The sequence below is a fragment of the Benincasa hispida genome, chromosome 7 (genome assembly GCF_027475165.1).
Source record: "Benincasa hispida cultivar pf3 chromosome 7, pf3_genome.v1.1, whole genome shotgun sequence".
NCBI lineage: Eukaryota > Viridiplantae > Streptophyta > Magnoliopsida > Cucurbitales > Cucurbitaceae > Benincasa > Benincasa hispida.
In genome coordinates, this window is record NC_143484.1 from 35,147,319 (window position 1) to 35,219,407 (window position 72,089).

The following is a 72,089-nucleotide window of genomic DNA, read 5'->3' on the forward strand; positions in this document are numbered from 1 at the left end:
CAAGAAAAAGATCAAGTCATGATGTAGTTCAAATGTTTTTTTTTTTTGCTAGACTGAACTTGAAGTTTCTTTCAAGCTGCCTACGTACCCTTTACAATGATAGAGATCAAGTCATAACATAGTGTTGAGTTTTATGTCCTAAAACTCGTGGTTTGTAAACAATAGAACTTATTCTGAAAATTCAATAAAGTTATTATTGAATATATTGTTTTTTAGAAATCCAATAAACCAAAGTCCCTTGACTATTTAACATGAGTACTTAAACTTTATGTGGAGACATACAAGTGGATTAGGTTCAAGTAAATAGTCAAAATGATCTATAGTATATGAATAAAGTTGGGTATCTTATTCTAGTAACACTATTGGATGCGGCCTACTCTGTAGTTGTTACAAAGAGTTATAAAGTGCTACAAACAAAGGGATCCTAATTCGTTCATGTTGGGACATGAAAAGTGGGGGTGTCTTGTGCAAATGAGTTTTGTGAAAGTTCGGACCACGAAACCAGTCACTCTTACTTTATAACGATGTTTACTGTTTAAGACTGACTATTTCAAAGCGATGACCTAGGTAACTTGACCTTAATCCTGAGCTAACTATGAACTCCTGTTTATTCGAGATTATCCTTTGATCTACAAATGGTGAGTGTAGACCAATTGCCTCTGCTCAATAAGCTTACCATTTTGGGGATAAGACCGGATGAATAGCTGGGAACATAGAGTGCAAAAAGAAATTCACTCATACCTGATTAGAGTTAGTAGAGAGGTTGTTCCCTTCAAGTGCTGATTTTAGGTCTTGAACAATAGGGGCTCACCCTCTCATTGGCCCAGGAGGGATTTGATTTGTTGATTAGATCACAAATCAAATTTTCATTAGGGGATCAGTGAGACTTAAGGAACAAGAGGTAATTTCGGGGGTAAAACAGAGATTCGACCCAACCGTTATTACGAGCAACCTGAAAGGGTTAACTTACTAATCATGATTATATCGAGTGGAAATAATATATCTACAGTGAGGGAAGTTCAGCTATGGGCTTTAGTGTAATCACCCATTAGTTAACGAATGAGGGTTAGATCGATCTAATGAGTTTAGCCGATTAATCTCGGATCGTTGGAGCCCATGATCTATAGGTCCGCGAGGTCCCCCTACTAGCTCGTAAATGGATAAGCTCTAGAATACCATGATAAGTTAATTTGAAGTGTTCAAATTAGAATTAAATGAAATTGGATAAATAATATTTAAATATGATTTAAATATTTGAAGATGGTATTATGTAAAATTAATTTAATATTTGATATTAAATTAATTAGAATTATTAAAAATTTTTAAATATTTATTTATTAATTTATTAAGAAAATTCATTTATGAAATTAATTTTGTAAAATTAATAATATTTTTCAGTTTTATTAAACAAAATTGATTTATGAAATCAATTTATTAAAATTGAAAAAGAAGAAAAATCACAAAGTTGGAAATTTTGGTTTTTCCATTGTCTTCATGTAATAGCTCACAAACAACCCACTTTAAGTCTTCATTAGCTCCAAGCATGAGCTGCATCTCATGCAACATATCTCTTTGCATGAATGTCTACAATATATTGAAGAGATTGGAGTATTTTGAAGGGATGGCAACTGATCGTTTTTTCTGAAAAATTTGTGAGAGAAGTTGTTCTTCTGCTGGGTTGCTGCTGTGAGTTTCTCCAAATTCTCTTAATTCTAGCTTATTTTAAGTCTCACTACTCAATCTAGAGCACCAAGAGAATAGTAGGGAAGATCTTAGGGTGATCTACAATAAGATTCAGAGGAGTTTTGTAGCTGAATTCGAGCTTAGAGAAAGTTTTTCAAAGGTATGTCATGAAACCCATTTATTTTTGTTGAAGCATGTTTTCTTTTCTGCCAAAATTAATGAATTAGAGTGCTTATGGATCCTGGTATCTTCCGTTGCACATTGGTATCTTCCAACACGTAGTTCAACGCTAAGTTTTTTTTTTGGTACCTTTTAAGCTCATGTGATTAGGAGTAACATGCAGTTTAGGCTCTTGCGATAAGGAGCTTCTATATTTAAATTTCAGAAGCTCTTATTTCATCATGGCTTTGATCATCCTCTTTATTTGTAGGATTCATTAATACGATGAGCTTTGGCTTCACCATCAAGGAACCTTTTGTATTTATATCGACATACAATTTCCTCTTCATGCATGAAGGAACATGACTGTAAATCTTCTCATCGTTGTTTTCTTCATGAAATGATGTCGCCCTCAAGATTCTCAACCTCCCTTTATGTTGATCGCTTGTTGTCTTGAGACGATCAAGAGCAGATGTTGAAGGTCAATCTTTCCTTGATGTAGAGATACTTAGCCTTTTGAAGGCTGACGTTCAAGTGGAAGTAGACGTTGGACATTGGTTTTCTTCTTCTACCGTGGCCATACTCAATCTTTGGAAGACTGAAGATCGAGTAGTTGAAGGTTTGATACGATCGAAGATAGAAACTCTCTGCTTCATTTCTTTTGAGTTGTTGACTTCTTTAGCAGTTATATGATTCTTGTCGACTTCCACTATGCTGATAGTATGACATGCAATAACTTTTGATATTTCCTCTTGATGATTATCGAGAAAGTTTCTTGGGAGAAATTTTACCAAAGTTATTGGCTGTCAAATTTGAGGAAAGTCCTTATCTTCTTCCTTAGCAGGTTTAGGTTTCCATGCTATCTTTTTGCCTTTCTTTGTATGAGTCTTGTTCCTTCTTCTATAGCTTCGATAGAAACGCGACTCTTTTTGGGTGAAATTTGGTTGTTTTCTCTTTCGATGAGTCACGAGGATCCACCCTTTGTCGTTATCTTTAACAAACTCATTTTTCTTCTAGGAGTCTGTCGTCTGAATCTCTTGTTGGAACCAAACAACTATAGGTTCGAAGGTTTCCAACTGGATCATGCTTTCTCTTTGATCATGGGACACAGATAGTGTTAGAACACTTGAATTCGCCGCTACTATAGCATGATTTGTTTGAGCTACTTCATCCATATCTAGCTTAATCTTCTTTTCACGAGCCAACTTTAGAATCAGCTCCTTTAGCAAGAAGCACCTCTCAACTGGGTGACTAACGACTTGATGATACTTGCAATAGTTAGGATCATTTGCTTTTCTTGCTTGTTCCGGCCGCTTGCATTCTGGCAGCTGAATAACATTTCCGAACTTCATTATAATATTTTCGTCCTGGTTTGATTTTAGCGTTACAGATAACTAAAGTCTACTAAGCTCTTCTCGGAAAAGAAGGAAGCGAACATCATCATCGTTCCTTATGTATTGTGGAAGGACTTCGTATTCAAGCTTATATTTAATTCTCATTATAAGATCAAACTCTGAAGAACTAACGTTTGTAACCTTGTAAACGTGAGATTTAAGTTCTTCGTACTTCAATGTAACAGGTACAATGATTCCTGTCAGCTCACCCCCAATATATGAACTTTCATTCTCATCCCAATCACCTCCATATCGAATAAGTAGACACTTTTCTGTCATCCTACAAAGCAAGAGAACATTTTTCATTAAGTTGTACAAATAATTGAAGTGTACTCTTGCTCTCTCTCTTAATCTCGCTCTCTATCTTAATGTCGCTTCCTCTCTTACTTTTGCTCTCTCTCACTCTCGTTCTATCTCTCGCTCTCTTTCCCAATACAAAATTTCGTAATGCTCAATTCCTACATTTCCAGAAATAATACAGCAAAAATAATAAAACAGACTCAAAATCATGAAACACCGTTCTAGAAAACCTATTTTGTTCTGAAAAAGCCTCGTATTGGAAATCCCTGTTAAAAAAAACTCGGTTCAACAAAACATCGTTGAAAACCAGGGAAGTAATCACCATTGAAATTAAGTTTAGAGTTTAAAGAAATCACCATTGTATTATGTTTAGGTATTATTGATCTGAGGCTTTAATCGTGAAAATTGAATATTTGAAATCACAATAACTAAAATTAAATAAATTTTAAAGTAGGGAATCAAAATAGTATTTTACCTTAATAACAATTATAATGAAAAGAAATAGTGGCTCCAATTCCAAATCCAATACGTATTATTATTATTATTATTATTTGGAGGAAAATCCAACTAAGAATTGTTGACTAAATTTGGTACAAAAATTATAATAGCCAGCCATGGTCTGAACTCTAAAGACGGCCCCGGGCGGCGGCTGCGGAGATTGCGGAATTATTCAACGCCCATTGGAACCTTTGAGTCCTTAGATAGAGAGCGACATTTTCCATATTCATTTAATTCTTAAAATAATAGCATTGTGTCAAAAAAATAATAATAAATTTTACCTTAATTTTTTTTAAAAAAAAACTATTCCAATCTTAACTCTAAAATTAAAAAAAAAAAAACATATAGCGATTTTTATCATCTTATAAGTTTTTATTCAAATAGCCAAAAAATAATTATATATGATACAAAGTTGATTCATCTTAGAGGGAAAAAAATAATGAAGCTAAAATTTTGTTGAAATTTGTGAGTTTTTGATAAAATTATTCCATGATTAATTGATATATTAATAAAAAATATATTTATTCAGCAGTTGATATTATTGAAATTTGTAAGTTTATAAGGATTTTTATTTAAATTAGTAAGTTAATGAGTCAAAGTTGATTAAATTAGTGAGTTTATTGTTATAATTAGACATGTGGGCAGGCCATTTTTAACAAATAAATTTTATTAATATCCCTGTTCGATTATGCTAATTGTCATATTGAATTTAATGTGTCAAGGAACATTCAAATGTCACGTATCTCTATTTAAATATATAGAGAGGTGGGTGAATAGTGACAACATAACTTGAATTTAATTCTAAAAAAATTAAATTATATCAAGCAATCAATTCAAGTTAGTATCATATATCACAATTATACAAATCAACAAAATAATCCTAAAATGTAATCTAAAAATTATAAAATGGCAATTATAGGATTGTATGACAACATTAGAGAGGGTAAATAGAGTTGCATGAAAAACTAAAACTTTTCCAAGAAATTTAAACGAAATCAATTCAATCTAAAATAATTTAAACTAATGAGATAATTAGCAACAAAAACAAGTACATTGGAGAAATTAAAAGAGAAAGAAAATAACACTTATGATTTTTATAGTAGTTTGAAACCCCTATTACACTCCCCAAGACTCTTTTTGGCTATCTTACTGCACGGATTCTCTTATGGGTGAGAACCAAACTGATTTACCACTCTTTTTGTAAGTTCAAGAGTAAAATCACTACTAATCCTTTTTTCAGATTTAGGATCCAACCTAATTTGATATTTTTCGATTGGTTCAAGTTCAAACCATTACAAATCCTTTATCGGGTTCAGAATTAAACCACCATACTTAACCCACGATGCATCCACACTATAATAAAAATCTCAATATATATGATTAAATTGAACGCATTTCAAGTAATTGTAGTAAAACTTGACCCGTTGATCCTTTGGCTTTTCCGGCGATACGAACGAACACAAGAAGAACATTATGATATACAAATTTAGGCATCCATAGATCCATGAAGGGGTCACATGCCCCCTTTAACTCGAAAAAATATTATATGAATATTTTTGTTTTTAAAATATAAATTTTGCCATTTGTTATTAAAATGACTTCTCCATTTGATGGCTTTGTTATCCACCTTGTTTGACAGGTTGTGCATGTCCCCCCAGACTTCTCGTATTTGAATCTTGCAAGCAACAAATAAGAGTCTATTTAGTAGAGAATCTGAAAACAAAAATTGAAAATAAGGACTAAATGAACATATTTAGTTGACAAATAAAAATTGTACAATTGTTGTTTTGTACAATTGTATGGACACTTTAAAGTGCATTAAACTACAGGGTTCAAAGTGCATTAGAATCGTCTCTCTGAACTTTATGCATAGACACTTTAAAATAGTAAAGTCATCATTAAATAAATATTTGTTATCATCCGATATATGATATGATCGAAGTTGATAAAGCTAACAAAAATATGCTAATAAACCGATAAGTTAACGACAGTACCAACATTCTATTAACAATTTCTTAAAAGATTTAATTGGGGTGTTTTAAAAATTGGAATAAAGACCAACCAATTGACAATTTTCTTAAAATTGGAAATTTCTATTTGTTTGCATGTTAGTCCCTAGATTTAATGGAAACTTTTCAAATTAACAATAACAGAAGATGATATCAAGTGTCATTTCAAAGCGTCCTCTTTTATAACAATAATTAAGTTTGAACTAAAAGTCTAAAACCAAAACGTTAAAATTTAATAAAATTATTAGGGAGATCAGATGGATGCTCGATACACTTTTACAATAAATAATAAAATTTTTATGACTTTATTTTCAAAATCATATTAATGACTTCATACCAATAAAAATATTATCTCTCATTTATAATATTTATGTATCTAGCAAATGTAGAAGTCTGATTTATTTTTATTTCATTATCTTTTATACATTTAAAAATGTTTTCTTCCATTACATTGAATAATAATGATTAGAAAAGGAAAAAGTGTTGTCCCCTATGTACTAAATGGCAAACATTGATCTGCAGGATCAAACTTTATTAAATAAGCAACATTTTTTTAGTAGAAAAGGGGAAACTTCCATCATTACACATATATTTAATATTTGTAAATACTAATTTAAGTGTTGTTGAATGAGAAATTTTGGACCAATTACAAATTGTCACGTTATTCATGATGAAATTACAAATCATGACAAATTTTGATGATGTCACGTGATTTCATCATGACCGTTGAATCAAATAAGATTAATTTGACCCAATTTGATACTATTATTTCAGTCAAAGTCCAACTAAGCCCAAAATTGAATTTGACCCAAATGTCAAAACAAGCCCAAATCCAACTAATTGAGCCCAAAGGCCAAGTCCATGAATCAACCAAGCCCAAGTTCAACTAATCAGGCCTAAGGGCTAGGCCCATGGACCAACCAAGCCCAAACCCACGAGGCTCACCAAAGAACTCTATAAATAGAGGAACTCTCCTCATTTGTGGAGGTCAGCATTTCTACATTCTAGAGAGCTTAGAGAGAATTCACCAACAACCAGAAGACTCTTAAACTCTTGAAGTTGCACACTTCCTTGAAGACACAAGTCTCCTGAAGATACAAAGACTCTTCCAAGACTTTGACTTCAAGAACGTCATACGCTTTGCTTCTTCAAGTTAAGCGCACACGTTCAACTGAGAGAGAATCAGGGGATCAAGTGTTAGAGATTGAACCACAACACATAAAATCAACATCTACACCAACATAAACCCAAGTTCAAATCTACAAAATAAATTTCTCCAGAAACCTCGTGCGAACAAATTGGCATGCCCAGTGAGACCTCTCTACCTCTCATCTCTCTCAACATTCAAGCAAATCAATGGCATTTAAGAAAGTTGCATCCAAAGCGTCCTCTGCAAGCAACTCCTACGTGGGATTTGTCACCCACAGTTGTTCAAAGGAGGTGATGCAAGAGCAAAAGTTCTGTCATCGCAACATCCTGAGACAAATGACAAAATCTCCTAAAGGTGGGATTGTCATCAAGGAGAATCCTTTATTTGACAACGCTACTTACACCTTCAACAAGTCAAAAAGGGAATCACACCCAGATGTGCTTTCTATCATGATGGGGGACGTTACAGCCGAGGTGGGTATAACTGAATGGAAAGGAAGATAAATTTTTTGATGAAGGTTGTTGAGGACCGAGATCATGAGATCGCTGCCTTGAGAGAACAGATGCAGTCTTGAGAAGCTGTTGAATCAATCCAAACTCCTGTTGTCAAAGCACATGACAAAGGAAAGACCGTGTTGCAGGAAAATCAGCTGCAACAATCAACTTCTGTTGCTTCTCTATCGGTCCAACAACTGCAGGATATGATCATGACTTCCATAAGGCCTGTCTCAGACCTCTTTTATGGATTCCAAGCTATACACCCAGAGAATTGACAGCTTGAGAATGCCTGCTGGATATCAATCCCCAAAGTTCCAACAATTCGACGGAAAGGGCAACACATTGCCCACTTTGTGGAGACATGCGAGAATGTGGGAACCAGAGGAGATCTGCTAGTCAAGCAATTTTTCAGAACCCTCAAAGGAAATGCTTTCGACTAGTACACTAACCTAGAGCCTGAGACGATCGACAGTTGAGAGCATCTTGAAAGGGAATTTGAACTGCTTTTACAACACCAGACGCATTGTCAGCATGATGGAATTGACAAACGGTAGGCAACAGAAAGGGGAGCCAGTCATCGACTACATCAACTGATGGAGAGCTTTGAGTCTCGACTGCAAAGACCGACCCACCGAACTGTCTACTGTAGAAATGTGCACCCAAGGTATGCACTGGGGACTTCCCTATATTCTGCAAGGTATAAAGCCCCGTACATTTGAAGAATTGGCAACTCGCGCCCCTGATATGGAGTTGAGCATCGCCAATAGGGAAACGAAGGATTTTCTGATCCCTGAGATAAAGAAAGATAAGAAAGAGATAAAAGGGTGCTGAAAAGAATGTGAAAGACATCGTGAAGGAATCAATGATCGTTAATGCGTCCTTATTTAAGTTTTTTCAAAAGAAAATGAGAAGAAAATTGAAAATAAAGATGATAGAGGCGAAAGACGTTGCTTGACTTTGAAGGAGAGGCAGGAAAAAGTCTATCCATTTCCTGACTCCAATGTTGCAGATATTCTTGAGCAACTGCTAGAAAAGCAACTTATCCAATTACCAAATGTAAACGACCTGAACAAGCAGGGAAGGTAGAAAATCCTAACTACTACAAGTATCACAGGGTTGTTAGCCACCCGATCGAAAAATGCTTCGTGCTAAAGGAGCTGATCCTAAGATTGGCTCGAGAGAGGAAGATTGAACTAGACTTGGATGAGGTTGCTCAAAAAAATCATGCCACGATGGTAATAACTCCGAGCGATCTTCCATCGATTATATGTTATGGTGAAATAGAGAGTTTGGTCCAGTTTGGGACCCTCAAACCTGTGGTTATACAGTTTCAGCAAGAGATCCAAGTCACAGATTTTCATAACAAAGAAGAATACATCGATAGTGACGATGACGAAGCCTGAATTCTTGTAACGCGTCAAAAGAAGAGAAAGCCCAAAAAGAGTCGTACTCCTACCAGAGTTACAAAAGAGAGAGCAAGACTAAAAAAAGGAAGGGAAAAAAGAAGGCTCCAAACCCCAAGTTTGTTGAGGAGGAAGATGAGGACTTCCCTCAACCTAGGGACAAGTGACATTAGCAGATTTCCTTCTAAAGGAATTCTATAGACATGGTTCGAGGAAAACGCTAGAGGATGTTGCATGTCATGCTGTCAGCACAATAGAAGAAGAGGATACTCCTCTAAGTTCATCGAAAACGATGGAAGAATCAAAAGACTTACCATCGTTCAGCATAAATGACCTATTAGCAGTTGACATGTGTCCCAAATTGAAGTTAAAGGCAAATTTCGATGATGCCACGTGGTTTCATCATGATCGTTAAATCAAATAAGATTAGTTTGACCCAATTTGATATTATTATTTGGGTTAAAGTCCAACTAAGCCTAAAAATGGGCTAAATTTGACCCAAATGTCAAATCAAGCTCAAATCCAACTAACTAGGCCGAAAGACCAAGTCCAAGGACCAACCAAGCCCAAGTCCAACTAATCAGGCTCATGGACCAACCAAGCTCAAGCCCACGAGGCCCACCAAAGAACTCTATAAATAGCTCTCCTCATTCATGGAGGTCAATAGTTCTATATTCCAAAGCCTAGAAAGAATTCACCAACAATCAGAAGACTCCTAGACTCCTGAAGTTGCACACTTATTTTGCTTCTTCAAGTTAAGCACATGCATTCAACTGAAAGAAAATCAGGGGATCAAGTATTAGAGGTCGAACCACAATGCATCAAATCAACATCTACACCAACAGAAACTCAAGTTCAACTCCATAAAACAAGTTTATCCAGAAACATTGTGCGAATAAGTGTGTGAAAAATGATAAAAATGAGAAAAATCTTATGTCAAAGGAGAAGCAACATGTTGATCATCAACTACTTTTTTTTGGGATAATTTATATGAAATCTAGTGAACAAGCCAATTTGTTAATTTTGATAAAGATTTTTATTAGCAAAAATGAGTAGGGAAAATTAAAAAATTATTTTACGGAAAAATCTAATTTAAAACTTAACCACTACTAACCTTATTAAATCAAACACTACAGTGAAAACCATACCAAAAGTTTATTATAAATACCAGCTAATAAATCCTTCAAAATTGAAAATAGATTCAAGCATCACTCCGTAAAGCTAAAAGTTCAATTCTAGTTGCTAAATAAAAAAATAAATAAATAAATTAACTTAACGATGTAGAGTTGGTGATGCCTCCGTCACAAATCCGATTAAACTCTTGAACTAGATGACAAGTTGAATGATTGAGTTGACTTGAAAGTTAGAAGAAATGTGGTGTTATGTTCAACATGTTTTGATGCTAAGTTAATATCTAGATCGAATTTAACTAAGGTAAAATAGTAGTGCATATGATTGACACTCACTATTTATAGAGTTTTCTATTGTCCTTTTTTCTTTTTAAACGCGTAGAGCTGATTTATATCTAATATAGTAATGGCTACTCCACTTAGTGGTGCAAAGCATTGACTTGGTTCCTATTGGGCTCAACAGTCTCTTCATCTTTATCTTTGATCTTCAAGTTGTCTCTCTTCGATTAATGGACTAGATTGACCTCTTCATAGACATTTTATCAACATAAAGTATACGCCGTCTAGAGGTACATAAGTAGATCGATAATCTAGTATTAAAAAGGTAGAATTTTAATAATTTTAATATTTTAATTTAAAATAAAACATGTTCCCTATATCATTCTCTCACTTTACATAGCTTAAATATACATATAAAGTAAGTAGGGAAAAAAGGTCTAACCTAACAAAATTTAACCAACACAACTAAAAGAGAAAAAGAAACAAGTTTTTGTTGGACATTATGGACATCTATACATAGAGACAAAATGGTAAAAGAAAATAATCCAAATAAAAAAAGCTATCAACATTAGAATCGATTCAAATCTAAATTCATCGGATAAGATTCAATCAAAACATCTCTAGATTAAAATATATACTTCGAGCTTCGATGAGATAAGTTTGAATCTTCTATCAAAGGGGAAAATGAAAAAGACATGAAAGATCAATTCTAGTTTCTCAAGCAATTTTGCAAGTTGATATAACTTAAGAGGAAAGAGGAAAAAGAGACTTTGTCCAATTTGTATCAATGAAGTCCGGAGAGCAGACCAACCGAAGAGGCCGGGGGATTGAATTGAATTGAATTGAATTATCCAACTCAACGCGTTTTGGCGCAATAAAATTTCCCAAACCAAAAAAACCCATCACACTAGCAACCATGTTCCAATTTGATTCATTTTCTTTTTAATTTCTATTGACAAGTCTTCGTACTTACCAGACAAAACCCACCCATAAGCCTCACCGATTCTCTTTCTTCTTCTCTTCTTCAAGCAACCTGCTCAACCGGAGCTCGACTCCTCATCTACTTTGTCCTCAGCTATGTCTTTATTGCTTATCGTTTTCTTTTCTCTGCTTAAAGATCTACACCCCCTTTGATTTTTTCCTACATGGGTCGATGAATTTCTTTCAGGAGTTCAATTCTTTGTTGATTACCTCTTTTGATTTATGGGTTTGTATCTGGATTTGATTCTGGGTTGTGCTAATTAGTTTCTAGGAAGAGTTTGGGGAGTTTGGTGATGTGGATTTTGTTGTTCATCTTCAGATTTGATTAGAAACAAGGATTGAGGCATTGACTTTTGTACTTTACTTGTTTACTTTTCTTTATCTTTTGGATTCATCTCCTTTCTGAGTGTTTACTTTGCTATTCGATTGCTCTGCCATTTTTGTACCAATTAGTGGTTCTCAAGTTTTGGGGATGATTCTGATTCTGATTCTGATTCTTGATTCTGTTTGATGTTGTATATGGTTATTTGATTGTAATTCTGCGGTCACTTACTTTATGAGCTTAGACCCAAGTCTTTGTTTCGTTTATCCTACCGAGATTTCAGTGTCTTATTTTGGGGGTTGACTTGGAGAATTGTGTATTGAGGTTTTGAAGATCGGATCTTAATTAGTTTGGTGTCAAATTGTCATAGAATCAATCACATCACATAGAATTGGAATGTGTTATTGTGCTTGAATTGAGGAAGTTGCTGGAAGGTTTTTGAGCTGTATTGATGGGGAATACTTGTGTAGGACCAAGTATTTCAAAGAATGGATTCTTTCAATCTGTGTCTGCTGCTATGTGGCGATCTAGATCTCCCGAGAACTCAGTTTCTCATCATACTAATGGAGAAAGTGTGCATGAGGTAGCAGCTAGGGAAACCGAATCGCCTTTGCCGGTTCAAAACCAACCCCCTGAAAAAGTGACAATGCCAGAATCAGAAGCCAAACCGGAACCGCCCTCGGAACCTAAGGTACGCCCTAACCCTGTTATGAAGAGAGTAGGTAGTGCCGGGCTTCGGGGTGGTTCAGTTCTACAGACAAAAACTGGAAACTTTAAGGAATATTACAGCTTGGGCAAGAAACTAGGTCAAGGACAATTTGGGACTACATATATGTGTGTGGAGAAGGCAACTGGGAAAGAGTATGCTTGTAAGTCAATTGCAAAGAGGAAGTTGGTCACTGAAGATGATGTTGAAGATGTGAGAAGGGAAATTCAGATAATGCACCACTTGGCCGGACACGCGAACGTTATATCGATCAAGGGGGCTTATGAGGATGCAGTTGCAGTTCAGGTAGTTATGGAGTTATGTGCTGGTGGTGAGCTATTTGATAGGATCATTCAACGTGGACATTATACTGAAAGAAAGGCTGCTGAGCTTACTAGGACCATAGTTGGGGTTGTGGAGGCATGTCATGCTCTTGGAGTAATGCACCGAGACCTTAAGCCCGAGAATTTTCTCTTCGTCAGCAAGGAGGAGGAGTCACTTCTCAAAACAATTGATTTTGGACTATCAGTGTTTTTCAAACCAGGTATATAACTGTGGTTCTTGACATAATAAATATAGTAGCCATCAGTTCTGTACTCTCTAATGACTTCTAAATGGGTTGAGATGATATTTGTTATCTGGTGTTGTTTAAAATCTATAGTGTTACTGACCAGTGTAAAGGTAATGAATGTTTTATTAAGAGCTTTCTTGAAGCAACCTATTTCACTAATTTCCATTTTAAAGAATTAGTTCAAAACTCTAGGACTCTGTATCTATCTGCAGTTTATGTGCATATGAATGTAAAATCGAATAGTTGCACTGGGCCGTGATTTTGACTCTCCATACATGGATTGTGTAATCAGGTGAAAAGTTTAACGATGTGGTCGGGAGTCCATACTATGTTGCACCTGAAGTTTTGCGGAAGCGCTATGGTCATGAAGCCGATGTTTGGAGTGCTGGAGTAATTGTCTACATTCTGTTGAGTGGAGTGCCTCCCTTTTGGGCTGGTAGGTCTATTTTGATCCATTAATTTTTGGATGTTTAACATCCATATGCTGAACATTAATATCTTGTTATAATCACTTCCCTCATCTCTTATTCTGTTTTCCTTTTTCCAATGTATAGAATCCGAGCAAGGGATATTTGAAGAGGTCCTGCACGGGGACCTGGACTTCTCTTCTGACCCTTGGCCCAGCATCTCCGACAGTGCGAAAGATTTGGTGAGAAGAATGCTTATTCGAGACCCAAAAAAGAGACTGACTGCATATGAAGTTTTGTGTAAGCCATCTCTTGAATTTCATGTTGTATAGTTGTTCATCATATATTGAGTAATTTATGCAGCAGTTCTTCTAAGGCCTCGAATGTCGTTGAGATCCTTTTACGTATATGATCAGTGTTTTTCTTTCTGCACTGCACTTACTGAGCTAATTCATTACAGGTCACCCTTGGGTTCAAGTTGACGGTGTGGCTCCTGACAAGCCACTTGATTCAGCAGTCTTGACTCGCTTGAAGCAGTTTTCAGCCATGAACAAGCTAAAGAAAATGGCGATCAAGGTAAGCATTCAAATTTCCAACACTGATAGCTGTAGAAAAGTCTATTTGTTTACATAATTACAACTAGCATCACCAACCAAGCAAAGTAGCTATTATGGATGTGGTAAATTTCTTTCGAAATAAGTGAACGTCGAGAAGAAATCAACCCGAGAGAGTGCTTGAGAATTATAAAAGGTTCCTATAGTTGATGCTGATAAAAAGAAGCAATCGTAAATCTGAAAGAAGTGTGGAGGAAGAACTCATAGTGAAGCCTTACAATGAATGATGTCCCAAACCTTCCTCCTCTTCTAACAGTCTTTAAAAAGTCTATACTCCATAGTCCTTTCTTTTCCAACCAGACCTCCCATATTGATGTGCTTGATAGCTTCAAATAATCTAGTTATTGACATTGTGAAAGGAAAACGTTCTGAGAGCGAGAAGCAAGTCTTTCATGAAATCGGAAAACTTTAGCCGATATAATAAAATGTTTCATCCCCAGATGGAGAATAGTGACTTGTCACGAATTGAAAGAGTACAATAATTTTGTTGTTTTGAATTGTGTAGGTCATTGCAGAGAGCTTATCTGAAGAAGAAATTGCTGGCCTCAAAGAAATGTTCAAGATGATAGACACAGACAACAGCGGTCAAATCACATTTGAAGAACTCAAAGCTGGATTGAAAAAATTTGGAGCTAATCTTAAGGAGTCTGAAATTTACGACCTAATGCAAGCAGTAAGTTCATGCTTTCTGATACGACTTTTCGAAATAAATGTGTAGTTTAATCTACTAATATTTGTCGAGATTTGCTTACGGCACTGTATACCATTTCTTTCTTAACAATGAACTCGTTGTTCAGTCAACATTTTTCAAGTGTATGCTATGGCATTACAGGCAGATATCGATAACAATGGAACCATTGACTATGGTGAGTTCGTAGCTGCCACATTGCATCTAAACAAAATCGAGAAGGAAGATCATCTTCTAGCAGCTTTTTCGTATTTTGACAAGGATGGAAGTGGGTTCATTACGCACGACGAACTTCAACAAGCATGTAAAGAGTTTGGGATAGAGGATCTTCAATTGGAAGAAATGATGCACGAAGTCGATCAAAACAATGTAAGTAGTTCCATTGTCTTGCCAAGACATTAGAATTTCTTACTACTTTTAGAGACCAAACTCATCATTTGCAACTATTTGCACTTTCTATATCGAAGACGTTATCCAATGGGAATCAACTATAACAATCATCTCATGATTCTCCTTACTTTACAGGATGGAACAATCGACTATAACGAGTTCGTGGCAATGATGCAAAAAGGAAATGTAACCAATGCTGGCAAGAAAGGTCTCCAAAGTACTTTCAGCATTGGCTTTAGGGAGGCTTTAAAACTTTAGTGTTCTATGTAAAGGTACCATTAAAGTTTAGTTTCTTTATTGTTCTTGCCTGCAAATTACTGTAGCAAGGAGTCGGGGCTGCTCGCCTGCTCGCTCGTATGCATTTGAAACCAGGTCATTCATTTCGATCTCTTCCTTCTTCCCTAGTTCTCAACGAGTTTTCTTGGCCAGAATCAACCTAGCACTTCAGAATACTATGCAGAGAAAAAGGCATATATTTTTTCTTCTTTTTTCCCTTTCATTGTTTTGTAACATTATGAAAGACTTTTGATGAGCAATGAAAATTTGAATTCTGATTTAAGAGTTTCAAATGTATATAATTTATTGACTATTTTCTAGCCTTAGAAAATTAACCTTGCAAATCCTCTAGAAAAAATTGTGAAAAGTTATTATACCATTTCAACCACTTAAAACTTAAAGTTATTTAAAATAAAAATAATAATAAAACTTGGGGATATATAAATAAAATAAAATTTGAAGGATATATATACTTTTTTAATTGAAAATTTCCAATGACTAAATGGGTACTATACTTAAAATTTAGGATTCGATCTATAATTTAACAAGAAAAGTCGATGATATACCAATAAGGAAACCCTTTATATATTTATGATAATTTTCAAATATAGGAAAATGAATCAAAATATTTATGAATATGGTAAAATTTAATTGTCTATCTATGATATACTACTATTTGTGTCTTTTCGTGTCATAATAGATACTGATAGTAGTATATCGCTATTTATCGTAGATAGACAGTAATATTTTGTTATTTTTTGTAAATGTTTTCAGCAACTTTGTCATTTAAAATAATTTCTTAAAAATATGGGTGAAATTTTGTATTATTTATTAAATATAATATATTATTTTAAATCTTTTTTTTTTTTTTGCTATATTAGCATATATGACCTAAATATTAGCAAATTTGTTCCCAAAAAATATCCCAAACTTTAAAATTGTTTTTTTAATATATTTTTTCATTATAATGAAAATTTGTCATGAAAGCTAAGGGGTAATTTAAAAAAAAAAACTTACAGGACATTATTTACAATTATATAAAATATTAAGATTGTGTATTTTTACCATTTATTTCAATCAAAAGATATAGTTTTAAGTCATTTACATAATCAATTTTTACGCACAATCGTTTATGTATTATACAATAGTGTAAATGATATCACCTATATCTTCCAATTTTTATACATTAACCATCCCTTCATCTTTCCTCTTTTCTCTTATTTCAATGAAAAAATACTCTCCAATTTTTTTTTTAACAAAATTTAAAATCCAAAAGATAAAAGTGATTTTTTTTCCAAAATTAACCGAACATTTTAGATTTTTTATATAATAGTTTAAAATACTATTTTAGTTTATATAATTGGGAGTTTTTTCAATTCTAATGCATGTATTTTCATATGTTCAATTTTAACCTCTGTATTTTCAATAAATTTTGAATTTAATCACTCGAAGTTGATTTTTATTTAAATTAGCTAAATAATAATAAAGTTTTCATGAAGCTAAGTACACGATGAGATTATGTATTTAAAATTTACAGTAAAAGTATTTTTAGATAATAATTTTTTTAAAAATCAGATAATTTATAATTTATTAAAATTATAGAGACTAAAATTATATATTTAAAAATATGAAAATTAAAATTAAACAAACTTTAAAATATATAAATCAAAATTATAAGGGAGATTTTTATAAATAGAAAAATAAGAAAGTTATTAATTTAATTTTTATGATAAATGCGGATAGAAGTAATTTATCTGTGATAGAAGGTAATATAAAGAGCGTCTATCATTCTATATTAACTTTTTCTATATATGTGAAAATTTCCAAAATTATAAACTACACGAATGTAATTTAACAAAAAAAGAGTATTTTCTGGGCTGTTTCATCACGATCAATTTCGCGCCATTAAAGAACCGGAAAAAACCTCCGCTTCCTGATCTCTTCCGTCTGAAAAAGCTAACGATTCCATTCTCTGCGATAAAATTCGTTCTTGAATTTGATTGAGATTTGAGATACTGTATGGTTCTTCCTCGCCTTAATTCTCATTCATGGCTACTGCGAGGGAACAGAAAAGCCCAGTAGAAAAAGAAGGGTTGGAAACGGTTGGGAAGTTTAGAGATGAAAGATTCGTTAGGAAACCGCCGGTGAAACCTTATGATCGGCCGCTGACTACCTTAAGAACATCTGGAAACAATTCATGGATCTTGAAGCTCGTTGATCCGGCTCAAAGGCTCATTTCCTCTGGTTCTCGGATGCTTTTTTCCTCCGTGATCCGAAATTTCCCTCACCATTTAACGTCTCGTGTTTCGTCTCAAGGTTTCTGTTTCAACTTCTTAATGATTTTTCTTATGTCTCTGTAGTGTATCATTCACGAATGCTATTGTGATTTGCGACTATTTGCGACTATTTTGATATCTTGCAACTTCTTCATCCATCGAAGAAGTCTTAGTTATTTCAATGTTTACTGGCACGTACTACATTTAAGACGGTTTTTATTTTAGGTACTTTATTAGTTAAGTAGCATCAGATCGTTTTATTTTCCAAGAGTAATCTGCTCGTTTAATTTTCCTTTCATGCATCAGAATCAAGCCAGTCGAGAAAGGATGACAAGAAGGCCAATGTAAATGTAAGTTTTATTTTGATATCTGGCAGGTGCTTATGCTTAGAACTTAGAAGATATGAGTGTTCTTTAAACTTGATAGTCATCAGTTATTTTATGCTTATTTAAAAGAAATTGGGTTTCTATATCGTTCTTTTCCATGTTCTGAATGCACTTTCATTGATTAATCTAATTGGATACTTTTTTGTGGTATGCAAATAAAAAATTTACTTGCAAAGGACCCTTTTGAGGTCAAAGTAGTAACCAATGAAGGTGACAATCGGAGTAGATCATCTGATCAATGTTTAATGATGGAGCTTGAGAAAACTTTGAAGCAAAAGACCTTCACCAGGTAACTTTTACAGTATATATTACTCTATCGTAAATGAGTACTGTTTCAGGCACTTCGGATTTTATTTTCTTCTTCTTGTTGTTTTTTCCCCTTCCATGCAGTATGGTTTCAGTAACTTTTGGTGCTTCCATCTTTTGGTTTGGATTGTTTCTGTTTCCTGCATTTTCCGTTATAGTTAAATGTAATATATTTTTCAAAGTTAACCATTTATTATAGACTGGTTTTTTTAGCTCTTGGGATTATTTCTATGACTCCTTAAAATGAGAATCACTCTGCAGGTCTGAGATTGATCATTTGACAACCTTATTGCATTCAAGAAATGTTGACTTACCTGTTGTGAATGAGGAGAAAAGGCTCAAGTTTATCTCTTCCATTCCAGAATCTAACAGGAAGGAGTTTGTAAAAATACCAAATTCAGAAGTTAGGATGGGCAGGCCATTAATTTCAACTCCCATCTTGAGTTCAAGTGTACGGTTCTTTCTTTTCTTTCCCCAGTTTTTATGCCTTGTGATCTCCGTGCATAAGAGTTCTCAAATAAATTATTTTTCATATGTTTTTTTCCCTTGATACTCGGTCACATTTAGTGGTTAAAATTCTTCAGGTCCTTGATGAAGATATTTCTTCACCTGCAGAGATAGCAAGGGCATACATGGGCAGTAAGCAGCCAAAAGTTTGTCCTTCAATGCAATCTTTGCGAGCTCAAGGACTTGGGGAAAATTCAGCTGGTCCAACTAGTATATTATTCTCTTCAAAATCAAATGATATGTTGCTTGCGCCATCATCTACTAGTCAGGTACTTGTGAGAATGGTTTTATAACTTCCAACTCTCAAAGCTGATCTGCAATGCTCAGCATGACTCAGTTGCCCTATTCCAGAGTTCATACTACATTCATTAGCAAGGCTTTATGAGACCCCTAGTAGTTGGGATCACTGTTAACGGATACTCTAATTCAGAATAGAGGAAGATTTTATAATCTGATCATCCTGCATGTCTCAGATGCTCTGTTTCATGGAGTTGCACGTTAAATCATTTTACTGTATTTATTTCTACCATATGCAGGGTTTGAAACGTAGGAGCTCATTTTTTGATAAACACATTGGACCTGTTGTTCCTCTGCGCAGAACTCGACAAAAACCTAACATTCATCTTTCAAAGGGATTAAGCCTACCCGTTTCTGCTAGACCTATTTCTGTCCCTGAAGATGGTCTTAATTTTGATGCTTCTCAGAGCTCCAAATTTGGGAGATTTCAGAATTTTCCATCTTCTATTTGGAACTCACAACTGCCCCTTAAACCCAAGAAAACTTTTGGAAGAAAGTTTACTATGAACGTGGAGAATCATAACATTCCTGTTGCAGGTACTGGCTCTATTTATACTCCTTCAAGGTCTTCTAAGATAGCTTCTAAAATATTGGAGCAGCTCGATAAGTTGACCCCTCCAAAGGAGAAAATATCTACATTTAATCGACTTCCTGTTGGGGAAAAATCTCACGCTAAGCTGTCACCACTCACAGTAGGTGGGCATCTCAGAAATGTGAAGGATGTGGACTTACCTAGAAATGAAGAATTTGTTCACGACGACAAGCAGTCAAATAGTTTGCATGGGATCTCATATCAAGAGAACCGAGAGAATACTTTCCAAAATGGAGAGAAGCTGGAAAAACTGAAATCTTCGGATCCTCATCCTAGTTGTGCTCTACTGAAGGACACTGGCTCAATAGGTTCTTGTAAGGATTGCATGAATGACCTAGGAGTGCCTGCATCTGCTGTGGTGAAATCTACCATTCGGCCTCTAAAAGACAAACGGGCATTTCCAATGTCGCCTGACAAGGTTTGTAACGTTTAAACTTTCCATGTAAATGGTAAAACATTGTGGCAAAAGCGCTCAATAATATCTTGATGTTCTTTTTCTTATTTTCCACATGCACACATAAATCTCATGGCGAAAATCAGTGTTTAGGTTACGAAATTTTGCCTCTCAATTTCTTTCCTTTAAAAAAAAAGACTAAATTATAGAAAATATCCTTGGACTTTGAACTTTGTTTAAAAATACTCTTGGGCTTTCAAAAGTTTCAATATACCCTTAACTTAAAAAAAAAAAAAACTTAGAAATACCTGCTAGTTTTTTATGGAAATATTTTGTTTCAAAAATACTTATGAACTTTCAAGTCTCAATAATACCCTTTAACATTCAAAATTTAAAAGGGAAAAAAAACCATACTAATAGTATATGAGTAGAAACCATAACTTATTTCAAATATTCCCCTAAACCGTTAGTACCCGTAATCTCCCTGACTCACAGGCATTTGTTTCTTTTCTGCCATTGAACAAAGTTCCATTTTGTAGTTTTTTCCCCCTCTTTTCTTGACGAGGCTGTTAGATTTTGTTATGATAATGTTAAGTTATTTCATTTACCTGCGTTCAAGTAAAACTTCAGACACCTAATTAGAATCCATACGTGGTTTTCATTGTTTCTTCTACTTATCATTTACTTCTTTACTGCTATAATATTTGGTAGTAATGTGCAAACATTTAATAAGATTGTTACATTGGCAGCAATTAAATAATTATTTGGATGATCACGAAGGATTCTAAGTAATGTGCCTCTGATCAAATATTATTTTTCCTCTGGTTTCTTTCTTTTTGATTATGTTTGTTTGAATCTTTTGAATCTTTAACTAGTCTCGCTGCCTTTCTGAATGATAGGATAGTGTTGACCAAGATGAAAGTTCTGCTGATAAAGTTGCACCTGCTACTGCTGAGGCTAGAGAAGGTGACATTTCTTTGGCTGTGAGACAAACAACTGCCAATGAAGCCCTTGCTCCAGCAAAGCCGCAAACTACATCTCAAGTGATAATGGGTTCTTCTCTCAACAGAAGTTCTGATTTGAAAACTTCTGACGACAGCTTTGATGATGATATCGATGCCAGACTTACTTTTCAAAATGCTTCACTTTGCACCTTACAACCAGAAACTATCGATTCTTTTGGAAACAAGGATCTTCCAGAAAATAAGCAAATCGATTCTTCAGTTTTTAGCTTTGTAAATAATGCCTCTCCACTAAAACAGCCAAACGCTAGTTCTACGGCATTTGATGTTGGGAATAAGGATGATTCTCTTACAGAATCATGTGCTGCTTCTGCAAATGGCGACGAACCTTCATACCCATACACGCAGTGTAACCTAGCTTCTTCAAACCATAAGCTAGATTGCTCTTGGAGGTTGGTATATTCAGTTCTTCTATTCAGAAGTATAGTTTTGTAGTCTTTCCATTTTCTTCGATCAATTAGAGAAGCATATGCAAGTCTCCTTTGGTTTTGAGTGGATTGATAGCTTGTCTCCCCTTTTTTTCCTACTTCTCATTCGTTAATGAAAAGCTCTTTCTTTTCTTTTTTTTAGGAAAAGAAAAAACAGACCTTGAATGTACGGTGAACATTGTTGGAAGTATTGAAGATTCCTTCTAACTGGATGTGAATTTAATGGGAAGAGAATCATTTTTCTAAGTTCTTAAGGGAAGAAAAGAACATTAAAGCACGTTCCTCGATAGATTCTAAATGACATTTGTTTGAAAATTTGTCATTTCATCTTTCTTCATTTCTTACATCATTTTTGCGCTCGTTCACTTTTTATACCTGGAAAATTTGTTTTCTTCATGTTTACTGTTCATAATGTAAAACTGATAGTGATGATATTTCAAATTTTCTTTTCATCAGGACTTGCAATGATGCGTTCTCATCCTCTGCTTCCATATCAGCTGGACCTGCATTCTCATTTAGCTCGACTCCTAGCTATCAAAGCCTAAATAGTGGCCTTTCTATTTCATGCCCATCTCTATTCTCTTCCTACAGTCCATCAACTGGATTTATGAGTCAAAGTTCATCCAGAAATATCTTCCTCTCTGCCACATGTGCCAGCAACAATGCTAATATAACCGCAACTCTGCCATCTTCATTTGTTCCATCAACTTCGGGCATAGGAAGTTACGAAGACAAGATCAAGCAGGATGCGAGCCTGCACAATGTAAATGACACTTATTTCAGTTGCATAACTACACCTGCAAATTCTCACTATAGTATGTTCAGCTTCAATTCTGCAGCAATACCTTCGTTTGTGACTAATCTGTTGAGAGCACCTACTGTTAGCTGTGCAACCGAGCTTAGTGCTGAGGAAGTTTCTGCTGTAAAGGAATTTACCGCTAATTCAGAAAAAACATCCGTGATTTTAGGATCACCGATGTCGCATGTATCATCAGGGATGGCTGGGTGCTCATCTCCTGCTTCTGAACTGTTTAATTCAGGAAGTAGACCATCGGAATTTCCCATCACTGGGTTCACTAGCGCCCCGGAAACTTCAACCATCGGTAAGTCCAATTTATCTACTTCTGGGACACGTCTTGGATTCGAGTCATTTACAGGGGCATCTTTTAGTTCCTTAAATTCGACAACCTCAGCAGCAGCATTAGCAGGTTCCTCATCGGAGCCTGTTATGAGTAATTCTCATCCCAAAGTTGCTTTCAGAGTTTCTTTAGGCAACAATGACTGTGAAGAGCAGGGTATCTCCAAGGACAATGTTCCACTTTTCAGTCAAAAGCCAATCCCACCTCCTTCATCAGGATTCTCTTTTGGTCCAGGCAGTGCAGGCACATCTGAATTAAACCCCTTTCAAGTTGGAAAGCAGCAGACTTTGGCTGAACCCCAAAATTCTTATCCATATATTGCTTCTTCTAGCAGCCTAGAAGCTAAGGCGGAAGGAAGCTTCTCCTTGAATGCTGGTAGCAGCGACAAGTCTAAGAGGAGATTTGTGAAGGTCAAACGAAAGAAATAATGAGAGCAACACTGACAGAGTCGATTTTGTAGCCATAGTTGCCGCGCCACCCCCCCAAAAAAAATTCTTGTAAATACGACCACAGTTATATGCTTCTGTTAGAGCCTCTCTTTACCTCCCACGAAGAAATGAGAGCCTTTAAGGGTTGAGAAAAGCCAGTAATTTCAGGTACATAATTTTTGTTATGCATAGCCATGCAATGAAAATAGTAAAATACTGCTTCTAAACACTATAGCTAGCTTCCTGTTGCAATCCTGTAGTTTCCTGATTTCTTCTATTTCAAGGAAGAATTAATATCTCATTTTAGACAAAGTTTCTTATGATTGATTTTCTCTCACTTCAGGAAGTCAAATTTTATACAGTTAGGCTGTGACAATGTATTTTCACTGTTAATGTGACGTCCCCAAAATTTTTTAAGATAAATTCAATTTGTTTTATCTTGGGTGAATTGACGATTTTGTTGTTGAAAAAAAATTTGAATTTTATTTTAGGTTTGAAAATATGTGATAAATGGTTTGAAAATTTGGAATTAAGTTGATTTTTGGATTTACATAGTTGTGGATTATTTAATTTAATGTGGATATTAGGGAGTTTTAAGAAAATATATATAAAAAGTTATAAATATTTTTGTTTAGGAATTTGTTTAAGTAAAAAAAAAATTGGGTTTCTTTGGGAGTGGAGTTGTTAAATAAGGGTTTTAGGCGACCTCGATTTGCTTGCAAAGAAAAGAAAAAAAAAGGGTTAAAAAGAAAACTTTTTTTTCCTTTTCTTCTTCCTTTCGGTCGTGCATGCAGATCGGGAAAATTTCACAAAATGACCCAAAGCCCAAAAATTTTTCTACCAATTATCTCTTCCTAAAAACTTTTTTCCTATGCGAAATATCAAAATTACCCCTAGTTTTTAAAAAGTCTTCAGACCGCCAACTCCTTCCTTCTACGATTTCTTCAACCCTTCATTCAAAGTACATTCAATACACCACCAACATTCCACCAAGATATTTATTCCCAACTAATATTCTGAAGAGAATGGAACGTCTATTTCATTATTCACTTTCTGTCGTCGAACTCCTCACGAAATTCTCTCATTGTTCTCTCGTAGCTTTCTCTCAGAGTTTCAACCCAACATCTTCGGATTCTCTCGTAGTTTTCATCGTCGGATTCAGTCCACATTTCTTCTTCCTTCAACAGTTTCTTCAGCCCTTCATTCAATGTACAATTTCTTCTCTCAGATCTCTTTCATAATAAGTGTCGTTTAACATTAAATTACTACACGGTCGTTTATAATTTACTATACGATCGTGTATAATTTACTACACGATCGTGTATAATTTACTACACGATCGTTTATAAATTTACTAAACGATCGTGTAGTAAATTATACACAATCGTTTAGTAAATTATAAACGATCGTGTAGTAATTTATACACGATTGTTTAGTAAATTATAAACGATCGTTTAGTAATATATGCAATGAGTAATTATACACGATCGTTTAGTAATTATACACGATTATTTAGTAAATTAGAACGATCGTTTAATAATTTACTATGCGGTCGTTTAGTAAATTACTATGTAATCGTTTACTATGCGATCGTTTATATATTACTACACGATCGTTCATAAATTACAACACGATCGTTTAGTAAATTATAAATGATCATGTAGTAAATTATAAATGATCGTGTAGTAATTTATACACAATCGCACAGTAATTTATACACGATCGTTCACTTATCAATGATTTGTTTATCCAATTGTAGATCAATGGCACTACTTCGCATCTTTGTATGATTTGGTGAGGATTGGAATGAGTGTAGAAGAAATTATGTTGGTGGTCATATGAAAGGTCTTAAAGTCAGAAATGATATAACAGTTAGTGAATTAGTGAGTATGATGCACCGACTGAATATCGATTCAGATATGTTTGATATACACATCAAATGTTGCTACAATCTGTTAGTCCCGGCTCCCCCAATTGACAAAGTCGATAATGAAGATCTTAGTTTCTTTTTAGAAGGCAGTGAGGCATCCCAGATGCCATTATTTGTATCAGTTACACCTGCTAATAGTCATGGAATACACCAACATTGCAATCCAACCGATCAACCCAATCCAATTCATATCATGTCTTCAATTGACGATCATATTGAGCCATGTAACTTGGGGGATGACCGAAGTGAAGCTTGGTTTGGTCGGAACAGTGAACCCAGATGTACTTCACAATTCAATACTGAACATGGATATAGACAAACTTCTTCAACACCTAACATCCATGTTCCAACCCCACCTGTTTTTGTTCCACCGGTTGTGATGCCTTCGGTTTTAATGCATTCCACCGTTCCAACCGAACCATTTGTTGATATACCCGAACCATCAGAGGGCCCATCGTATGACAACCTCGTCACAATACCTCATGACTGTCTGAATGACGAGGATATAAAGATCGGTCAAATTTTCTTTTTGAAATATGACATGTCAGTTAAATTATCGATGCTTGCAATAAGAAAGAACTTTGACTACCGCGTAAAAAAGTCAACGAAGAGCTTGCTAACTGTCCGGTGTTTGGTGGAGGAATGCAAGTGGAGGGTCTGTGCCAAAAAAATGGAAGAAAGTGATTCCTTCAAAGTGATCAAATATCCCAGCGAACATACATGTTCTCTTAAAATGAGAATTGGTAATCATCGACAAGCAAAAAGTTGGGTTATTGGACACTTAATAAAGTCCAAATATGAACAAGTTGGCTGAACATACCGCCCAAGAGATATAATTGAAGACGTCCGACAAGAATATGGAGTGTACATTACCTATGGACATGCTTATCGCGCTAGAGAGTACAGATTGGTGTATGCACGAGGGTCACCAGAAGGATCATATGTTGTTATTATGGCATACGGCGAGACACTTAAGCTTGCAAATCCAGGTACCATATTTGAGGTTGAAGTAGAAGACGGACAATACTTTAAGTACATCTTCATGGCACTTGGTCCGTGTATCAGGGGTTTTCTAAACTGCATCCGCCCAGTAATCGTTGTTGATGGGACCCATTTGCATGAGAAATACAAAGATGTGTTGTTAATAACAACGTGTATCGATGAAAATAACAACATATATCCTATCGCCTTCATTATTGTAGATGGTGAGAACGATGCATCATGGACTTGGTTCATGACTCATTTGAAGGCTTCAATAGGAGACGTTCCCAATCTAGTGATTATATCAGATCGTCACATCTCAATTGCAAAGGCGGTTACAAGGATCTTCGTTCACGGACATGTACGTGTATGGAGTTTAATTGCATCGAGATCCCATGCTCCCATGCAATATCTGCAGCGACCCTGAGAAACATTAATGTTCAAACATTATGTGCAAAATGGTTTACAATTGAGTGTGTGCTTGTTGCTTATGCCGAACCAATCTTCCTAGTCAGACACAGTCAAGAATGGGTTGGAGATTTTGAACCAATTCTACCACCACAAAAGGTAGTAAGTATAGGTCGATGTCAAGCCGTCAAAATACATTCAATTGGAGAGGAGCCACGAAAAATACATAGGTGTACACGATGTGGTCAGACAGGATATATCAAGAAAATGTGCAGACAAATGTTGATAACACTTGGCATTAGCCCATCTAGACTAAACAATATGTAATTTTCGCTTTCGCTTCGATTTTTCTGTACAATACCAATTATACTATACAATATGTAATTTTAGCACCAATTATACTGTACAAATTTACACTATACAACATGTAATTTTAGCATCAATTATATTATGTACAATACCAATTATACTGTACAATATGTAATTTTAACACAAATTTATCTAAACGATCGCTTAGTTATTTCTTTGCTTAGTTAAATGTACAACACCAATTGTATTCTACAAATTTAGCACAAATTTATCTAAATGAAAACTAAAGGATCTCGTAACAGTTAGTTAAACGATCGCTTAGTATTATCTAAACGATCGCATAACAAAACTTAAATGATCGCTTAGTATTAGCCAAACGATCGCATAATGGATATCTAAACGATCGCGTAACAGTTAGCTAAACGATCACTTAGTATTATCTAAACGATCACTTATTATTAGCCAAACAATCGCATAATGGATATCTAAACGATCACTTAGTATTCTCTAAATGATCATTAACAAAAACTATACTATCGCACAATAGATATCTCAACGATCGTATAGTGGATAGTTAAATGATCACTTAGTATTCTCTATATGATCGCTTAGTAATATCTATCCGATCGCTTAATATTCTCTATACGATCGCTTAGTAATATCTATCCGATCGCTTAGTATTCTTTATACGATTGATTAGTAATATCTAAATGCTTGCTTAAAGTATTCGTAGAGACGCGTTCACCGTGCGGTCTGAAGGCTTTTTAAAAACTAGGGGTAATTTTGAAATTTTGCATGGGGAAAAGATCAGTGGTAGAATAGTTTTTAGGAAGAGGTCATTGGTAGAAAAGTTTTGGGGTTTCAGGTCATTTCGTGAAATTTTCCACGCAGACCCTCCCCATCTTTTTGCATTTTCTCTTTTTGTCGGTCAAACTTATGCGTCGCGTCGCCTCAAGCCTAGCCGTCTGCCGCCGCTTTCGTCTCCAACCATTCGTCGTTAAACCCATGCCAGCTGCATGTGAAGCCGTCAGACGTCTGCAATGTAGCCCAACTATTTGTTTGCTTGGCTTCAGCCGTGGGTTTCCTTCACCCGTGCATTTCCTCCAGCCGTGCGTTTCCTCCGAGCGTTGTTCACCGCCACGGTTCGTTAGCCCTACAGGTCCACGCACGGATCGTTGTAAAGCCCGCTACTGCCATGAAAGAAATCGAATAAGCAGATTTCCATGAGCAACAGAAGGATCATTCCAAATTACAATCGTATATGAACTTTACAATTACAATCACAAACGGAAACATACGGTTATGCAAAGTACAAAATTATAGCATGCTATACAATAGATCAAGAACAAGAGTAACACACTTTTGTCGACTCATCTTCAAACTCCTTGATCACGAACGCTCAATCATAGTAACACAGCAACACATGAACACTCATCCAACACGACCGCTACACTGCATGAACACCGCACACTTGAACTAAGCGATCATCTAGGTCCCGAACACCACGAACAATTTCCACAGAACCTCAACAGTGTCGAGTTGAGTATGACACCACCAAGAAGGTTACCTTGGTATTCTCGATATGAGAATTCAAAGGGTGGGCTCTGTTTGGACTTGGTTTGAGGCAGAAAACAGGAGGAAACACAATCGTGTAAATGATTAAGCAAGTGGAAGATGTAAGAACCTATCGTATAGGTCGATGCCCAATCGTTTAGGAAAAGCTAAGCGATCGTCTAGCAAAAGCTATGCGATCATTTAGCTCATCGCTTAGCTGAGTATCTATTGCCTACTAACACTCCACGATCATTTACCTATTCCAAGCTGTCGCTTAGTAAATCCAATTTACTTGACAACTTCCTGTGAGTATTTTTCGAGATTGAAAATCTCAAATTCTTTGTTTTGCCAAACTTACTAAAATTAGGAAAACATTTTTTCTTTTATCTCATGGTTATCATGAAACCAATAATAACCTCCCACTCAATTGGTTAATAGAGAAAAGAGATAATTATCCAATAATTAATATTATTATAAAGATAAATGATAACCAACTTATTATACTATATTTATAACCTATAGTTTTAATATTTCATCTCATGAAACATACAAACTATAGCTCTTTTTCTATTCCATGGCACTTAATGTAAATCTCATTTACATTAGTCCTCCACTAGATCTATCTCATACATCATACCGATTATATCATATATAATCAAATTACCTCTTGTCAATTTGAACATTTCAAATCAACACTAAGAACTGATCCTTAACGTGAACCCATTAAGCCACTAAGAGAACCTTATGGACCTGTATCTCGAAGCTCCAACGGTACGTGAAAAACTGACTAAATTTTTTAGTCACGGGATCCACCATCCGTTAACTACCAGGCACTTCGCTAAAGACCGATAGCTGAACTCTTCTTACTACAGATATATATTATGTGTCCATCTTAACCAATCAGCAGTGCAACAATCCTTCACAGATCGCTCATAAGTACAACTCGGCCAATAACCGTTATGCCCCTGTAGTTACACCTAACTCCTTAAGTGCCACTGAATCCTCTAATGAACATAAGTCATAGTCCTACTATGACTAAGTCCTCTCTTCCAAAGAGAAGTTGTGGCAACTATGTTCAAGCCCCATAATCAGCCCTTAAGGAAGCAATCCCTTTATTTATTCCTGCTTTGGAAAATGAGTGAATTCCATCTTGTGTATTGAGTTCCTAGCTCCCAAATCAGATAAGTCCCTATAAAGGTAGGCATGTTGAGTTGGCAATCTGGCCACTCTCACCCATACTAATCAAAGGACAGCCTTCAAAGGCAGGAGTTCCCAAAACACTCAGGATTGAGGTTGTGTTACCTATGGTCATTTAGGAGAAATGTGAGTCTTCAGTAACAACGGCATTATATACAGAGTCTAGTCATCTCGTGGTCCGGTCTTAACAAACTTTTTGTATAGGACACCTCTGCTCGCATGTCTCCACATGAATGGTCAGGATCTACCATTTTAGTAGTTTACAATACTTGTAAACCTCTACAAAATGGGTCGTATCCGTAGTGTCACCAGGATCAGGTATCCAACCTTAATCCTTATACTACAGACCTATTTAGGTTATCACTTAAGACATGATCCACTTGTATATCACATATACATGCTTAAGTTTACATAAGATAACCATGGAGCTTTGTTTATTGGATATGAGTAAATGACAGAATGAAATAACAGTTATTTTATTCATAAAACAATGTGTATCATTAGAAACAACGAGACTCCAAAAGAATTAGGACACCAGTCTCAACATGCCATTTATTCAGCGCTTCTGATCACTAGAACCTTGGATTTTTGGATTGAAGTTTCAAGGCGTTATTCAACACTGTCCAGCAGCATTGACGATGAAATTGGGGCATTTTCGGGACATTTTATGGGGTAGTAGTGTTGACTTCAGGTCTCTCAAGCTAAAAGGGGAGATTAAATTACTTACGCTCAATTATTGAGGTAAGTTCCTACTGCCAGTTCACCCTCGAACCCAAGTATATGTATTAAGATTGGTTCCTATGTTGGCTTGAAATGTCATGATATGCTTGTTGGTCAATTGAGAATATGGAAGCTCATGTTTATGCCATGGAAATCTTGATATTATTTTTTGATGCATGTTTGATTGTTGGATGGATTTAGAGACTCTTTTGATATCTCTTAAGCATGTTGTATGACTATGACTGTATGCTTATGCCTAAGTTGAACTATAGTGGCTGTTAGCATTTTTATCGGTCTATGCACATCGCATGCAGTGAGCCGTGGGGCTCACATCTTATGCTTATGTTACAGTGCTCCCTTGGGATTACCACTTATGCCTATGACTGTGTCCCTCCGGGGTCACTACTTATGAAAGTGTGCCTTCGGGTTCGCCCCTTATGCCTATGCCTATGCCTACGATGCATAATGTGCACTTGAGTCCCGATAGAAAGGCTAACAGTTCATCTAGTGGGCCCAGCAGTGGGTCGCTTACTGGGTATTTATATACTCGTTTTTTTCTCTTCATGTTTTTCAGGTAAATGTAAAGATAAACCGACAAATGACAAGAGGAATCCATGATAGGGCCATTGGGACTTAACATCGCTTTCGCACATGATTTTCTCAAAGTGTTATTTTTTGTTTAGAGTCAAACATTTAAATTTTTTGATTGTTTTAGTCAGTTGTTTATTTAATCTATCCTCAATGGTTTAGGGGTACCCCAAACAATATTTCCTTTTATGATTTTATCATTCTTAAGCTTTATTTCATGAAAGAAAAGGTTTTATTTCTTTTATTTAATTTTTCTTCAAGAAATATATTGTCAAGCTTATGCATGCATGTAGCAGCGTCTAGAAAGTATAATAGAAATTTGAGTCATTACAGTTGGTATTAGAGCCTAAGTTTTTTAGATTCTGTAGACTGGCTTACATCGTAAGTCTAGAGTGTCCCTATGACTCATTAACGGATTCTTCGTTATCGCCAGGTATGTCTTGTAAGTAATTTTTTTTTATGAAAGTTATGCATAAAAATATTTGTTTAGTTTATGCACTAGTTATGTTATATTGATCGTTTAACGACTTGAAAGAAGCTAGTATGAGATAATTGTTCAGCTATGACACTATAAGAAAAAATATTATGAGGTCACTTGTCATTAGTTTAACTCATGGGAGGACTTTTAGAAAGGAACATATATTTTAGTTCATATATCTTAAGGTATGACTATGCGACATTATAGAATGAAGACAGAAAAAGATTTACTTGTTTAAGCAAGAAAACGAAGTTGCATGTTTGTATGTGAATCGATTATAGAAATTGTGGTATGTTTTAGTAGAAAGTGAAAGTGGTGGTGCTAAAAGAAACCTTGTCACAATGAAGTACATGCTTACATTGAAATTAAGGTAGTTGTCTTAATCATGGAAAAGAGAGAGGAAAAAAAAATTAGTAGGTGTATAAGTGATAACATGGAGAACTTCGTAATGGACCGCGATAAAATGATTTTGGCAAGGAAGCCAAGATAGTTGAAAATAACGTTGACATAAAATGGGAAAAAAAACTTGTTAAATTAAACTGAGGTCCTTAAGGTACTTGGGTGTTGCATACGTCTTTGTTGCATTGGAAAAACTCAAGTTTAATTAATTGACTCAAGAGAAAGGATGGGTATTTGAAGTTAAAAGCAATATCAACTTGTGAAGATTACCTTGCTAAAGGTTGAACTTAAGATTTTGATTGTAGATTATAAAAGAGTTGTAAATAGTCCCATGTTTTGGTATAGAGATTTTGTTTCACTTGGAAAGTGAAAAAGAACACCTTGATTTTGTTGGCCTTAACAAAGATGACTGTGAGGAAAATCGAAGTATTTAGAAAGAATTTACTACTTTAAGAAGATAAAAGGAAGTTACCGTTTTGAGACTACAAGTACATGAGTTTGGGTTGACTTGCTAAGAAAAGATTTTGGTGTTTTATAGCCTTGGCGTTGGTTTAAGCATATTGAAGTTACATACAATTTTGAACCTTAGTATTTGTTTGTTGAAAAGATAGTTTGTTTAGGTTGTTGATTGTGAAGCTCATCTTTAACGTGAGAATATTTTTTTTCCTGACATAAGAAGTCAGACAAGGACAACAAGGAAATAACCTTTTAAAGAGAGTTGAAGTAACATTAGTTTGTAGGAACTATTGATATGGAACGATGTGGCCTTACCAATAAAAAGGTACATAATTGAACTTATTGGAGAAGTTTGGAAGATGTTGACTTTGGGCATAAGTTAGAAACTAGTGAAACCGTCATGCTGATAGAAAAGAGAAAAGTAATATTCCTTGAAGGAGACAACAGTTTGGTGCTAGTAATAGTAAAGTAAGTTAAATCTTTTAAGATTGCCACTAGTACAAGGGCCAACCTAGAGAATAGAGCTTGTGTAGATAGTAAAGGGTTGCTATAGCAGAGTTGAAGTAGCTCGAGTCACATATACATAAAGGATCCAATTAAGGGTCCTTGAGCGGAAGCGGATCGTCCCAATTTTTCCAAATTTTACAGTAAACAGAACAAAACTTATGCATTCAACAAAAATAATACAGCATGCTTTTAACAAAAACAGGAAAAATAAATTAGGGTTCAGAACCCTTACCTCGAATCGATGAACACCACCACGAATGGCTACCTTGGTATCTCTAGATGAGAATCCAGGAGGAGTAGGGCTTAAGCTATTTTGGATGAGAGGGAATTGAGAGGGAGGAGAGGAGAGGGAGGATTGATTGAGTAGAAGAAAAAACAGAAAAACGTTCACTTCTGTCTCTTGGTTTCTGTAAAAATCAAACAAGGAAAAGATGATAACTCCTCCTCCCACTAACACGTCCTGGAGAGAAAGATCTCCCAAAATTTGATTTTAAATAAATTAAATAATTAATTTATTTAATAAATCAATTAATATATATATTTATATGATAACTACCTTATCTACCTTATCATATAATATGTATTAAACTATATGTTATATTATGTTATATTAAAAATAACATATAACCTATAGTTTCTATATTGTATCATATACAATATAACCTATAGTTTCTATTCTCTCACTAATGACATTTAATATAAATCTTATTTGTATTAAATTTAATTATATGAATCCAATTCATATAATTAATATTCGAAGCATACTCAAATATTTATTTTCTCTCATAAATACTTAATATTATAATGAACCAAATACAATATAGTAATTATATTACATATAACTATATTAACTTAATTATATCACATATAATTAATTAATTCTGTCAATTAATTTGAATAATTCAAATTAATCCAAAAACTGATTCTCATTAATTCCCATTGAGCTATCGAGGGGATCTCATGGACCTGTAGCTTGAAGCTCCAACGATATGTGAATAATTAATTAAACTCTTTAATTGAATTATTCACCATTTGTTAACTGAAGGGCACTCCACTAAATACTGTCAGTTGCACTATTCGCATTATAGATATATTTCTATATCCATTGGATATAACCAGTCAACAGTACGATGACCCTTCACAAAATGCTCGTAAGTACAACTGGACCAAAATTACCATTTTGCCCCTACAGTTACATCTAGCTTTTTAAGTACCATTGATCCCTCTAATGAACAATAGATCATAGTCCAACTATGACCAAACCCCTCTCGGGCCAGGAGAGGGTGTGGTGTCACATTGTTCAAGGCCCGGATTAGTCCTAAAGGTAGCAATTTATCTACTTGCCCTAACATTGGAGAAGGAGGGAATTTCCTCTTGTGTAGTTGTGTTCTCAGCTCCCCAATCAGACGAATCCCCAAAATGGTAGGTTTATTGAATCGACAATCTGACCACTCTCACCCATGCAAATCAAAGGACTGCTCTCATGGGCAGGAGTTCACAACTCACTTAGGATTTAGGTCATGTTACCTATGGTCATCCTAGTGAAATGTAAGTCTCTATTATGAACAACAGTATATAATAGGACTAAACATTTCGTGATCCGATTTTATACAAACTCCTTTGTATAGAATATCCCTGCTTACATGTCTCCACATGAATAATCAGGATCATATCATTTTTAGCACTTTGCAATAATTGTAACATCTACAAAGTGGGTCATACTCGTATTGTCACCAGGATAAGGTATCCAGTCTTATCCATCTACTACAGACCATTTAGGTTATCACTTAAACATGATCCACCCATATGTCTCTACATACATGTTTAAGCTATAAGATAACCTTGGATGTTAGTTTATTGGTTTGTGGTTAATGCAACTAAAAAAAATGAAATAAAACATCATATATTTTATTGCATAAATAAAATATTTTTAGAATACAATTACAAACTATATATATTTTATTACATAAATAAAATGTTTGTATAATACAATTACAAACTATAAGACCCTATGAGATTTAGGGCATCAACCCCAATAATCTCCCACTTGATCTAAAGCTAGTGAGGTGTATAATGTAAAAGTGAAACTAAAATACAAAGTACACAAATCAATAAACTAGGGCACAACACGCCCAATAAAAATCTCCCACTTGCCTTAGTCTAAACGTGGCTTGTCCCATGGACTCATACTCTGTAGATGACCTTAGCCATAATGGTCTTTGTAAATGGATCAGCAACATTATGCTCCGAAGCTATCTGTGCGATGATCATGTTCCCTTGATGCACAATCTTTTGGATGAGATGATACTTCCACTCTATGTGTTTTCTGCTTTTGTGACTCCTGGGCTCTTAGGAATTAGCCACAGCACTACTATTATCACAATAAAGTGTGATGGACTTTGACAGAACGACTTCTAGATCAATCAAGAATTTCTTGAACTAAACAGCTTCCTTCGTAGCTTCACAAGCCGCTACATACTCAGCCTCCATAGTGGAGTCAGTAATGCACCCTTGCTTGGTGCTTCTTCAGACTACTGCTCCTCCGTTAAGAGTGGACATTGATCCTGATGTGGATTTCCTAGAATCCTTATCAGTCTGAAAAATCAGAGTCTGTGTATCCTATAAGGATCAGATCCTTAGAACTATACACAAGCATGTAGTCACTCGTTCTACATAGATACTTGAGGATATTCTTAACGACGGTCCAATGATCATATCCTGGATTAGAATGATATCTACTGACTATCCCCACTGCATAGTAGATGTTAGGTTGAGTACATAACATCAATACATTAGGCTGTTAATAGTTGATGCATAGGGGATTCGTCTCATTTCCTCAACCTCTTGAGGTGTCTTAGGACACTGTTTCTATGACAATACAACTCCATGCCTGAAAGGTAATAAAACTCTCTTGGAGTTCTGCATCGAATACTTGACAAGCATATTGTTAATGTATGATGCTTGAGACAGAACTAGTGTTTTATTCTTTCAATCTCTAAAGATCTAAATTCCTAAAACAAATCGAGCCTCTCCCAAATCTTTCATTTGGAATTGGGTCGCTATCCAGTTCTTAACTTCAGTCAGTAGACCTACATCATTCCCAATGAGTAGGATATCGTCTACATATAACACTAGGAAAGCTAATGAACTATTAATGATCCTCTTGTATACACAAGGCTCATCAACATTATGATCAAAGCCATAAGATTGATCGTAGTATCAAACCTTATGTTCCAAGATTGAGAAGCTTCATTCAGTCCATAAATGGACCAATTAAATCTACAGACTTTTTGCTCTTGAACTTGAGTTATGAATCCCTCGAGCTGCTCCATATAAATGGTCTCCTCAAGATTGCCATTCAAAAAGGCAGTCTTGATGTCCATTTGCCAAATCTCATAGTCATAATAAGAGGCAATGGACAGGAGAATCCTGATAGACTTTAGCATGGCAACAGGTGAGAAAGTCTCCTCATAGTCAACTCCCTCAACTTGGGTATAACTCTTTGCCACTAGTCTAGTCTTGAATGTTTGCATCTTTCTATCAGCATCCCGTTTCCTCTTATACATCCATTTGCAACCTATGGATATAACCCTATCAGGTAGATCTACAAGAACCCAAACTGAATTGAAGTACATCGACTCCATTTCGAGATCTATAGCTTTGATCCACTCATCATTGTCAACATCCTCCATTGCCTTCTTGTAAGACAATGTAACATCTCCGTCAGCTACTATAGCTAAGATTTCTGTTAAACCCATGTAACGGATAGGTGGGTTCGCAATCCTTCCACTGTATCGAGGCTTCCTTAACATTTGAGGTGGATTTAACACACTAGATGATCCAACTTCAACAACTCTTGTTGAGATGTTGGGTTCTTCAACAACTCTTGTTGAAGATTAGTAGATTCCTTGGAAAGTTCATTCAACACAATCTTATTGTGGGGCTTGTGCTCCCTTATATGGTATTCTTTCAAAAAAGTAGGCTTTGTCGATAAAAACACTTTATTTTTTCTTTAAGGTCGAAGAAATAACTACCTCTCCTTCCTTTGGGTAGCCTACAAATAGGCACAGTTTCGAACAAGGTTCCAGTTTCTTAGAATTTTCCTCAAGCCAATATGCTAGGAAGTCCCAAATTCCAAAATGACATAAACTAGTTTTACGACCATTCCATAACTTCAAGGGTGTTCTCGTAACACTTTTGGATGGAACACAGTTCAAAATATACGCTGCAATCTGTACTGTAAAACCCCAAGACAAATTAGGTAAGGAAACGTAACTCATCATAGATCGAACCATGTCCAAAAGGGTCTGATTTCTCTTTTTTGATATACCATCTATTGAGGTGTACCAGGTGCTGAGAGTTGGGATACAATTCCATATTCTATCAAATAGTTTTAGAATGTTAGATCCAAAAACTCTCCACCTCGATCAGATCGAAATATCTTAATTGTTTTATTTAATGCATTTTCAACTTCTGCCTTGAACTCTTTGAACTTTTCAAAGGATTCAGACTTATGTTGCATTAAATAAACATACCCATATCTCGAATAATCATCAATAAAGATGATGAAATATTCAAACCATCATCTTGATTTTACATTCATCGGACCACAAACATCTGAATGTACTAGCTCTAAGGGTTCTTTGGCCCTGTGATATTTTCCAGTAAAAGGTCTTTTAGTCATTTTGTCTTTAAGGCATGACTCACTCACAGGTAAAGAATTTTCTTCTAACTCGCTTAAAAGTCCATGCTTCACCAACCTTTCAATCCTATTGAGATTGATGTATCATAATTTCAAGTGCCAAAGTTAGGCATTTTCTTTAGGAGAAATTCTAAGTCTATTATTTTGAGTTACCGCAGTTTTAAACACTGCAATGTTATAGAGGGCTTTAGTTGCTAATGTCTTAGCACATAAAGGTTGTTTTCCAGTTCAACAGAACAAATATTGACACCATTCTTTGAAATAAACACTTTATTTATAGAGAAATTTATACAATATGATTGTTCAAGTAAACACTTTACAAAAAAATTAAGTTCCTCTTCAAACTAGGAACTACATATACATTTTCTAACAAAATATATCTATTCTGTAAAGTTAATTGGAGACCTCTCACTGCCACAGCCGAGACGACGTGCCCAGTTCCACCCTCATCGTCATCTCCCCAGCTTTCAGTTGTCGCAAGGAACTAATTCCCTGACATGAAGAATAAACCTAGTTACTGGCGTCCGGATCAATTATCTAGGCCGAATCATCATTCTAAACAGATTTCCAAAACAAGAAAATCATATTTACCTTACTTCGTCTTCTTCTTTTCCGTCAAGTATTTGGGACAGTTCCTCTTCCAATGTCCCTTCTGGTTGTAATGGAAATAGATTCCCTTTGCAACCTTGGCTTTCTTACCCTTTTGGGCAGCAGCTGGTGAGTTAGCCTTTCTCTTTCCACCTTTCTTCTTCTTCCACTTTTTGGTGCTGGAAGAAGAAGGCACAGACTTTGTCCCAGAGGTCGAACCTCTGTGGAACTTTTCAAAGGATGAAGCAACATTTGCTTCACCCTTCTGTTCCTTGGTTTTCATCAAGGTTTAGAAGGTTTGTAGCTCGTTGAGCAAGATGGTCAAGTTGTAGTCAATTCTATTCATAATAGCATTACTATAGAACTATAGGAAACTTTCAGGTAAAGATTTCAGAACTAATCTGATTGACTTCATCGATGACGGACTCATTCATCTCCATCACGTTGAAGTGGACCATCATGTTGAGAATATGTTCTTGAACAGATGTCTCTTCTTGTATACGGGCATTGAAGATGTGTTCGAGAGCGTGGTGCCTGAGTTATGTGAACGGTTGTCCGAACATTCCCTTCAGGGACTCCATAATCTCATGGGTCGTGAGTATGGGCTCATGCTTCTTGGCTAAGACTTCGGAAAGGCTTACTAAGATGTACGCTTGGGCCTTCTCATTTTCCCGTGTCCATCACTCGTATGCTTCTTGAACATCTCAAGCAGCTTTAAGAGCTGGAATGGGAGGACAGCCCCCAATAAGGACAAAACAAAGGTCATCGATAATAAGGATTGTGTTGATCGTATTTTTCCATGAAGTTTAATTTTTTCCCGTTAGTTTGTCAGTGGAGAGTAAATTTAGGGTAGCAAAAGTCATATTTAAATATTACTGAAACCATACAATTATTTATAATTAGTCTAATTGCATTAAATCATCAAGACAACTAATCAATTTTTAGCAAAATAATCTAATGTACCCTAAGTGACATCTATTTTACAATGACATTTCAGTGAAGCAGGACAAAAGTCATTGTAGGGTGATCAGGCGCCTCTTCACTGAAATGAGACAATCTCTAATAAACAGAACAACTCCTTGTTACTATCACTATTAGTCACCATTGTTCCGTTCAGAATTTGTTAAACTCACTTAACAATTCTTGTAAGTATAACCCCTCATTTTAGGTCTTAGAGTTCCGCCCCAATGAGCCAACCTAGGAAAAAACCGATTAGGACATGAAACTAAAGTAACGTTATCCATTATTGGAGTTTGAATTAAACGTCATACAAAAATTCCATCCTATAGGGGGACATTCAAGGTGCCACGAGGGCATCACGAAACTTTACTTCAAACTAATGAGAGAGACCGAGGGATGTGTTGTCACACGTCCCATTCCCACTTAATATAAACACTCTCTCCATTCACCTTCATATTGATTTATAAAAATGTCATCTGTAGGGGGACACTCGAGGTGCCTCAAGGCCGAGTATAGATTTCACGGTGTGAACTTTTAGGGAGAAACATGAAAAGGAAAAATGAAGTATCATATATCTTATTTTCCTCCCACTGAGTATTTTATCTAGGGTTAATTAACTTAGGAAAATCCGGCTACTGATTTTAATTAAGTGAATATTTAATTTGCTCAAATACAACACTTGCCTTTGGATAGTTAAATAACTTTTATTAAGGTTTATTATACGCTTTAACAAACTTTAATCAAACATTGCATGCTTGTAACAAATTTATCTAATTCACCTTTCTAGGTAAATTCCCAAGTAGGGGTGTTATGTTTCCGTCAACTTAAATACCACAGCTTAGGCAGAACTAGCCATAGACAAAAGGTCCTTTATAGATATATTTGTTACAAAGTTAATCTTTTATTACGAATCAATTTAATCTTATTATACCGATTAAAAGATTAAACTTAAATTTCTATTCTCATTAGAAACATGATCTTTGGTCTATCTGAATCATGTTTTGAAACAATTTTAAAAGATGATTTTATCCTAAGGTTTGCATGCAATTCCAAATTATCAATTTTAATTTCTAATTTTATTTAGTTATAATCATTATAAACAAATGAAAAAATTAAAACATACATTGCATGCTTTGACATACTTTAGTAAATTATAACATTTATAAATTATCTAAGGTAGTGTCATGCTTCATGCAGTTCATTTCATTACTTACATATATAACATTTATATAATTAGGTAATAAAACATACTATAGCATACATCCATACATTTATTGAATCATATATTATAACAATTATAATATAAATGATGCATGGATATGCTATTAATGCATGCATGCATATATTATAACATTTATATTATATGATACATGAGCATGCACTACAAGAATTTGGTTGAATCCCAACGGTCGCGGCCGTCGGGAGAAGTAACAATTACTATCGTGCCAACCTTTTTCGACGGCAAAGAAGTCGTCGGTAACACCGTCGGGGTACCATCATCGAGGAAACCTTTCTCGACGATTGGGATGCCCTGCCGTAGGAAAAAAGAATTATCTCGACGGATAAGAATGGGGTTTTCCTCGACCCAAAAGGAAGCCGTCAGGAAAAAGGAACAAAGACCGACGGCCGATCGTCGGGATTTAAGCTTTTGCTCGACGATCGAGTGTCGGCATTTACGATCAACCTAACGGTCTTCTGAACTGTCGGGATTAGTTTTTATCTCGATGGGTTTTGACGTCGTTGAGCTTCTCAATTTCGACCAACAGTGATGTAGACCGCTGGGAGAGCTTTAACGCCTGATGGTTAGCGACCGTCGGGCGATGTCTTTATCCCGATGATGCATAGAGACTGTCGGGATAGTTTTAAATCTAGTCAGTATGTAGTCACCATCGGGAGTTCGTTGCTCGACTCCTTGCCGTCGAGAATTCTTGAAATAAATAAATAAACAGATTTAAATATCTCTTTAAATCTGTTATTCTTTTTTTTAGATCTGTTTTTTTTATCCAAATGTCATACCTGTTTGAATCTTATAAATATCAATCAAGTAAATTAAGATTGCCAAAATGAAGTAAATATCCATAATAGATTAATAATATATTGAAAACCTCAATCCACGAGTTCTATAACATCCACAATTACATCCACAATTACACGATAACAATGTAAAACCTAAATACGTTTCTTGCCTAGAGATGTATCTTCAACAAAAATCTCCAGATACCTACAAAATACAAATTTAAATAAGTTTAATGCTTAATAATATATCAATCTCAACTAAACAAACCAAGTTACCTCAATCATAAAGAAACCTACAAACCAAGAACTCAGTCATAAATAAACCAACAAACCAACAAACCAACTCAATCATAACTTAAACTTAACATACTTGTACTTAAATATAGATATGCAATCAACTGAAATACCCCCCCCCCTTCCCCCACCCTCCAAAATTATTCTCAACGGTAATAAACAAACTAACTTACATAATCAACTGAAACACACCTCCTCCCTCCTCCCTCCTCCCCCCCAAAAAAAATATTCTCAATGGTAATAAACAAACTAACTTACACATTCAACCGAAACAAATAAACTAAAATAAATTAACTAACACAATCAACTGAAATACCCCCCCTCCCCCCCCCCCCCCCCCCCCCCATTCCCTAAACTTATTCTCAATCGTAATATACAAACCATTTGAAACACCTATACGTTTATGTTGTTACCATAACTGCAGGATAACAACACATACACAATCATCTAATTTAGCATAAAATAAAATTCAAACTCAACTTCAGGATAACAGCATTAACTATACTTTACATAACTATACGCCTATGTTGTTACCATAACTGCAAGATAACAACATGTACAATCTTACAATTAAGTTTACTACGAAAGTTGAAGAGCTCATACCTAGTTCGATCTATCTTTCATGAGCTGTAAGAGCATAGCTTTCATATCCTCCATTTCGGCTTGTCTTTTGGCATCCTATTAATATAATCTAGCCAATTTAGCCTTTAAGAAGTCTATCACTTGTTGTTGCTTCTCTATAATTCTTAATGAAGATGCACTGGACGATGATCCCCTAGATTTTTTCACTTTTTTACCCTTCGGTGTCCTACCAAGGCCCACTCTTGGGCCCAACACCTACTCACATATTTCCTCATCTGATATTCATTTATACTCTTCTTGGGGGGAGGATTCTCTCGGCTCAACCATTTGACTCTACATAAATAATTAAAACTAATTATTGTTGTATATGAATAAAGTTACATTGAGGAATAAAAACTTACATATGCATCATTCGCAGACTAATTAACAAAAGAGTTATCACTTCTACAGTGTGTTTACCTAAATAAATCCACTAGGTCCATTGGTTCACCATCGGGTCCTTTCTGTAAAAAAATTCACAAGAAAATGAGATATTAAGATGAGTGTACTTTAACCAGCTGTAAAAATTATACTTTATCCAACTTACCGTGGATTCTATGCGTATAAAAGTTTTAGAACCAGCTGTATGGGTGTACTTTAAGGCTAACCTATTCCTCTGGTTCGTCTCTACCACTTTCTAAGAAAATGAGAAATTAAACTTCGTTAGAGTAATTGAGAAGTAAGTAAAAAAAAAAACACAAAAATTATTACTTTCCAGTTGGCAGATTCAAACTTGTTGCATAGAAAGTGTCAATCCTCTATGTTGTCCTTCAGGCGATTAGGTGGGTGTGCTCGCCTCTTCAGGACTTGCATATTTCTTATAGTGTTTGTGTAGTTTTCCCCTATACTCTTTGAACGAATTTTTCATCTATTCATTGATGAAATCATTAACCAGTTTGCTGGTCAAGTCTAACACAAAATGATTCTGAATTAAGACAAAAAAGAAAAACTAATTAGTATGGAAGTCGATGCATAAATAATTTGTAAAATATAAATTGACCATCTTGCCAATAATCGACCCTTAACAAGCTTTCGTGTTTCTATTGGTACCTCTCTCCATGATCCATAACGAACGAAAAAAGATTCTCGAATGTTGGTATTAATAGCATTGCTAAACCTCGTTGCATTGTTGCATGTTGGTTTATGCCATTCAGGGTCAATCTCGATAGGAATTCTCCCGAATTGTTGAACATATTTATCCAGATCAACATTTCTGGAGTATCCACGTCCAGCCCTAGTAGTATTACCAGAGTCTGCAAAAATTATACGTCGTTGGTTTAATGAAACATTAGTTTATATAAAAATGTGACTCTAAAATAACCTATATTATCTCCCACAGAGGATGATGCGCCAACGGGCTCGGACTGTAAGAACTCTAGTATTGCCTCCTCATCAGTATGACCTACCATTGTTCCTGTGTAAACAATAATATATATGTTATACAACAATATGTAAGCTATGAAATGGAAAAGAAACAAGTTTTTAACCTACATGCTCATGGAGAAAATACATATTTACATGCTTATTCTGTATCATTAAGATGTTCATCGAAACTCAAACTCTTATTAGAAGATGATTGAACATCCTCTTCCTCGTCATTTATGAAGTCATCATCAATTCGCTGAATTATTCATTCTACAACTGTAGGATCAACATCAACTCTACATAAACTGATATCATTCATTGATTCATCGATTGTACAAGTAATACTATTCACCACTTCTAACAACTCATGTTGGTCATTCTCACGTTTTTCTGCTTCTGGCATGTCCCACACACGCTTGTTTTGGACTACTTGCACCACCTTCCAATTATTACCATATTTAGGATCGTTGATGTAAAACACTTGTTTGGCTTGACTGGCAAATACAAAAGGTTAGTTAATAAACCAATGCAGTCAAATACAAAATTTTATGTGGAATCTTTTTACTTTTTCCAGATTCAACTTTGTACCGAGATTCACTACATACTGGACACTGTTCCAAATCAAAAAATTCTTTCCAGTATAGGATGCAATCGTATTTGCAAGCATGAATACACTCATAACCAAGTCCTAAGTCATGTAATTTTATTTTAGCTTTATAAAATGAACTGGGTATAGATGCTCCAATGGGAAATGCTTCTTTTACCAATTCAAGTAACAAATAAAACAACTTGTTAGTCCAACCGCTAAAAACCTTAATATGCATCAACTTCACCAAGAACAACAATGACGAGAAATTTGTAACCAGGGTACAACTGGTTGCATGCTTCATTCATTAAGTCTTCAAATAAGCTTGAATTGTTATCTCTTTCTTGGGCATTGGTCTGCATCTCATCCTCGTTTTCTTCTTCATTTACTCAGCAATGGGACACTGTAGATCATTTATAATATTCAAAATTTCATTTTCTTCATCTATGATATTCATCTCTGTCGTTCTTAATCCATCATCATGTGCCGATTGAGATGTGTGACTATCGTGTCCCCTAGACAAGTCGACTAGATCTCCATAATATACCCATTGATGATAAGATAGAGAAATTCCATTAATGAATAAATGTCTTCAACTCCATCTATTGGCTCCCACCTAGCATTCATACATTTTCTGCATGGACATCTTGTTTTTCCTAAATTATTAACATGAAGTTTTGCAACATCAAGGAATCGATATACTCCTTCTGCATACTCAGTTGATAACTTGTTCCTAATCTTAATCCACTCTTTATCTATTCTTAATAATATATTCAATAAATTGAACCTGTATGATTTAGACAATTAGTTATATTAGAACATATAGTTCCAATTTCTAACTTTTAATTTCATTTTATTTACTTCTTGTTCGTGGTTTTGAATGATTAAAAGTACATTTAAGTGTGATTTTGAAAATGACAAAAGTTATTTTAACTATTTTAGAATCGATCCTAAATATATCCTTATTCCTCTTTTGATCCTATACAATTTTCTCTTATAAAAGTAGATCTCAAGGCTTGAGATGTTTGGATATAGTTTCAAAATGCTAGTTGAAGTTCTAGAGGTTGAAGCCAAATTATTGTAAAGACGACCAAATGATATCCAATCAGATAGAGATTTATAGTTGAAGCCAAATTGATGACAAAATCAATGTTAGTGCTATCATTCTTATGATAGTGCTAGTTGAAGTCCTATCATAAGAATTGATAATGTTTAGCTTCATATATGTATGAAGAATAAGTAGTTCAGAAACTAAAGAATACAGAAAACATCCCCTATTCTCAATACTAAACTATTGTATAGAGTTAATCAAATCTCCCCATAAACTAACTCGAATATCCTAAGTTATTGACACAACTTCATTTAGCGAGAAATCTAGCAAGAAAAAAAACTACCATAGTCCATTGGCTATCTACAGAAACAGAGGAAATCACATGATACAGAATTGAATTATTCTTTAGCTAACAGAGTACTCTCATTCTATGATCCACAACAAATCTACATTACAATCAACCATTTAATAAACAAAAACTCAACATCCAATTCCAACAAATTTATTTCTACTTAAAAAATCACTAACATCATTACAATCAACCATTTGTTTATGGAAGTACGCAATACCAAGAATACCAAGAATATTAAGTAAATAAGTAAAAAAGAGTTACCTTTCCGGCGAGGAGGGAAATCAGAGACGATGACGGACAGTGAGAGAATGAACCAACGAGCGAGATGGGGAACCAACGGACGGCCAGGGAACGAACGGAGTTACCTTTTCGATGAGGGGACGAACGGACGACTACCAGAAGGAACAAGCGGACGGGAACGACTGTCAGAGGGGACGAATGGACGATAAGAGGAATGAATGGCAGTGGACAGCGAGAGGAAGAACGACGGCTAGAGGAAGAAGAAGAAGAAGAAGAATCGGCAGAAGATGGAAGAAGAAGAATCGGGGATTTAAATCACATTTTTCCCGACGGTTGTCTGCTACCGTCGGGATATGTGTAAGCAATCCCGATGGTCACCTCCAAACCGTCGGCCAAACTTACCAAGCCTGATGGTTTTCTAACACGACTGTCGGTAGAAAATCACCAATTCCCAAACAAAAATTAGAATCCCTAATGGTTGACTGAACACCGTCAGGAATACAATAAAGACCGACGATTTTCTGACACCACCGTCAGCAGAAAATCACCAATTCTCAAAAGGAAAATTAAAATCCCCGGTTGACTGAAGTCCGTCAGGAATACAATAAAGACCGATGGTTTCCTGACACCACCTCGTGAGAACCTTCCCAAATTCCCAAAAAAATATTTTTTATATTTCTTAGAAATCTCAACGGTCAACTAAAAATCGTCGGGAGTTCGACCTATTCCGACGATTCCTGTCTCACCGACGGCCAATGATTCCCCGATTCCCATAAAAACTTTTAAATATTTATTTTAAAACTTGGAATCTCAACGGTTGCATGGTGTCATCGGGCTTTATAAAGAAAAGCCAACGCTTTCGTGCTCACCGTCGGGGGAGCTTAACAAATCACAATAGATTATGCACACCGCACTCGATGGTCGAGTAGTAACCGTTGGGTTTGCTTAGAATGCCCAACGATGTTTTATTACCATCGGGCGAGATTAAAAAGCCCGACGTTCTACTCGTGGACCGTCGGGCAAATTCGAAATCCCGAAGGTCTGTTCGTGGACCGTTGGGAGTAAATTTTTATCCAGACCCCTTGTCTAGACCGTCGAGAGTGGTAGAAACCACCGACGATTTTTTGGTCGTCGGTCGTTAAGAATTACCAAAATTCTTGTAGTGATGCTATAAAATTAAATCATGCATCTAAAATTATAACATTTATAATATGATTCATGAAATTAAATGCATAACCTATGGTGGGATTTTATACTATATGGCATACGTTATGGCATACAATAATAAAATGAAATCATACATCACATGCATAATATAAAAGCAATTAATGGACGGGGATTGGACACCTATTAAAAAAATCTAACTATTACAAGATAATTATCCATCAGGTTCGAAACAGGTGAATCGAGCCTTGAACTGCTCGAACCAAACCAGAAACCGGTCCAGATGAACCTAAAACCACCGAATAGAGAACCCACGAATCGAATCGAACCAGTAGACCAGAACCGTCCGCGAACCGGAGCTGAACTGGAGCTAAATCGAATGAAAACTCTGTCTCAGAGCGTCATGACACCGTGCCCTAGCGTTGCAACACTACAAAGTTTTCTTTAATTCATCGCATCGCAGCATCCCAATGCTACTGTATAGTCACCAACTGTACAGTTTCAAACAGCTTCGAAACTCCATGAAAAATGCCTCAAATTCTCCAGAAAAAGGTTAGGGATATCACGAACGACTCAACCTACAAAAATTAAAGACTCTATTGCAATTAATGTCCCAAAACATGGGACCTTAAAAAACAATTTTGTAAATAAAGCGATGAATCTATATGCCCAATCCCGAAAACATCCATTAATCCATATCACATTCAACATAGAATTCATCACATGAATTATACAGAATGATTAACCCACCATCACTATAATATAATTAATTAATTTAATTTGATTATATATATATTAATATGATAGCTAACTTATCATATAATATATATTAAACTATATGTTATATCAAATATTACATATAACCTATAGTTTTAATATTGTATCATATACAATATAACCTATAGCTTCTTTTCTCTCACTAATGACATTTAATATAAATCACATTTACATTAAACTTAATTATATGAATCCAATTAATATTTGAATCATATTCAAATATTTATTTCCTCTCATAAATACTTAATATTATAATATATCAAATACATTATAGTAATTATATCACATATAATTAAAAATTAATTAATTATATCATATATAGTTAATTCCCTCAATTAATTTGAACAATTCAAATTAATCCAAAAACTGATTCTCATTTAATCCCGTTGAGCTACTGAAGGGACCTCATGGACATGTAGCTTGAAGCTCCAACGGTGTGTGAATAATTAATTAAACTCTTTAATTAAATTATTCATCATCTATTAACTGTCGGGCACTCCATTAAAGATCCATAGCTACACTCTTCGTACTACAGATATATTTTTGTGCCCATTGAATATAACCAATCAACAATACGATGACCTTTCACAAATTGCTCGTAAGTACAGATGGGCCAAAATTATCGTTTTGCCCCTATAGTTACATCTAACTCCTTAAGTACCACAGATCCCTCTAATGAACAATAAATCGTAGTTTAACTATGATCGAACCCCTCTCAGGCCAAGAGAGTGTGTAACGTCACATTGTTCAAACCCCGGAATCAGCCCTTAAGGGAGCAATTTATCTACTTGCCCTGACATTAGAAAAGGAGTGAATTCCTTCTTGTGTAGTTGTGTTCCCAGCTTCTCAATCAGACGAATCTCCAAAATGGTAGGCTTGTTGAGTCGACAATCTGGCCATTCTCACCCATACAAATCAAAGGACCGCCTTCATAGGCAGAAGTCCACAACTCACTCAAGATTCAGGTCATGTTACATATGGTCATCCTGGTAAAATGTAAGTCTCTATTATGAACGGCGTTATATAATGAGACAAAACATTTCGTGGTTCGGTCTTATACAAACTCCTTTATATAGAATATCCCTGCTCATATGTCTCTACATACATAATCAGGATCAGATCATTTATAGTATTTTACAACAATTGTAACACTTACAACGCGGGTCATACTCGTAGTGTCACCAAGATAAGGTATCCAACTTTATCCATCTACTATAGACCATTTAAGTTATCACTTAAACATGATCCACTCATATGTCTCTACATACATGTTTAAGCAACAAGATAATCCTGGATGTTAGTTTATTAGTTTATGGTTAATGCAACTAATTTTAAAATAAAACATCACATATTTTATTGCATAAATAAAATATTTGTACATTACAATTACAAACTACAAGACCCTACGAGATTTAGGGCATCAACCCCAACAATTCTTACCGGGCTATGTACATCGCATGCAGTGAGCCTTGGGGCTCACATCTTATGCTTATGTTACTGTGCTCCCTTGGGATCACCACTTATGCCTATGATTGTGTCCCTCTGGGTCACTACTTATGAAAACATGCCTTTGGGTCCGCCCCTTATGCTTATGCTTACGATGTGTAATGTGCACTTGAATCCTGATAGGAAGGCTAACAGTTCACCTAGTGGGCTCAGCATGGGTCGCTTACTGGGTATTTATATCCTCATTCCTTTCTCTTCATGTTTTTCAGGTAAAGGTAAAGATAGACCGGCGAATGACAAGAAGAATCCGTGACAAGGGCATTACGTCTCGACATTGCTGATTTTCTCAAAGTGCTATGTTTTGTTTAGAGTCAAACATCTAAATTATTTGATTGTTTTAGTCAGTTATTTATTTAATCTATTCTAAAGTGGTTTATGGGTACCCCGAACAATGTTTTCTTTTATGATTTTATCCTTTCTTTCATGAAAAGAAAGGTTTTATTTCATTTTTAAAAAAATTTCTTCAAGATATATATTGTCAAGTTTATGCATGTATGTAGTAGTGTCCAGAAAGTATAATAGAAAGTCGAGCCATTACAGTTAAAAGATCCACAAAGTTCACAAGACAGAGTTCAAGTAAGGACAATCCTTTAAATTCAAGTGCTTCCTTTTCTTTTCTACTTTTCATCTTCCAAACACACCTTACACATTGAAATGTTCTTTTCTAGATTCCTTTTTTTTTTCTTGAATTGTTTGTTGGGTCTAATACAAAGAACATAGTTTTACATAACATCCACACACATATAGGCACACTCCCCACCTCCCATACCAACCCACAACAGCCCCATCAATCATTGAAAATTTGCAAACCAAACAAGGCAAAAAGGAAGTCAAAAACATTGACAGGGAGTTTTAAGTTCATTGAACAAACTATGTTCATTCAAACGAAACAGACAAACACTGCTATCTTTTGTGCTAGAAAAGTTAAAGACTAATCTATAATCTATAATCTCTTTTTATTCTCTAAATTTGTACATATAATTGCCCTTTCTGTGTTCTTATTTGTGTTAATATCCCATTACTATTTTAGAATATAGAGAGAGGATGGCCTTACCTAGACGAAATGAAAGTGCTATTGTTGGCAGAGGGATTATATGAGCATAAGTATTTGTATTTTCAATACAAATTTGAAATTTTTTAAAATATTAATTGACGTATATTAGATATAAATATGTATTTTTATGTCTAATAGAACTCTAAACTAAGTTTACGGACTAAATTTATAATTTTACTTCAAAAAAATGAGGTATGAGAATTTGAACTTCCAACTTTAAAAAACTGAGTATATAGCAATTACTTCTAAACGTGAATTTGGTTGTTATTTTTCATTATCGGTATTAGTTTATGACCATTATTACTTCATGAAAGAAGAAGATCATCTAGTTTGGTCTTTGACATAAATAATAATATTAACAAATCTTGAAATTAAGACTTTAGCAATTGAGTTATCACTAACCGTGGTTGCATAGTAATGAAAGGTTGAAATTAATAAAATCTAAATTTAAAAGAACATGTCACCATTAATAACCTACAAATTAGATTTAATAATCATTGGATTAGTATACTATTCTCGTTTCTTTGTTATTAATCAAATTAATTAAAAAAAATACTTATCTTGGACAAGAAAATATTTTTAAAATACAACACATTTTCATCCGTCAAAGTTTGTTTTAATTTTTCTCGTCTTTTTTAGGGTCATTTATGCAACTGCCTTATTAGTGTGCTCTGTATTTTGTCTATAAAAAAATATATGTCCCTTTAATTTCCTTTCATATATGTATATTTTCACATTATTATTATTATTATTATTATTATTATTATTATTATTATTGGTAAGGGTTTATCCATTTGTTTTCAACCCCCACGTTTAGTTAATTCAAAAGGTTCATAAAGAACTTCAACAACTTTCCTTTGAATATTTTCTCATTTAATTTATAGTTATTTTTTCTATATATATATAAAAAATAATAATAATAACATGCTATTTTATATTTTCTTGGTTTTGACGTTTATAAACGTTCACATTTCTCCCAAAAAGAACACACACACATTTTTCTCCTCTTTTTTTCCTCTTTTTGGATAACATATATGTTCTTGAATTAAAAATCTCGGTATTGGTATCCTTAATTTTCGTAAATACTATACTTTGAATAAAGTTAACAAAATAAATCCAAGGCCGATTGACCCATATAATATTTGAGTTTTATAGTTAATTAAATTGATTTGATGAAAAATGAAGGAGAAATGAAGAAGAGAAATGGTGAAATAAAGAAGAAGAAAGATTGAGAGGGGATAGAAAGAGAAAGGAGAAGAAGAAAGAGAGAAAAATGTGAGCGAGATTCTAAGAAATTGCTAGAGAAGAGGAGAGAGAATGTAATTATTACAAATTTCGATGTTTTTCTAAATATTTTTAAAAGTGTCACATTTTCATAAATATTTTTAAAAACTACATTTCGATTTTATAAAATGAAAATGGTAATCGAAAATAATAAATAATAAAATATCTTTGTCGAATCTTCAATATTCGACTTGCATACTTGTCGAGTTTTCAACACTCGACTTACTGAAATTTTAAAAAAAAAAGAAAAAAAAAACTATAATATTTCTCTAAATTGTTTTCAAACTACAGTATATTTTTTTTTAATTAATTTTAAAATAACAATATTAATCTAAATTTCTCAATAGATAAGACCCATGGATTCAAAATATTTTTCTCATGATAAAAGGTTAGGTTTTTCAGCCCATATTTAGTAATCTAAATTGATATTTTGGATGCATATATGTCTACATGTATGTATGTGTGTGGTATATATCTCAATATATATATATATATATATATATATTGAGATGCAATCAGTGGGTTTGAAAGATTCAAAAGGCAAAAGACTTTGTCAAAACTAGCTTGGTATAGTTTCGCCGGAAATGTTGTATTATTTCTTAAATAAATCAATTTCGTTTTTTAAATTTTCTTTTTTATTTGAAGGACGTAATAAACTATGAAAATTTAATAAATAAAAGGTTGACTGTGTAAGTACAATACAATTCTTTTCTTTTCTTTTTTTTTTTTTTAAAAAAAAATTCAGTGCTATCATTTTTTAACATCTAACCAATTGATAGAGTGTAAACCAATTGTCGAGTCTCAATAAAAGTCAACATCACTCTATTTTTTCTCATAGATAACTTTCAATTTTATTATTTTTTCTAATGGGTATCAATAATTATTATGCTTTTTTATTTTAATTATCGCTTAAATATTTTGAAATTTATTAAATTTCCATATTTGAGGATAAAGAGATGTGAAAGTATTTATTTTGTAATTTGAACCCACACATATCTTTATTATCCTTTATAAATACAGTGAATTAATTACAATGAATCGAATGCGTAAACATGGTTTTTTTTTAAAAAAAAAAAACGAATGTATAAAGGAGAAATATATTTATTTTGAACCTCTACTAAATGAAAATAGTTTATTTTTCATTGATAAACAATTTATAAAAATCTAATTAATAATTATTATTCATATTCTTACCAAAGAAATTAGAGAAACTTTTACTTTGGGTCTTTTTAAATATAAAAAAAAATTGAAATATTTACCGTGCAAAAAGTTACAAATAAATCAACAAGTTACGAGATTGACATATTGAATATTACTTTAGATTTTATTTTTAAAATATCTCAAGATTAGTTTTTTTTTATAAAGAAAAACTAAATTTAATTATATATTTGTATTTTTATATATTTTTATTTAAATTATTTAATAATTAAATAATGATTTTCTCTTAATAATTACTTCATAAGAATGAAAATAAATAAGGGAATAAGATTCCTTCTTCCATTATTGGCATTTAACATAATTCTCTAAAAAAACAGAAAAAAGAGAGAGCAAAGAATATTTCATTCCTAAACTTGTAGACCCACATTTTCTTTATCTATACTGTTGTGATTTGTTTTATATCCAATTTAAATTTATTATTATGTTAGTTAACAGAATCAATCATAATCCACCTTTTTTTTTTTCAATTCCAATTCCAAACTAATTTTACATAACATTAAAAATCTTATTTTGTTCCTTGAAATTTATTTAACATTTTTATTTCCATTAATGAATTAATGTATGTTAGTATAAATTTATTTAATCGAGCAAAATTTAAGCAAAGAAGAAAAAAAGAACTAAGTTGGAGCTCCAAACTTTTTCACCTTTTTTTTTCTAAAAAAAAAAAAAAAACAAAAAAAGAAGAAAAACTTTTTTCATCTCTTGAAAATATTAAATGTTTTTAACTTAGAGATAAGAGATACAATCATGTTGGCTAATAGTATTACTTATAATAACTAATATGTTTAGTAATGAGTATTATTACATTACATTATTATTAAAATTCTTTAGAAATATGTCTAATGAGTCCTTCTCCACTCACAAAGTTATGTCTATTTAGTCCATGTGCTTAAACGAAAATTTGTAATAAGTAGTTGAACTTTCAATTGTGATTGTCTTACATTGTCATTATCAATTTCACGTTTATACCAACATGTACCCATAAATTTGGATAAATTATTCGGTGAGGGGTCACACTGTAAAGTCCCACAATATGGCTAACAATTTTTCACTCTTGAAATATGAGATAGAAATACCTTGAATTTTATATCAAGTAGTTATTAGAGCGTGTAAATTTGTAAACTCTCGTCTAGTGGAGGTTGTGTCAAGTTTGATTAATCCATAAATTAACCATTAAATATTTTTTCAAAACTCGTAAATCTAAAAAAATGTAACATTTTTTTTCTTTGAAATCATGTCAATTTTGTACCATGCATATGTCTTATAATTCCATAGAAGTCTATAAGCATCTTTTTAATATATATATATATATATATAAACTTTTTCGATTGTCAAAACAACACTTTTTAGGTTTAAGATCAAAATTATAAACTCACTTAGATTTGAGGTTGAATTTGATGAAATAAAAAGTTATATTAGCTACTTTGACAAATTTAGGGATAAAAAAATGCTTGAATACAAATCAATCAAAGCATATCCGAGTAGATTGGGATATCTATGAGATGGGATAGGGACTGAGATGACTTCACCCATCTCCATTTCATTTTCCATCTCTACGAAATTCTCCATTTAATTTTGCAAAGATAAAGATTTTTCATAGAATGTAAGGTCAGACTTTCCACGGGAATTATTTTCAATTTGTTTGGAAAAAATCAACAAAATGATTGGTTGATGCCACGACATAGAGGCAAGAGTGCCGCAATGCTAGGCGACAACACTCGACGCTCTCCATTAAACTGCGCACGAAGGCTCGAGTATTTTTTATAATTCCTTATGAATTCTCCTTTTAATGGTTAATTTTTCTTCAAAAATTTCTTAAACCTCTACAAGGAAATAAAGTAAAATTTCATATTAAGTTATTTAATTATCAAGACACTTAAATTCATATAGTATTATTATTCATACATAAGAGCTTTTTTCTTTAAAAAAAAACATATATATAATTTCTTTTAAATACTAATAATGAAAAGAAACCGAGTGCGGAAGGAAAATTACATCCTCATTCCCATTTAATTCATTAGAAAAAGAAAAGTTCTCACTTCCTTAATTTCTACATGAGTTACCTCACCGAGTAGGTCTTTATTAAGACTTCGTCTTAGAGTAAAAGTGAACATCTCTATTTATAAATAGATAAAACAATTTTAACGAGGTCAATGGTTGGATCTCTCACCCTGCATGGTAGCAATAATAAAATTTGAGAAGAGAAATTTTTGAATCGTGATACTTCCAAGGTGAAGTATAGAGACGGTTGTTTTCATTAAATAATTTAAAATTGAATTTTTTTTTTTTTAAAAAAAAAAAAGAAAAAGTAAAATAAAAAGTGGAGCCCAAAGCCAAAAGGGTCCAATGAACAAACCTTTTTACACTTTATTTTCCAATCTATAAATATCCATTTTCATCTTTTTCTCTTCAGTTTTCTTCTTCTTCTTCTCTTCCACTTTCCAAAAACCTTTTTCCCCCAAATATTCTCTACGTAATCTTCTTCAAATTTCTTATTCCTAATCCGAAAATTCTTCCCTTCTTCAATCTCCGATTCCTATTCCTTCACGGACTCTCTCCGATTTCCCCTCTTTCAATATCCTTTCTCCGATTCATCTCTCTGTTCCAATTTTCATTCGGTTTTTCTATCTGATTCGATTTTTTTGGATTGATTTATGGTGGTGAAACTGGTCCGATGGCCGTCCTGGCCGCCGTTCTCGTCGAGAAAATACGAGGCGATCATCAATATTCGCCGATTAGAAGGATTGACAAGTCTCGTCAGCGATGATGCGAGTGGTTGTTTAGTGGTGGAAATCAAATGGAAAGGACAGAAGATTATGGGATTGAGTTCTTGGAGACGATCTGTGAAGAGGAATTACACAAAAAAGGGGAATGTCTATGAAGAAGAGGAAGGAGGAGGATTATGTGTGGATTGGAATGAAGAGTTTACGAGTTTGTGTTCGTTTTTGGGGTCTAATAAAGAGGATCTCATTCCGCCATGGAAGGTTTCATTGAAACTTCTTCAGAAAGTAAGTAACTCTTCTTCCTTCTTCCTTCTTCCTTCCTTTGTGTTCTGTTCTTTAGGGGAATTTATTGCAGTTTCTCTTTGAATTGAATTGTGAAGTAATGGCGATTTAATGTTCTTTTTTAATTTGTGAGAGTGTTTTGCTTGGTTTTTTCCACCCATTGCCCTTTCTCAGTTCCCATGGAGGGTTTGACTTTTTATGATGAAGACAAGACGATTTAATTGTTCCCTTTTTTGTAATTTTTATGTTTTTTTCTTTTTTTCTTTTTTTTTTTTTTGTTAAATTTGAATAAAAATAATGTCACTTACCATGGTTGGATTGGCTAGTGGTATTGGCATACATAACCGATTAAGTCTCTTATGGAGCTAAAAAAAAGTTTTTGACATCTTTGGCCAAAGAGTTTATGGACCATGACTTAAAAACATCAATTTCAAATTTAACTCTTTACTTATAACTCGCCGAACTTAACTAGACTAAACAATTCCTTGCCCAAAACACCCTCGAAAGATTTCTAGTCCAATTGTAGTTCTAACTTTTTGTGGATTTTTTTAAACAAAAGTGCGAAATACAAAGGAATTGAAGTTTGAAGTTGAAGTTTGTTTTAAATTGATCATAAATTTCAAAATTGAACAATCTAATTGCTAACAGTTTATTAATGCTCGATTTTGGTCACTCTTCCACCATTAATTAAGACCAAAATTGAGTATTAATAAAATATTAAGAACTAAGGTCTGTTTGGTAACCATTTCATTTTTTGTTTTGGATTTTTGAAAATTAAGCCTTATCTATTGAATTCTTAGTCAAATTTCGAAAACAAAAACAATTTTTTAAAAGCTACTTCTTTTTTCGAGTTTTGGTTTGGTTTTTTAAACTATTAGTAAAAAGTAGATAACTATGGAAAAAAATTAGAGATAAAAATAATGTTTATAGACTTGATTTTTAAAAAACAAAAATAAAAAACCAAAAACCAAATAATTTAAGGGCCTAGATGGTTAAATTTTAGAAACTATTCTCTCTTTCTTTTTCTAGTTTTACTTTTGGGTTGGGGCTGGTGGATGACGTATGGTTGAACAATGAGGATGTTGATATTTCAATTTTTCTTTTCTGTGTTTGACTTTTTCTATAGTTGAAAACAAAATATAAAACATTATCATAATAATTCCCCCTCTCATGATCTACAATTGTCACTTTATGAATTAAATATCAATAATTCATATTTCACATAAAGAGTATTTTATTGCTACCAGATATCCTCAGCTCTCATTATTGTCATCAATGAACCTTCATGGAAAGGGAAAAAGAAAATAGAATATTGCTTGGCCTTTCTATGTGAATAATTTTCTAATGAGAATCGGCAGAAAGTGGAGGAATAGTTGGTTGAAGAAAAAATTCATAAATTAATTGAAGGATAATAAAGTTCTTTGTTAGGGATGAGGCAAACAATCAAATATCAAGCTGAGTCAGATTTTGATAAATATATACAAATACACCATACAAAAAAATATGTATAAATTAAATTAATTGGAATTTTCTAAAGTTGTGTGAGGTAGGGATGGCGATTAGTTTGCATGTTTCATCCCATATGTTTGAATACTGGTACCAATTTTAGTTTAGACTTAAAATGGAATAAACTTCAAAATATAAGAACCAAAATAGTATTTGAATTGATAAACAAATAATTTGAAAGAGACCATTTTTTTTCCTTTGGGATTTCCTTTCTATTTTCATTGTAAATAAGTCTCAAATTTTTCTTTTGTGAGGGGGAGCTTTTTGTGAAAACCATATATTTTCAGTCACTTTCTTACTATGGCTTTATCACTAATTGAAGTTTTTCTTCTTCCTCATTATAGGGAGAAAACCAAGTACTTCGAAATAGCTACACTGTAATCGGAACCGCGTCGCTGAACCTAGCAGAATATGCTTCCAAAGCTGATGGAAAAGAGATTCAAATAAGCCTTCCTTTGAAGGTTCGTGGCAGCACTGCAGAGTTTGGCCCCTTGCTCAGTGTAAGTACCTCCTAAATTAGTACCTTACCAATTTTCTTATTCCCTGCCATTTTTCTCTCTGACATAGTTCTTCTTCGATTACGCAGTTCTCTCTCAACCTCTTGGAACTGAGAACTGATACAAAACCTATGAGGGTGGTGCAAAGGTCGATCATGCCTGTTACGCTTTCCCCAACTTCACCATTGGCTTTGTCTACAGAGAAAGACGGGTTAGCTGTAATAAGAGCAGGTCTAGATAGAGTGAAAATATTTAGGCATTGTGTATCAGCTGGAAGACCTAAGGAAGTATTCCATGAAGAAGATATTGCTACTGTCAATGGGTTTTATATCAAAGATAAGGATTCTACTCAAAGTTCTTCACTTGATTCCGATTCGCTAGATGATGATGGTGGAACTGAGGATTCATGTGTTAGGCAGCCATTTGGTTATGAGAAACTAGCCAATGCTAACCGTGTAGCAGGATTGCTTCTCCCTGGGACGAAGACTGACAATGACAATGATGAATGTTGGATCTATTGTGGCAATGGTGCAGGGTGCTTGGAGATTGATAGTGACAGTTCACAAACAATACAGCAGAACTCAATGCGCAAAATCTTGTCGTGGAGGAAGAGGAAGTTGAGCTTCAAATCGCCTAAAATTAAAGGAGAGCCTCTTCTGAAGAAACATTATGGTGAAGATGGTGGAGATGATATCGACTTCGACCGTAGGCAGCTCAGCACAAATGAGCTTTTCTCTTGGGTATACTCTCAAAACTTGAACTGCATTTTGCTCTGCTTTACTTGGTATGTGTTGGATTTTCTTAAAACATACTAATGGTGGCCTCTTCTTCTCATCCTTCTTTCTCGCAGTGGTATAATCTGGAGTTATCAGCAGCTGCATTTGGAGATGATAACTTTGCTGTGGGTACTTGGGAGCAGAAAGAGGTAACCTGCCGTGACGGGTGCTTGAAGATCAAAACCGAAGTCTTCTTTGCCTCTATTGATCAAAGGAGCGAGCGTGCTTCCGGAGAAAGTGCCTGCACAGCTCTAGTTGCTGTTATTGCCGATTGGTTGCTCTCCAACCAAGACGAAATGCCGATCAAGTCTGAGTTGGACAACTTGATCAGAGATGGATCAGCAGAATGGAGGAACCTTTGTGAAAATAAAGACTACATGGAGCAGTTCGCTGATAAACACTTTGATCTTGACACGGTAATTAACGCAAAAATCCGACCTCTATCTGTTGTTGCAGAGAAGTCATATGTTGGATTCTTCCACCCAGAAGGGTTGGAGGAAGAGGGCGTTTTTGAGTTCCTTAAAGGCGCCATGTCTTTCAACACCATATGGGATGAAATCAGCCAACTTGCAGCAGATCTTCCAACAAATGAAAGTGAACCGATAGTCTACATAGTGAGTTGGAATGACCACTTCTTCATCTTGAAGGTTGACAAGGATGCTTACTACATCATAGACACCTTGGGCGAGCGGCTTTACGAGGGGTGCAACCAGGCATACATTCTGAAATTTGACAAGGAGACAGTAATTCATAGATTACCAAACGGCACAAAGGCATTAGAGGAGAAAAGCTCCAACACAAAGGAATCAAAGAGCACAGGGCCATCATCAGATGAGAAAACCTCCATTGACACGAAACAATCAAGCTCAGAGCCATCAAAGGAGAAAAGCAGCAGCATTAAGAAAAATCAATCAAAGATCATAGAGATATCACAGGTAGAACCATCCACTGATATGCCCCAACTAAACAAACCAGAGATTTTGGAGGAAAAACCATCTATGGTTGTCATGCAACCAAGCGACTCTGAAGAAGCTTCGACATCAGAACCACCGAGCAGCCTGAAAGAAGCTTCAACTGAGAAGAAAGATGAGTCAGGAAATGGTAGTAATATAAAGGAAGAGGTTGTATGCACAGGGAAGGAGTGCTGTCAGGAGTACATAAAGAGCTTTCTTGCTGCAATTCCGATCAGGGAATTGCTGGAAGACGTGAAGAAGAATGGTTTGAGTTCATCGACACCCCTTCATCAACGGCTGCAAATAGAATTCCACCGTGCTAAAGTGATTCTACAGGCAGAGGATCAGATTTTGGCAAGCAACTACTGAGGATTAACTACAAAAGCTGACTCAAAAGCTATGTTTTAGTTCTTATTTTAACTTTTGAATTAAGTTTTGAAGAATCATCTTGTTTAGACTACTGTAATAAGGAATAAAGTAAATATTGAAGAGGGCATAAATTAATTGTTTATAATGCCCCATTAATTCCTTGTTTAATTATAGTAACTGTTACTAATGCTTATTAATTCCTTGCTCAATTAATGCTTCAGAGATTTAATTTGTGTAATTTTTATAAAATACTATATCTGTACCACATGATTTGGTACTAGAGTTCAGTTTAAATTCAGTTTAATTGACTAAACTTGAATCATATTATGCATATAAATTGCTGATGGATAAAAAATTATTCCAGGTGCACAGAGACCTCACATTTTGAACGAAATCTGATCAGTTTACTACAATGAACTTTATAAAATAATTTCTGCTCAACTCCGTTGTCAATTAAAAATCTGGTTAATTTGATGAAATAAATAACTATACATGTCGAAGAACATAAGCATACACACCAAATTTACAATAGCTATCCAATGATTTAGATGAGAATTAGTGAATTATCTTGTTTTAGAATATCATAAATCATAAATTATTCAAAAGTAGATAGGATTTCATGATTTTTATCTCATCTCGAATTTGAGAATTATCAAAAAACAAAAAACTTTAAATGACTGAGTAACTAATAAGTGACCATCAAATAACAACCAGTGACAGCAGAGAAACCCTACATCAAGAAATTACTTCCTCAAGTTCACATTGAATTGTCTGGCTCCTTATTCAACTACTCTACTAAAGAATGTTAAATAAAAGCAACAGGTGTTGTCACTCAGCTACCAAAAAGGAGTACGATATTCTTGTTGAGAATTGTAAGTGATCACCTTCATTAACCATACAAAAAAGATCTGTCCCTCAGACACCTCCAACAGGAAAGAGCTGATGTACAAGTTTAACCACTCCCATCATGGATGCATCATTCTGTAGACAACATTCAAATTGGTTAAAGTTATATGGTATAGTGGTTGTAATGATTATCGGGAGAGGTTTGCCAATATTGGTCATGAGAAATAAAAGTAAAGGTTTTCCTTTCTTATTCCATCTTTCTTTTTCTTCCCAAGGGTAATCTACTCACCAGGTAAACAATATCAAAGGCATTGCGATAGCCGTCAAGAGAGTTTTCGACGTTGTCATTTCTGCAAAAGGAGCTTATTCTTCAGTATGAGAATAAATATTCATCATGACACAAACACAAACAGGAACTTAAATCTGTTTTACCACAAAAAGTATTTTTGTTACAAGATTATTTATTTATCGAATATTTTTCATGCAACACAGAATATTTCCAAAATTAATTTCAACTTAAAACAAAAATTTTAAATAAACAGATGACAAAACGTAAGGATGTTTTTGAAAGTTAACATACAAAAACCCCACGGATATCCGAGTGTCATAGTTTAAACCGTCTGACATCCCCAAATCCCCAATGTGGTCACCAAGAAGAAGTACATTTGTCCGTTTTCTTACAGAAGCACTGTCATCAATTGCCCCATCTATATCACCCAATTGGTCATGAAGAGGAGCAGCCATATCAAGAGCATGCTCATTTTTATTTAAACTATGAATTGTCTTGCCTGCAAAGAGAAATATTTCCATAGAACAAACTCATTCAGAACAGATGTAACAATCATAACAACCGCTAATAAAATGACCGTAGCAAGTAATAGCCAGCTAAACGAAGGAAGGTACCCTTGAATGATACAAGGCAACCATTATCATCAAACACCATTCTATTTGAAACGATCCTAATATTCTTAAAAGATCTGTGAAGCTTCTGCCTCAGGACCTAGTTCAGGAAGAAGAAAAGGGAGTATCAAGAAAGAACACAAGTGAGCTTTACATATTGAATTATATCTGTATAAATGCACTATAGATAAAGGAACATTTGACCTTGCCTACCTCCTCTATAATGTCTGCAAGACCTGCTGAAAATATAAGAACAGGAACATCCCTTTCCTGATCATCGTTATGTTTGAAATGAAAAATCAGCTATAACACGGAACCAAAAATAGAAAATAGAACATTGATATTTACCCCCACAAAGGGGAGTAGCAACTAGCAAGTAAGGTTTTCATTTTAGGGAGAAAAAGTTTTACCTCTAGAAGTTCAAACAGCTCAACCACTCCCTCCCTAAAAGCAATAGTGGCAGCAGCAACTGATTGCTTTATTGCATCAAACGTAAGACCTCCTTCAATCAGCAGTGAATGGCTTTTGCCCCACCTACGATTTTGGTACACCCACCAACCAGAACCAACAAGTGGACAGAAATCCATATGTATGATTGAAGAAGCATCACAGAAAATATATTTTTGAGATAAATCTAAGAGATTAAAAAAAAATAATTATAAAGAACATCTACGAGGTATACCATTCTTCCATGAGCTTGGTTTTCTCTTCTATCAAAATTGTAGGAGAATATTCCAAGGGATGATAATATTTATAAAGTTCATCCCTCTTAGCATCATATTCAGAATTTCCCTGCTTTAAAAGACCATGACTGGCTACACATATTAATCTTGTCAGCACAACATAAATCAAATTCATCAGATTTAAAAATAAATCTTCACCACAAAGTTAACAGAGTGATAGTAATCAAATCTTACTTTGACCTCGGCGGCCATCAATCCAGTATCTCGTTAGCGTAGCATCAAAGTCAGCAATAACCTAAAAATCCAGTACCTCCTACTATAATATCTAAAAGCAATGGTCAAAAAATAAAAAGAACAACACCTGAAGCTTCTGCGGACCGGCAAAACGCATAGCATCCAGTTTCTTCTTGAGCAGATGGGAATCGGCGATAACTTCCTCAGAGGCGTCTAAGAACCCTTTTTCCTCCATTCCAATCAGGTTTCGGCATCCGGAAAACCAAAGCCTACAAAAGAAAAACGATTATTGAAGTGAGAATGAGTGAGATTGGGGTTTGGATTTGAAGCAACGAATCGCAAAAAGAATGGAATCGAGTAGAAGAGAAAAGTAGAATCAGGAAAGTAACCTGGAAGTGGAAAATGGAGAAGAACGAAGGTTAGAGATGGAAGTGAAGCGAAGAGGAATGGTTGAAATGAATTGGACTACAACACTCATCTGGGCGTTCGCTTGAAATCCAATGAACAACCATCCTTCTTTTTTGGTACCGGGGATCCGCTTTTTCTTTTTCTTTTTCTTTTCCTTATTTTTTCTTTTAGTTTCAAAATATTATCATTTTATCTACTCAATTTTGGTTTCTATATTTAAGATTTACACTTTTAACATCGTTTAGTCAGTCATTTTTTATATTAAAATTATAATTAATTAAGTTTCTCTATTTTTTATCTTTTAAAATTTCACTTCATAATTATTTTTATTTGATTAATAGAAATTGTTGTCAATGATTGAAGGTGAAAATTTAATGAAAAAGTGCAGTTAAAAATATAAATTCTTAAAACATAGGGAACATATTAAAACAAAATTCAAATCTCAAGAGTAAAATTATGACATCTTGAAATTTAGTTTAGAGACTAAATTGAAACAAAACTCAAAACTTAATAACTAAATGTGTAATGTTTTGATACTAAATTTATATGATAGAGTGGAAATGTCTATTTGATTTTTTCAATATTGAATCATAGATATATAAAATTGTCGATAAAAATTTAATTTTATAAGTACAATAAGAATGGAATAAAAAATATACCTCAAACTTCAAGAGATAACTCATGCCAAACTAAATATCGAAATAAAGACAAATTTTCAAGTCATCGTACTCTTTTATTAGATGAAATTGTTACTTGTATTATAAATATGTTACATTATGTGTAATGTAGATATCCATTATTAGTGTGTCACTTGTCCATTACCCCATGTGTTGTCCATGTCTCTCAAGATTACACAATATTATTTTTCATGTAATCCACCTCCTACTTGCCAAATTGTCTATAAATATGGCATTTAGTGGGTTTTGGAAAACACACATATTGTTGATCAATCCAAAAAGATTGGAGAAAGTGGAGAGATTAATCTTTTGTTGCTTTATTTATTTTATTATATATTATTATTATATTATATTATAATTATTTTAATATTATATTTCATTGGTATCTTTATTCCTATTGTGCTTCTTGAGTTCACAACACGTTATCAGCACGAGCTCCTATCGTTTTTCCCGCTAAAGGTAAGTCATAAAGGTTTTATCGGTTTTTTTCCTCTTCGCTATAATCAATAAATTTAATATTATTTTGCATATTTAATATCTATTAAATTTATAATATAAATACAATATTTTATGATAGTGTTTCTATGACAAATATCACAAAATTAGAATTTTTCACCCTTGGTATTAACGGCAATAATTATTTGTCGTGGGTGCTTGATGTCGAAATTCACATGATATGAATACTTGAGAGACTATTAAAGAAGGAAATATGGCATCCAGTCAGGATAAAGCAAAAGAACTTTCTTTCATCATCATCTCCCTGAGGGATTGAAAATGGAGTGTCTTACAATAAAAGATCCATGTATCTTGTGGAAAAATTTGAAAGAGAAATATGATCATAAAAAAAACAGTTATTCTTCTTAAAGTTCGTTATGAGTGGATGCACTCAAGGCTACAAGATTTCAAATCAATAAGTGATTACAAATTCCACATTATTTAAAATCAATTCGAAATTGTTGTTATGCAGAGAGAAAATTATTGATGTCGATATGTTAGAGATGATATTTTTTACATTTCATGTCTCGAATATGCTCATGCAACAACAATATCGAGAGAAATGTTTTAAACAATATTATGAACTAATTTCTCTCGTGGACAAACATAATAATGAGTTATTGATGAAAAATTATGAATCTCGACCAACCGAAACGACACCATTATCTAAAGTGAATCTTGTGAATTTTAATAATCATCGTGGTCAAGGTCATGACCATGGAAAACGAATAAATAATTATTATTTTTGTGGTGGTCATTCTAATTATTTAAATTTCAAAAGAACCACACAAAATGATAATCACAAAGGAAAATCTCCACAAGATAAGAGTTCAAAAAGCGTTGAAATTAAATGCTTCTGATGTGGAATGACCAAGCATTGGTCACGTACCAATCATACACTAAAATACTTAGTTGATCCTTATCAAGCATCCCTAAAAGAAAAAGAGAAAAATGTGGAAGTAAATTTTGCATGTCAGGATAATGACGTACTTGACTCATCCCATATGACAAGTTTGGATGTGGCAGACTTTTTTTAATCTCTTGAAGAGAAAATCGGCAAAATTGATAAAACATCAAGTGTTTCCTTTAACTTTGAAAATATCTAGACTTAATGTTGTTTTTTTATTCATCTCCATATTTTTTCCCTCTTAATAGATGTTAATATTTGTATATTATAAATGTTGTTTTTCTTATTGTAATTATTTTCTTTTAATGAAGAAAACTGAATCATTTTCATATGTTGGGTGTCTAAAAACTGAGTAAAGAATATTTATGTCTGGCAGACAGTTCAACTACACATACAATACTTACAAGTATAAAATATGTTTCCAAACTGATAATGCTAGAAGCAAAAGTTAATACAATATCAAGTTCTGCAAATCTAATTGAAGGTTCTAGAAAAGTAAATATTATTTTGCCTAGAGGAAGAAAATTTATAATTGATAATGCATTATTTTCTAGTCAATCAAAGAGAAATCTACTTAGTTTTAAAGATATACGTTACAATTGTTATCATATTGAGCCTGGTAGAAAGAATAATATGAAGTATTTTTATATCATATCTACTGTCTCATATGAACACCGTATACTGGAAGAGTTGTATGGTTTATCTTTTGGATTATATTATACTCATATACGAGTAATTGAAACATATGCAATAATGAACCCGAAGTTCATGACTCCAGACATATTTATAATTTGAAACGACAGATTAGATCATTCAGAATCTATAATGATGAGAAGAATTATTGAGAATTCAAATGGACATCCATCGAAGAGCCAGAAGATTCTTCAATCAATTAATTATCATGTGATGCTTGCTCAGGGCAAACTAATCATTAGACCATCATCAATTAAAATGGGGACTGAATCACCTGCATTTTTATAACGAATTCATGGTGATATATGTGGACCTATTAACTCACCAAGTGGACCATTTAGATATTTTATGGTATCAATAGACGCATCCAACAGATCACACGTGTACTTATTATCAAGTCGAAATCTTGCATTTGCAAGATGTAAATTCACCAGCATTATCAAGACGAATGATTTTAATTGTATAATCAAGAAATTATTGTATGTCAATTGGGATAAATGTTGAACATCCTATAGCTCATGTTCATACACAAATGGTTTAGTAGAATCCTTCATAAAACATTTGCAGTCAATTGCTAGATCATTGTTTATGAGAGCTAAATTTCCTACATCTGTACGGGGACATGCTATTTTGCATGCAACGTCACTTGTATTCATTAGGCTAGTAGCTTATCATAAGTACTCACCATTATAATTAATTTATAGCCATGAGCCAAATATTTCTCATCTGAGAATTTTTGGATGTGCAGTATATATTCCAGTTGCTCCACCACAATGTACTGAGATGAGTTCTCAAAAGAGGTTAGGAATATATGTTGGATATAATTCTCCATCAATTATTAAATATCTTGAACCCCCGGACGGATGATGTATTTACTGCATGATTTACTAATTGTCATTTTAATTAGACAAATTTCCAACATTAAGGGGAGGAATTAAAAAGTTGGAAAAAAAAATTACTTGGAATGCATCATTATTGTCTCATTAAGATCCCTGTACAAATAAATGTTAACTTGAAATTTAGAAGATATTTCATTTGCAAAATATAGCAAATTAGTTACCAGATGCATTTATAGATGTAAAGAAAGTAACTAGGTCACGTATACTAGTTGCAAATGTCCAATCGAAAATTGATATCCCAACACATAAAGTTGTCACTAATGAGTCTGGAACACGCCAGAAGTAAGGTCGACCAATGTGTTTCAAAGATAAAATTCCTCAAAAAATAAAAACAATTAATAGTAAAAAATACTTGTTGATGATGTAAATATCCATAAAGGAATCCTGTACATGATTGATAGTCAAAATTGTGAAGAAGGTGAAATACATAAAGATAATAATGAGATTTCAATAAACTATGCTGTGACAGGAAAAAGATGGAACCGAACTCATGTCGTTGTTGACAGTATTTTTACATGTAATGTTGCTCTTGTTGGGATTTGTGTCCTAATTCTCACGAAGTCTCGTTGTTTTGTAAAGATACACATTGTTTAATGAATAAAATAAGTGATATTTAATTATAGCATTTACTCATATCCAATAAAAAAACGCATTGGTTATCTTATGTGAACTTAAGCATGTATATGTGATATATAAGTGGATCGTGCCTTAAGTGATAACCTAAATAGGTATGTAGTATAAGGATTAAGGTGGAATACCTGATCCTGGTGACACTACGGATACGACCCGCTTTGTAGAGGTTTGCAAGTGTTGTAAATTACTATAGATGGTAGATCCTGACCATTCATGTAGAGACATGCGAGCGGGGGTGTCCTATACAAAGAGTTTGTATAAGACCTGAACCACGAGATGGCTAAACTCTGTATATAATGTCGTTGATACTAGAGACTTGCATCTCACCTAAACGACCATAGGTGACACGACCTCAATCCTGAGTGTTTTGGGAACTCCTACTTTTGAGAGCAATCCTTTGATTAGAATGGGTGAGAGTGACCAAATTGTCAACTCAACATGTCTACCTTTTTGGGGACTTGTCTGATCTGGCAGCTGGGAACTCAATCCACAAGATGGAATTCACTCTTTTCCAGAAGCAGGGATAAGTAGAGAGATTGCTCCCTTAAGGGCTGATTCTGGGGCTTGAACATAGTGGTTGATGACATGCAGAAATGCATGTCATCTTAGGCCTTTTACTTAGAATTATGGAGGTTGTTAGGCAGAATATGCGGCAATAATGATAAGAAATTCACGAGAAAATGATCTTGCGTCGATTAGCATGTTGAATCTCAGCTAACCCGTTATTTTGTGTTATTATGCGTTCAATATTCTATTTTTATAGTAACGCAGGAAATGAACGCAAAGAGAAAACCGAACCACCGCATAGATGATCGCATGCGGAGAAACACTCCATCGCAAAGGAAAATGCATCGATCAACGTATGGATGTTGCGGTAATCAGCCGTATGCGTCCATCGCATGGGAATTGCGCTCGTCAAGTGATTGCGGTCATCATGTAAAGTTGCAGTATTAAGCGAATGTGACCATTGAATGATTGCGGCTATGCGACAACGCATTCAAATGGGATCAACGCAAGGTAAGTGGAATGAACGCATCAACGTATTTACCTTGAGAAAATCCAAAGCTGAGGTTGACATTTCACCTACCACGTTGTTGGTGGCAGAGGTTCAGAAAGGATTAACGCATTGAACATCAGACTCAAAGCAGTCCAATTAATGCTGTCGGCGACCCAAGCTCTATAAATAAAAGTCAATGAGCTGAAATTCAAGTAATCTGAGGAGGATCCTTGTGATCCAGGGATTTTCCCCGCGATCTAGATAAATGCGTGAGAAGATGGCTGAGAGTTCTTCACCTCCTTCATCCATTCCGAGTTACGACCGGAGCCTTCGATCGGAGCTAAATCTCAAGAGAGTCTGCTCCTCCGCCCATCCATGGCACCACCGGCAGCCTTGACGCACATCCGCTGGGAGCAAATCTTTACTTTCCAGCCGGTCATTTCCTTTTCCTTTCTTTTCTCATATTGTATTGTATGACATCTTGGAATTAAGAAATTAATACAATTTGTTTTCAATGCATTTCTCTGTTCCTTCGACTCCATCTTCATCTTCTTTGCTTAACATCTTTACTTTCATTACAATATTTGGTGGGACTGCTTGGGTATTGCATACTTAGTCATGTGGATTAAGGATATGAAGCATGTAGAAACCCACCGAGAGGTGTGCATTGCACGAGTGTGTGAGTAATCTTATTCGCTTAGTGTAAAGCTACTGCAACGCCTGTCTATAGGCTAACACATTACTTGTCTATGGGTAAAGTCAGCAACAATCAACTACCCGGAAGGGTAAATGGTTGGACGCATTAAGCAATGCATGCATTGTTCACTAGAGATAGGAGTAATCTTGCGTCAAACAAGTTCATGCATTTGTCTTGTTTTATGTTGTGCCCAAAACCCCTTTAGAGCTACTCGAGAGAGAGTCTAAAGAAAGAACCTAATGACTCGAGAGAGCTAAGTTAGAATCTAGACTTGAGAGAGCGAGATTAGATTGGCATAAGCAAGAGATAGAGACTTAGAGATAAGCTCTGTTTGTCAACACTGCATCGCATGCACCCTAGGAATAGGTATGATGATATGTGGTCGCCTTGTTTATGTATCATCGCATAGACAAGAATTAGAGGCTTATGTGTAGGCCCTACAGACACCTTTGCATGTACATCGCATGCGTTCTAGCATTAGAAGCCGTAACATTTGCACCGAGAGTTGGTTTACTATTGTATGTGTGTTTCATGATCGCATGGTTTGCGTCGACTAAAGTTTCCCTTGCGGTCACTCTTAAGGGTTGCAATGAAAACATCTTCGCATTTTATCTATTTTCCCACACATTTATTTCATGTCAAGGTTTGTCATATCTCTACCTTTCATGTATATTCTCATTGCATTGTCTGTTAGATAGGAGTAGAAATAGGATTAACTTAGCAACATCCCCTCCATTCTTTTATTTATACTGCCGCAAACACATAGCTACAAGTCCCTGCGTTCGACCTCGAATTACCCGAGAAACTTGCGTTCATGTTATACTTGGTGTGAACACAAGAAAACTTGTGGTGGGACGTATGGTCATCGCATACATTCACTAACGCATTATCAGTCCAATGCATGACCATCGACGCATGACTATCAACGCATATCTTAGGAACATGCATCGCATACCGCGTCCACTGAATTTTGGTTGTCGAGTAAAATTGACTTCCAATTTCCCACCATCAGTGGCCATAGCTTCTTTTTGGAAGAGAAGACTCGGTCATGGTAGGATTATGACTTATGTTCATTAGAGTGATCAGTGGTATTTAAGGAGACAGATGTAACTACAGGGGCATAATGGTTATTGACTTAACTGTACTTACGAGCAATCTATGAAGGGTTATCACACTACTGATTGGTAAAGATGGACACATAATATATCTATGGTAAGGAGAGTTCAGCTGTCAGTCTTTAGTTGAGTGCCTGGCAGTTAACGGATAGTGGATCCTGTGACTAAAGAGTTTAGTCAGCTATTCACGTATCGTTGGAACTTCGAGCTACGGGTCCATAAGGTCCCCTTGGTAGCTCAATGGATTCAGTTGAGGATCAGTTCTTGGTGTTGATTTGAAATATTCAAATTGACAAGAGGTATTTTGATTATATATGATATAATCGGTATAATGTATGAGATACATCTAGTGGAGAATTGATGTAAATGAGATTTACATTAAGTACCATGGAATAGAAAAAGAACTATGGTTTATATATTTCATGAAATGAAACATTAAAACTATAGGTTATATATATAGTATGATAAGTTGGTTATCATTTATATTTATAATAATATTAATTATTGGATAATTAATTCTTTTTCTTTAATAACCAATTGAGTGGGTTGTTATTGGATTTTCATGGTAACCGTGAGATAAAAGGAAAACGGTTTTCCTAATTTTAGTAAGATTTACAAACTGTTGAAAAGTTTTCATAAATTTTTTTTTAGAGATTTCTCTCAACAAAAACAAACTCACAGAGTTGTCAAGTAAATATAGATTTACTAAATGACATCTTGGGCGAGCTAAACGATCGTACAGTATTTACTAAATGATTGCCTAACTTTTGCTAGACGATTGCTTGCCCAAAGTAAACGATCGTGTAGTCTCTGTAGGCGACAGACCGAGCTAAGCGATGAGCTAAATGCTCACATAGCTTTTGTTAGAAGATCGCATAGCTTTAGCCAAACAATTGGGCATCGACTTATACGATAGGTCTCCGCCATTTCCCACTTGCCCAGTCGTGTACATGATTGGTGTTTCCTCCTTCATCTACCTCATTCCAAGCCCAAACAGAGCTCACCCACTGGATTCTCACATCGAAAATACCAAGGTAGCCTTGTTGGTAGTGTCATACACAACTCGACACTGTCGAGGTGCTGTGGAGGCCGTTTATGCTATTGTTGAAGAGTTCGTGGTTGTGGCGATCGTTGAGGACAAGCGCGAAGTATTCGTGCTGTGTTGCGGTCGTGTAGATCGAGCATTCGAGGTTGCTGTTGTTCGAGTGGTCGTGCGCAAAGAAGCGTGGAGATGCATCTTTAAATGTTCGTAGACTTTTCCCTTTGTGCATTTGTAGTTTTTTATGTTGTAATTTCTGTATAAATTGTATAATTGCTTGTTTTTGTACGACTATAAATGTAATGTTCATTCATGATTGTGATTTGGAATAATCTTATTTTCGCTGCTCATGGAAATCTCGAGTCTGATTTCCTTCAGCTCTTGATATTATATCTGAAAATGAGTATTCTAAACCAAAATCCCTAATGGCCCGACATTCCCCTTTAAGCCTTTCTTAACCATACTTTCATGTCCTCAAGATCCCTCTCATTCGGATGTGATACTAGTTCATTCATGTACCCCTACTGAATTCGGGTCGTTACATACCCATCAGCTTCCGCTTGGTTCGTCCCCGAACCACATCTTATTGGGAGAGGTTCCTCTCTGATACCATCTATAATACCCTAGGCCCAGGATTCGGAATCCAGATTTAGCCCCGGCATTCCCCTGCATCCACTACAGCCTGGTTATGTCATCCTCCCTTGCCTTGAATGCTTTTTAGAAGTGAAAGTTGTCCCCATAAATAAGAGATGTCCACGAGGCGGGGTGGGGATTTCTTACAGGGATTCCGCGGGGATCGGGTTCCCCGCTGGAAAAAATTTTCCGCCTTTATTTTTCTCTAAATATATTTTTTATTTCAATTAAATATATATTTTTTACAATTCTTTAAACATTTTCAATGGAATTTTCATTTAAATGAAATATTATCAATTTTACTAATTAAAACTGTTGGGATTGGTGTCCTAATTCTCCTGGAGTCTTGTTGTTTTGTAAAGATATAGATTGTTCAATGAATAAAATAAGTGTTATTTAATTCTGACATTTACTCATATCCAATAAACAAAGCTCCTTGGTTATCTTATGTGAACTTAAGCATGTATATGTGATATACAAGTGAATCATGCCTTAAGTGATAACCTAAATAGGTATATAGTATAAGGATTAAGGTGAGATACCTGATCCTAGTGACACTATGGATACGACCCACTTTGTACAATTTTGCA

The 72,089-nt window shown here is 34.6% G+C and overlaps 4 protein-coding genes across 9 annotated transcripts; 3 read left to right on the forward strand and 1 right to left on the reverse strand.

Moving 5' to 3' along the window:
* Positions 1-11,044: 11,044 nt before the first annotated feature.
* Positions 11,045-15,740, forward strand: CPK1 (calcium dependent protein kinase 1). Its single transcript, XM_039036242.2, has 7 exons — positions 11,045-13,055; positions 13,375-13,518; positions 13,637-13,789; positions 13,950-14,065; positions 14,609-14,776; positions 14,936-15,160; positions 15,317-15,740. The coding sequence occupies exons 1-7, from the start codon at positions 12,257-12,259 to the stop codon at positions 15,437-15,439; spliced, it is 1,728 nt and encodes a 575-aa protein (XP_038892170.2). The 5' UTR covers positions 11,045-12,256; the 3' UTR covers positions 15,440-15,740.
* A 1,563-nt stretch (positions 15,741-17,303) lies between these two features.
* Positions 17,304-26,960, forward strand: LOC120082195 (uncharacterized). 3 transcript variants are annotated; one of them, XR_016530464.1, is made up of 10 exons: positions 17,304-17,773; positions 18,040-18,083; positions 18,296-18,408; positions 18,687-18,876; positions 19,010-19,201; positions 19,469-20,239; positions 21,115-21,629; positions 22,122-23,400; positions 24,331-24,441; positions 24,992-26,960. XR_016530464.1 is itself a non-coding variant. In XM_039037462.2 (9 exons), the coding sequence occupies exons 1-9, from the start codon at positions 17,506-17,508 to the stop codon at positions 23,230-23,232; spliced, it is 3,048 nt and encodes a 1,015-aa protein (XP_038893390.1). In that variant the 5' UTR covers positions 17,304-17,505; the 3' UTR covers positions 23,233-23,544. The 3 variants fall into 3 exon arrangements, 2 of the variants coding, with proteins under 2 accessions (XP_038893390.1, XP_038893389.1); XM_039037462.2 differs by lacking the exons at positions 24,331-24,441; positions 24,992-26,960 and having other exon boundaries at positions 19,469-19,766; positions 19,923-20,239; positions 22,122-23,544; XM_039037461.2 differs by lacking the exons at positions 24,331-24,441; positions 24,992-26,960 and having other exon boundaries at positions 22,122-23,544.
* Positions 26,961-54,926: 27,966 nt separating this feature from the next.
* Positions 54,927-59,850, forward strand: LOC120082006 (splicing factor 3A subunit). Its single transcript, XM_039037212.2, has 4 exons — positions 54,927-55,545; positions 57,393-57,548; positions 57,635-58,285; positions 58,396-59,850. The coding sequence occupies exons 1-4, from the start codon at positions 55,192-55,194 to the stop codon at positions 59,641-59,643; spliced, it is 2,409 nt and encodes an 802-aa protein (XP_038893140.1). The 5' UTR covers positions 54,927-55,191; the 3' UTR covers positions 59,644-59,850.
* On the reverse strand, positions 57,182-62,856 carry LOC120082007 (5'-nucleotidase / magnesium ion binding protein). Of its 4 annotated transcripts, none has more exons than XM_039037216.2 (11): positions 62,696-62,856; positions 62,434-62,575; positions 62,307-62,367; positions 62,072-62,204; positions 61,800-61,923; positions 61,603-61,659; positions 61,393-61,489; positions 61,070-61,277; positions 60,779-60,839; positions 60,528-60,624; positions 57,182-59,043 (listed from the first exon to the last, which is right to left on the reverse strand). In XM_039037216.2, the coding sequence occupies exons 1-10, from the start codon at positions 62,782-62,784 to the stop codon at positions 60,559-60,561; spliced, it is 1,038 nt and encodes a 345-aa protein (XP_038893144.1). In that variant the 5' UTR covers positions 62,785-62,856; the 3' UTR covers positions 57,182-59,043; positions 60,528-60,558. The 4 variants fall into 4 exon arrangements, with proteins under 4 accessions (XP_038893144.1, XP_038893142.1, XP_038893143.1 ...); XM_039037214.2 differs by having other exon boundaries at positions 57,182-59,571; XM_039037215.2 differs by having other exon boundaries at positions 57,182-59,604.
* Between the last annotated feature and the right edge of the window lie 9,233 nt (positions 62,857-72,089).

What these genes read in the sequence shown, in the direction of transcription:
- CPK1 (XM_039036242.2), top strand. Translation starts at nt 12,257, where the DNA reads ATGGGGAATACTTGTGTAGGACCAAGTATTTCAAAGAATGGATTCTTT. An exon ending in TAAAGAAAATGGCGATCAAG is followed by an intron (nt 14,066 to 14,608) that starts GTAAGCATTCAA and finishes TGAATTGTGTAG; the next exon opens with GTCATTGCAGAGAGCTTATC. An exon ending in ACGAAGTCGATCAAAACAAT is followed by an intron (nt 15,161 to 15,316) that starts GTAAGTAGTTCC and finishes CTTACTTTACAG; the next exon opens with GATGGAACAATCGACTATAA.
- LOC120082195 (XM_039037461.2), top strand. Translation starts at nt 17,506, where the DNA reads ATGGCTACTGCGAGGGAACAGAAAAGCCCAGTAGAAAAAGAAGGGTTG. An exon ending in CTCCCATCTTGAGTTCAAGT is followed by an intron (nt 18,877 to 19,009) that starts GTACGGTTCTTT and finishes AAAATTCTTCAG; the next exon opens with GTCCTTGATGAAGATATTTC. An exon ending in TTCCAATGTCGCCTGACAAG is followed by an intron (nt 20,240 to 21,114) that starts GTTTGTAACGTT and finishes TCTGAATGATAG; the next exon opens with GATAGTGTTGACCAAGATGA.
- LOC120082006 (XM_039037212.2), top strand. Translation starts at nt 55,192, where the DNA reads ATGGTGGTGAAACTGGTCCGATGGCCGTCCTGGCCGCCGTTCTCGTCG. An exon ending in CATTGAAACTTCTTCAGAAA is followed by an intron (nt 55,546 to 57,392) that starts GTAAGTAACTCT and finishes TCCTCATTATAG; the next exon opens with GGAGAAAACCAAGTACTTCG. An exon ending in AGTTTGGCCCCTTGCTCAGT is followed by an intron (nt 57,549 to 57,634) that starts GTAAGTACCTCC and finishes TCGATTACGCAG; the next exon opens with TTCTCTCTCAACCTCTTGGA.
- LOC120082007 (XM_039037216.2), bottom strand. Translation starts at nt 62,784, where the DNA reads ATGAGTGTTGTAGTCCAATTCATTTCAACCATTCCTCTTCGCTTCACT. An exon ending in CCGGTCCGCAGAAGCTTCAG is followed by an intron (nt 62,368 to 62,433) that starts GTGTTGTTCTTT and finishes CTGGATTTTTAG; the next exon opens with GTTATTGCTGACTTTGATGC. An exon ending in CCTTTGATATTGTTTACCTG is followed by an intron (nt 60,625 to 60,778) that starts GTGAGTAGATTA and finishes TGTTGTCTACAG; the next exon opens with AATGATGCATCCATGATGGG.